This window comes from Ostrinia furnacalis, unplaced genomic scaffold (genome assembly GCF_004193835.3).
Source record: "Ostrinia furnacalis isolate ACB-3 unplaced genomic scaffold, ASM419383v2 OfSCF7368, whole genome shotgun sequence".
In the NCBI taxonomy this organism is placed as follows: domain Eukaryota; kingdom Metazoa; phylum Arthropoda; class Insecta; order Lepidoptera; family Crambidae; genus Ostrinia; species Ostrinia furnacalis.
The window spans coordinates 222,906-294,994 of record NW_021137607.1 but is presented as its reverse complement, the minus strand read 5'-3'; the positions used below and the strand labels follow the sequence as shown (position 1 = coordinate 294,994).

Sequence of the window (72,089 nt, the reverse complement as noted above, 5' to 3'; positions counted from 1 at the left end):
GGCGCGTCTTCGTGGATGAAACGAACTACAACAATACATTAATACCGGATAAAAATAGGATATTAAACTAGAGTAAATAACTCAGAATGGGGTTACTGCTTATGATTGTAGTAAGTACATACAGACTATGCTAATGGTCTAGAAATTGGCATGGTAGTAATGGGGCAGGCCGCTTTGGGACCGAGTGTCATGCTGAATAAGATATTATCATTTTTGCGGTTCGGGGAGCAGAGATATCTAGACGAGCTAAGGGCTTGTTAGGGCCTCAGAAAATATGCCAAGTGGTTTCATCTAAGAACATCCAATTGGAACTATTAAATTGAAATACAATATTTCATTTATTGAAAAGTAACTTAAAATAATTAAAACGTAGGGGTTCATTTTCAGTTCGCTTTTACTTTGTATTAATTAAAACAATAATTAAGTCCATTATTTAATATGATCATCACAATATAAATGTTTTAACAGGTCAATTTCCAATAATGCGAATTAATTGATATAACATTCAATTATTGTTTTAATGAATCGTGAAATGGAGCAAGAGCTATTTTACAGAAATTCAAAGCTAAAAATATAAAGACAAAATATTTAATTATAATATTTGCTGTAGTCTGTATTTTATTCGCTTTAATAAGTTTTCAATTTTCAATGAAAAGCAGCGCTTTATTTTATCGATATTTTCATGATTCTAAGTAATTGTTTGCTTGTGCAGAAGTTCATTTTAATGAACACAGACAAGTGTTCAAACATTGCACTATCAATAATTGTATCGCCATTCTTACATTTGCGAAACTTTAAGCTGACTTTACATTACAAAACGAACACTCATATGTACCCACGTTATGTATAATGTATCTGCCCAACTTTTATTACCCCATTCATAGCAGGTTTAAAGGCGACTAGAGAGGCTCTAATGCAATGCCCCATTAGCTCGCATTACAAATCTGTTTCACCGGAATAGTAATTTCATAAGAAGCTATTTTCTCGCAATGGCTCATACATTTCCAAATATAGCAGCGGCCATTTTGTGCTGTCGTCTATTAGGTTAGTTTTAATGGACACAGAATTTACTATTTCAATGGTGAATGTATTTTCATACAAGTTTTCTTCTATAAAAGTCATCTTTTGTACGAAAATTAGTTCTACGTTTTGAGATGGAAAGTACCTACATATATATTTAGAATTTATTTTGTATATTTAGAAGAATGAACATTTTAGGGGAGTAGATGCGAAGAATAAAATGAATTCCCATACCTACAATAATAGAATTGATGAGCCCATGATGATCATGTCAGATATCTATGGTGACTTCAAGTCTGAATTCAAAGAACTTAGTGGTTAGTGCTCGTAGTAGTTAGTGGTCGAATTTTATTATTGGGATAATTCCAATTTAAGCCTTTGGGTAACGGCCGGTTCCTTAATTGCCATTTTAATTAGGCTCACTCAATAACCATTAGATATTCATGGTTTTATTTGTTACAATATTATAATACATAGGTATGCGCCACTGAATGACAACTCAATCCTTTCTTAGGATCGTGAATATTTCTTTACAGTTTGCCTTTTGTTTACAAGATACAAGTAATAAAATATTTGTAACATTTTAACGAAGCCCATAGTTACTACACTAGAAAAATATTTCATTTAAACTTGTAGAAACGAAACAACGCTGTGACTTTTTGTTTTATTTTTACGACATCGGCAGACAATTCTCGTATTGTCTTTAATTTAACTTTAAGTTTCCTTTGTGTTTTGTTCCACCGTAACACTTATTTTGAATACTGATTATAATGGAGGAGAAAATAGACCGCCGAGGGAAGGACGTTGATTACGTTTATTTTTGTTGTAGTCACGTGGATCATGAAGCCTTACCTGTAATTTATAGCTCTTCCGAATCATTTTATTTACAGGAACTCATGAAAGTCTGAATGAAATATACTGATACGATCCAAATAAAACTTATTTAGGTATACCTACGTATTTTTTTTCCACAAAACTACCTAGGCAATAAGAAATGTTTTGCAAAATAAACTTTGTAAGCCCAATAAAACTGAGATGAAGTTCCCCGATAGCAAACACATGCCAAGCCATACATCACACAAACAATAACCCGGCCCACAAACCGGCTAAGAAACCGCGTAGAACTTCAACTTTATTATACGCGTAAAGTTGAACTTTTTGTTAATTTGAAACTCGGCAGCAATTTAAAGTTTAAATGGTCTGAGTTCCGATCCGCCTCACCCCAGATATCGGGCGACTTTTTGCTGTTAATTTTAACTAGTCCCGCCACTAGTTACTGCCGCAGTTCGGACGATGTTTTGGACAAGGGGAGACCGATGACTAACTTTTTCATTTTTACAAACACAGTACACAAAAATACGAATACAGAACATTGTGAATTTAGGTTATAGCTACCCTCCTTCTCTTAAAATATGATCTTTTTACTTTACGCTAGAGTTTTTCTACTATATCGAAGAATATAAGAATTATCTTACTTTATAGGTAGGTCAATAATATGTCAACTTTTTATTACATATAGCATCATATCAATGCCTATTGCGATTCGTCACAGCGTCGTAGTAGCGATGACCACTTAAACAGTCATTAATAAACCCCAGTCTTTCTTCGGCAACAAGAAAAATGGTCGTTTTCAATGACAAATAGACAAAGACGAGAATAGTGGGATAAAGATGGAAGCAAATAGTAAAAACAAAGCCATACGGTGTCTATAAAGAAGCGGTATTTGCGAGATTGATGCTCCGCTGCCCCGATCGATGCTGCGACCGTTAGCACATTGCTTGTGTTCTGTTCGACATTCGCTCTCAACGAGATACCAACTCTTTAGAGCATTTTTTCGGCTCGCGAAAAATTTCACTGAATCTTGTTTACAAAAGACCGCAATATACCTATATAGCACATGACTGAAGAACAACTCATGGCTTTAAAAATATCGTTGCAATTACCCAGAATTCTGGCTCCAGCCCTTTATCGAGCGTACCTACAGAGTTGTCGGCGGATCGTCGGTGAAAGGCCGGGAAATTCTCTTTAAAACTGAAAGGCTGGGGCGCGGGACTCATATCGTATGTATTGAAGGGCGGGCGGGTGAAACCGACTTTTATCTTATCCAGTTTGTTTCGAGCCGAGGGTATTGGGAGGCTGCAGGGTTGACCACACGGCACAAATTACTTTTAAAAACGCTTCTCTTTAAGTTAGAAAGTTAGGTAAGTATTGAAAATACATTTGGTTGCAAGCATGCTCCTCTACATCAGCAGTGACTTCCAAGAATCTCTATTTAATTCTTCGAATAATACAATACTTTCAACTCCAATAACAGATCGACCAAAGAATATTGATCTAATAAAAGTTCTAACGACTTCAGTCGATGAAGCAGTTTTGTTCTCAACTCATGTGGCGAGCAATAAAACTGTAAAATAACGTACCATTTCACAGAAAGTGTCCTGGAGCTATGCATGTACCCACAATTTTTATTGAAAAAATACTGAGACTTTATTTTACCAACGGCCCCCGAGGGAAAACCGAGCACACGTTTTGAATTACAACTTATTTTTTCATCATTAGAAATGAATTTAGTTATTGTAAAGTTCTTTGAGATTTTCTATTTACTTGTACAGTTCTTATAGAGTTGTGGTGAAGCAATTTCTAATGGAAGAAAAATATTAAGAGATTTTCAAATTGAAATCACAATGTAGATGGAAATCCTACAATAATACCGCGGGTGGTGACCCCAACAACTGTTCGCACTTATGGTCCAGACGCACTGGGAACAATAAGGCGCCCCATTCACGCGCCGTGATTCAGCGTCGAACGCGCATTGTGGCTCTTATCGGAACTTACTCTGGAATCAATGGCGGTGTAGGGCAGTTTGTTATGGTCCAGCCATATTATGTATATTTACACTTATACAAAATAGCTTTTTTGATCAAAAGAAAGTAATTTTTGTGGAGTTAACTTGGAAAAAAATATTTCTCAAATAACCAAACCAGTTAATACTCGTAGTACCTACCGTATTAGTAATAAAAAATATGAAATTTGAATACATCATGAGTAACGTTAATATTTTATTCTATAGTGCAGCAGTCTGAATCAATTGAAATCCCAACCTAGTTGCTGTATGCGCCTAGCTACTTTCATAACAATAGTATGAGTGAACTATTATCACACTGGAGCCTCAAAAGGCCTTTTCTGGCAAAAAACATTCTGCCTGGTTATCCCCGGGAATGAGGCGCGCCGTAAACCTAACGTATTCAATTAGCGTCGCGCGTGTGCGGCGTGCCTAATGATATTGCCCGACCTGCGATGAGTAGGGATGAGAACAAGTAAGCAGTGCTTTGTAATTCATTCGCAGTAGTTCCTTCAAGGGCACAGTCAAGGGAACTACTGCGAAAAAGTTGAAATCAAGTTAAACAATGTGGCACTAATAGATGCTAATTTCCAACAAAATGTTTAGTCTGATGTGCCATTGACTATTAATTACCATCTTTCATGCTTTGTGAGACCTGTAACAAGTTCAGTAAAACAATGCTTTCTGAATTTCGCGGAAATACAAAATTGACTAAGTATGTAAGGAAAAATCGCTCAATTATAAAGTCTTACTTTTGTTCAATACTTACTAATAAATGTCCAATAAGTAAATGGGCAATTTTAGTCTACTTCAGTTTCTCGGAAAAATCACAGGAACGTTTATGTTATCTTATTTAGGTACAGAGAATCGGTAATGGAATAACCTTTCCAAGAAATACAGGATCCATGCCCTGTTGTCAGGCTCTATATAGACGTGATAAGTTCATTGAATAGTTTGCTATTCCAGGAAATGATATAAGTACTAATGATGACCTTTATATCATTTATGTGCCTACTATTTTCGTAAGCGTCTTCGATTTATTAATTACTTTTGCAGCTTTGCCTATGAAAAGGTGAAAATTGGATCTTATAGCGCGCGATGTTTTACCGCGAACTAGGAGTACTGTGCCTCCCGTGACTGCCACTAGCCCGCTCCGCCGCTCGCCCCGCCTACGCACACTGCGCTCATAAACTCCGGCGCCCCTCGTCGGCCAGTCCGTCTCAGAAAGGCAAACGGTGCGCGCGTCACGAGCCGCGGGGCCGGCGCGTTTTGTTTCTCACTGTTTTCTTTTGTCTTTTCTGCTTTGTAATTTGTAAAATCTACTTGTGTGTCACGTTTATAAGATTGTCTTTAGTGAATAAACCATTTAAACCTACTTATACGCCTATAAATGGCGCATCCAACGAGTGGCTTCGAACTGTGAATTGAACTGTGTTGTGAACTTGTAAAAACTTTACGAACATTATTAACTGTTTACGTCTTTCCGCTGAGAAGTCAGTCTAGTGCAAGTGTGCGTTTATCAGGCTCGACTTACATTATCCAGTGCACGTAAGAGTTTTGTACAGACTGTGACATTAACTGTTATTGTTTTATAGTGTGTATATAGTAGGTTAGTTAGACTACAGACCAAGTGACTTTTGTAAATCTTTTGTACATAAACATAAACATTAAGTGAAACTGTGAGTCTGTGAAACAAACAATGCTTGCTTGCAAGTTTCCGCGCGTAAGTACTCGTACGTCGGTCGACGCTAGGTTCGTCCGGTACAGGCGTGACTGTGACGTCACGCGAGTCGTCGTCGCGCAACCCGCTCGCTCAGGCGCGCTTCGTCCGGTACAGGCGTGATTGTGCATGTTAACCGTCAACGTCTTCGGCCGCCGCGAGTGATTTTGAGCGCGTTTTGGACAAGTTAGCTCGCAGTGACTATTTGATGTTCTAAACGCATAAACAATTTTAAAGTAATGGTGCTAACGCGTTCGCGTGCAAACAGTATGAATCGAAGTGCTTCTACTACCGCCACGTCGGCGGATGTGGCTTCGCCACCGCTGCCTCGGCAGGATTATAGTCCGCCAGGCGCTGCTGCCGCGACGTTGGAGGGCATGCACGAGCCTTCTTATGGGGCAACCACTACTGTTGCCGCGCCTCCTGCTGCTGCTGCGGGGTCAGTGACCCTAACCAACGAGCAGTTCGAGTTCCTAATCAGTAGGTTGACGCGTGATCCTGTGAGTACAACACCTTATTCTGGCAATTTTGCGAAGTGTACTGCGCGGTTTGACGGAGAAAAGTCAAGCGACGTGCGCACGTTTATTGATGCCATTACCACATACAAAGAGTGTGTAGGTATGGAGGAGGGCATAGCTCTCAGAGGCCTGCCTATATTGTTAACCGGCCTAGCTGCGACATGGTGGCTTGGTGTGAAATCCACTGTACATTCGTGGGCACAAGCAGTAGAGCTGCTTCAGCAAACTTTTGGTCCACGCTTACCTCCATACAAATTATACAGGCAGATATTTAGCAGAGAACAAGGCAATAATGAATCGACGGATGTTTTTGTTTGTAACCTTCGGGCGCTGTTCGCTCAGTTGCCGCCACGTTCGTTGAGCGAAGAGGTACAACTTGATATGGTCTATGGATTGTTGCATCAACGCATTAGGGAGAAGGTTCCTCGTACCATGTTTTGCACATTTGGCGAATTATTAAGCGAAACCCGCCGAGTAGAGGACCTTGTAGATGAGATTCGTCCAACAGTCTCAATTAGTAGACCATCATCATCATCCACATCAGCAACACATCCTGACTTGCCTCCTTTGACGGAAAGCAAACGCCGTCCACACTGTGCGTATTGCAAGCAATACGGTCACTTGAAGGAGGATTGTCGACGGCTTGCCACACGGCAGCACTCTACCGACACTTCGGACAGGAGTCAACGACCCGGCCCTAAACCTGGGCCGTCCTCAGCGCTGACGTCGCCGCCTATTTCGTGTTTCGGGTGCGGCACTCCCGGTGTAGTGCGTTCAAAGTGTGCTAAGTGCTCAAGTTCAGTGCCTAAATCAGTGAAATCAGAGACAGTTTTTCAATCTATTGATGTTACAAAAGGTCTTGATTCACGCATGCGACCTGTAATTGACATTAAAGTGTTCGGTGAAATAGGACAAGTACTTGTAGATACAGGTGCTAAACATTCAATCGGTAGTAAAAGCCTAAGAAATCACTTAACAAATAATGGTCAATGTTTTGAAAGCATTCTAGTTGAACTAAAATTTGCCGATGGGCGTATTTGTACTAATTATGTTGATGTGGCCACGGTCAACGTTACAGTGTTAAACATAGTACTCCCAGTGAAATTTGTGATGTTGCCTGATGCAACTGAGAGTTTGCTAGGTATGAACTTTATTAAAGACATTGGCATGATACTTGACTTCAATGAGGGTACGTATTCTATTCGGAATGTACGTACAATTTTTCCGATGATATTTGAGAAAAATACAACATCTCAACAGGTATGCAGCTCGTCGTTAGGTCTTCGCGAGGATGAGGGCACTAATTTGGGTCCGGGTGACCGGAGCAGATTATCTGAACTCCTTAGTGTCAATGAAGATATCTTCAAACCAGGGGGAGGACCGACGAGTTTAGCTGTTCATCGCATAGATACAGGAAATGCGCTTCCTATTTCAGGCCCGCCTTATAGAGTATCACCTGCTAAGAAGGAGATAATACGGGCTGAAATTGACAAAATGCTGGAACTGGAAATTATAGAGGAAGCAGAGTCCGAATGGGCTTCTCCGGTGGTACTAGTGCCGAAAAAGAACGGCGAGACTCGATTTTGCGTCGATTACAGAAAATTAAATGCGGTGACTCGTACTGATAAATATCCGCTTCCCTTAATCGACGACATTTTAGCTACTGCCAAGAGCAATTGCGTCATGTCCACCATTGATTTAAAAGCTGGATATTGGCAGGTAGAAGTAGCTCCTGAAGACAGACACAAAACTGCTTTTGTTTCACCATTTGGAACGTTTCAGTTTCGACGCATGCCGTTTGGCTTGAAAAACTCACCGTCGACGTTTCAAAGATTAATGGATCGTTTCCGTTCGGGCTTAAACGACATTCGCAATAGTGGATCAAAAGGCATGACAGTCGTGGCATATCTTGACGATATTTTAGTTATCTCGGACGACCTTGACTCTCATTTGCGTGACCTGCAGCTGGTTTTCGACCGTCTTCGTCTGTTTAATCTGAAAGCCAACAGAGAAAAGTGTGTTTTTGCCAGAGAAAGGGTAACATACTTAGGACATGTAATCACCACTAAAGGTATCGAACCGGATCCCATGAAAATCCAAGCTATACAAGAAATGAAGCCTCCTACGAATTTAAAAGAATTACGGACTTTCTTGCAAACCTGTGCGTGGTTTCGGAAATTTATTCCAAGATTTTCAGAAATCGCACAACCTTTGTCCGATTTAACCAAGAAAAATAAACCATGGAAATGGGAAGAGAGAGAGACTGCAGCCCATGAAGCTCTTAAGAAGAGTCTTTCATCAAGTCCAATCTTACGACAACCAGACTTTGATGAACCTTTTATTCTGCGTACAGACGCCAGTGCCTATGCACTTGGTGCAGTATTAATGCAAGGTCCAACTCCAATGTCTGAGAAGCCTATTGAATATGCCAGTAGGTTATTATCGTCAGCCGAGCGAAATTACTCGACCACTGAAAGGGAAGCATTGGCTGTGGTATGGGCCCTTGAGAAGTTTCGAGGTTACCTCGAAGGTGCCCAAGTTCGCATTGCGACAGACCACCAACCTTTAAAGTGGCTGCTGTCTTTGAAAACCCCAAGCGGGCGACTGGCCCGATGGGCTTTGAAGATTCAAGCTTTTAACCTTGATGTTGAATATACTCCAGGAAAAGTGAATGTAGTAGCAGATACTCTTAGCCGCCCTGTGTGTTCTGAACTCGAAACTGACGACAACACCACTTGTGATATCTGTCCAGTGTCCATTGATCTACCTCACCGTAGTTCTGAAGAATTACGTAAGTTACAACTGGAAGATCCGGAAGTTCAGAAAATCCTTTTGGACTTTGAAAATAATGACGACTCTTCTAAATGGACGGATCGAGGTTATTATCTATCACAAGGAGTTCTTTTTCGTTTTGATCCAGATGGAGAATCTGAGGAACCACAATTGGTAGTACCAGAATGTATGCGTGCAGAAATTATGAAAGAACTGCACGATGCTCCTACAGCTGGACATTTAGGCTTAGAGCGCACATTGAAGAAAATCAAGGAAAGATTTTATTTTCCCAATATGCGGCAATATGTATTCAAATACCTCAAATCGTGTGACCTTTGTCAGAAATTTAAGCCGACTAATCTTAAACCTGCTGGTCTTCTGCAGACACCCGGCCTACAACAACGCTTTGAAGTCCTCGCCATGGATTTGTTTGGTCCTTTGCCTGAAGGCAGTAAGGGTGAAAAGTGGATATTTTTGGTGGAAGACACAGCGAGTCGATGGGTTGAACTTTTCCCCTTAGCCGAAGCTACTGCTGAAAACTGTGCCAAAATATTGATTGAAGAAATTTTCTTGAGATATGGATTTGCACGCAGAATCATCTCTGACAATGGCACCCAGTTCGTATCGGCGGTCATGCAGAAAGCCATGCATGTCTTGGGAGTTCAACAGAACTTAATACCAGTGTACCATCCTGAGGCCAATCCCGCTGAACGGAAGAACCGCGAGATGAAGCAAATGTTGGCAATTTTAATTGACCCCGAGCATCGTCGTTGGCCGGAAGCATTGCCAGCAGTCCAATTCGCGTTAAATACTGCTCCTAACCAAGGTACTGGTCATACCGCCGCATATCTAACTTTTGCACGTGAGTTTCGATCTCCAATCGAAATTAATAATGATCTGCGAGCCGTCGTAAATCAAGAAAATTATGTGCCTCAAATTACACCCTACTTAGAAGATTTTGTACGTCGCCTACAAGATGTAAAATGGCGAGTTGAACACCAGCAAGATCTTCGCAAGGATGCTGCGGATAAGAACCGACGAACTGGACCCATCTACAACGAAGGAGACCTCGTTCTTATAGAAAGTCATCGCCTTAGTCAGGCAGCAAAAGGATTTACGAGTAAATTTGCTCCTAGGCGCGAAGGTCCCTATCGTATTTCAAAAGTAGTTTCACCTACCACCTATGAAATTGTAGATAGAGATAGTAACCCTCGAGGGAAGTATCATGCCAGTCTACTCACACCTTATGTCGGTGATTTGAATACCGCAATCGTGCACGGCCGTAAGAGGGGAAGACCGCGGCGCAAAGTACCGGTTGCCAAGCCATCCTCGTTGTCTTCTGATGGCTTGGAGGGGGAGGATATAGCGCGCGATGTTTTACCGCGAACTAGGAGTACTGTGCCTCCCGTGACTGCCACTAGCCCGCTCCGCCGCTCGCCCCGCCTACGCACACTGCGCTCATAAACTCCGGCGCCCCTCGTCGGCCAGTCCGTCTCAGAAAGGCAAACGGTGCGCGCGTCACGAGCCGCGGGGCCGGCGCGTTTTGTTTCTCACTGTTTTCTTTTGTCTTTTCTGCTTTGTAATTTGTAAAATCTACTTGTGTGTCACGTTTATAAGATTGTCTTTAGTGAATAAACCATTTAAACCTACTTATACGCCTATAATCTAATATTATTATGTAGATATAATTTTCAGTCCTTAATTTGTGCCGAATTCAAAGACGAAAGTGAATTTTGTTCGTTATAAGTACGCGGGTACCTACTGACCTTCAGAGCAAGATCCAAACGTAATTCAGTTCTTGTCAGTTGAAGCGGCACAGCCTAAATATAACCATTAACTATTTTTTATAGGTACTGATCTTTACTACTTCGATTGACTATTTTATATTATGTACCTAAATGTTTTTAAGACGAACACACCGCTCTACTTATTTAATACTCTCTGAAAAAGTTTTACATTTTAATAAGAAAAATAACATGGGCGGGCCGCTTTCCTTTCGCCATATTAACTTGCGATTGTCTTGGAAAAGATTTTTTGCCTACCCCCAGGGAATTCACCTGGACTTTAGACTCGTCAGTAATTTCAGACCTTGATTAAATTATTTACGGGTCTCTTTACGGCTAAATTTGTGTCCCTTCAGTTTACGGCGGAACTTAGCATATCAATCTGGGGATAAATTACGGCATTGTCATTTAAATAAGTGTTCCGAGCGGAAGCAAATTACGTGGAGCAGGGAGAACATAGAAGCTTCACTCAATATTAGGCAGGTGTTATAAAATACGCCTCTATAGTTAATTTACTCCACTCTACATATTCTTGCTCTTACAAAAGCGTAATGTTATATTTATAAGAGAATAAATAAGGTTTAATGTCGCACTTAGGTCCTGCTTCTAAACCATTTGAAATTGTGTCAATAGACACGATAGGAGGATTTGGAGGGTCTCGATCAACGAAAAGATACTTACACCTGTTAGTGGATCACTTTACTAGATACGCGTATATAGTGACTTCGAAGACACAGAGCGCAAGAGACTTTATAAAGCTGATAAATAACGTTCCTTATTGTAATGAAATTGGCATGGTTCTTACAGACCAATATCCTGGAATCAACTCGAAGGAATTTAAGGATTTTTTAAGTGGAAAGTCAATTACGCTGCTTTTCACCGCAGTTAATTCGCCGTTTTCAAATGGACTTAACGAAAGGCTGAACCAAACACTAGTAAATAAAATAAGATGCAAGATTAATGAGAAACCAAATACAACAGCATGGACAACAATTGCTCATAACTGTGTGAGTAAATATAATGATACTGAACATACAGTTACTGGCTTTGCGCCGAGATACCTGCTGGATGGTACAGATGTCTCGTTCCTACCAAATGAACTGAAATCAGGAAAAAAGACAGATGATTGGGTAAAGGACAGAAAAATTGCATTTGAAAGATCAATTTTATCACATGAATATAATAAGAGAGTGATGGACAGAGATAGAAAACATTTTAATTTTAATAAAGGTGATATGGTATATGTTGAAAATGGACATAAATTAAACAGGAAAAAATTGGATGAGCTAAGGATGGACCGTTTAAAATTGAGGAAAAAATATCACAATCAATATACAAGATTAATACAGGTCATAAGAAGTTGGAGTCAAATCTTTTCCATATCACAAAGCTCATTCCTATTGCTACACAGGACGATGATTGTTTATCCCTAACGTGAATGTGTGGTTACTTAGTGAAAATTTTCATGGGAAAATTTTCCTACCTAGGGGGGGAGATATAAGAGAATAAATCCTCTTTAGTTGTTTTTTTAATTAGGAAGAGAGCAGAGCTACTTTTCTTTTTCATGTTGACATGTGACATGTGACATCTGACATGGTGTTATTAAAGTGAAAATTTTATTATTTTAGAAGATGAAAATGTATAATAATTTTAAAGGAATCGACAAGCTGATGAATTAACTTTAAATGTCGTTTCTCTGTTGTGATTCGTAAACAATTTCTGTGTGAATAGATGATAGAATATTGTTGAAAATATCACTACTTTACAAGAGCAACACATTGTTTCATTTTGCCGATCCTAGATAATGAATGAATAGACTAATAGTCTTATATATTTTTTATCCGAACTTAGGAAATGATGTGGTCCTCGTACGTACTCCTATATTTATTTTATCTCCTTAGTTTTTCGGGAAGGATGTCTAATCTCTACTTTAAATACAATGTAGAGGCTAAGGCTTGAAACTGAACTTGTACCTAAATATACGTAGATTGTTGTTAATAAATGTTCTTGCCTCAGTTTCAAAACGTGTTTTATCTACTGATTTCATACTACTTCGACGCTTCTGTTGATCACATTGGAAACTCATGAGGAACGGACGGCGGCACATCAAGATAATACGAGTACTTTAGCATCGTTGAAATAAGTGCGAATTTGCAGCAAAAATATATAGCCTTATGTGCTGCCGGCTGTACATGGATTCCGCGGAGTAAAGCACGTTTCGGATTAAATTGAAGTTGTTATCAGGGATCTTCGGCACTTAGCTAAGTACCTTTTGTTCTATTAACGAAATAATATATTACGAAACTTTTAATTAACAAAGTTCGACAAACACAACCACCAACCACGGATTGAAAGTTAAATAACAATAATTCCGTATCAATGTTTAAACTTAGTTTTATTTAACAATGATTTTAATTTAAAACTTCTACATAGTGGGATATGTATTTGTGAATAAAACTTTGCAAATAAATGATATACAGATTGTATAGATCTGCTAGAGCAAATGAAACAAACCTAATAAAGGAAACATGAACAGTCATGCAATAAGTACCTATTTGCGCAATTCGAAATCAATCAAAGTTAAAACTATGAAAATAATAACCAAATGATTTGAAAACTCAATTTCTAAAATAAAAACATAGACAACATTTGAAACAAGTTTCATTCTACACAAACATATTCCGTTTATTTAATCAATCGAAAACTATTTCATATTCCAATACACCCAAACCGTGTTTTCACTCACATTGCAAATTGTACGTGACTATGATACCCGAGATAAACCGCTGCTTCAACAAGTGAAGCGGAGCCGGCATTGAATGCTCGAGCTCCAAAAAGCTGCAGTAAGTGGATCGACTGGTTTGAGCCGCCTCGCGCTGGTTCTAACCCCCTCGGACTAGTCCCAGCAATGCTGCCAATAACCGACGCAGAAATAAACGTCGATACAATTAGCATTGATGAGACAACCAACAACACTTCTTTGGGAAAAGATAAATCTATTATAGGGTGTTAGGTAAATGGGTTTATAAGCCGACAATAATGTAAAATCACATGTTAACATGGGTTCACGTGTGATTTTATATTATTACATACAAATCTTACCTCAATTTTATTTTGTATGAAAATTAAAACAATGATATCAATTTTCTGACTTAACCATACCATTTATATGCACATGTTATCATGGGCTAGTGTCGGCTTATAAACCCATTTACCTAACACACTGTAGACTAACATTAAGGCTTTGTTTCATAATGATTGAAAATTAACTACTGTTAGACCCAAACACTAAAGCCATGCCTAGGATGTCATCATAACTGATCAGTATAATTCCTGACTCGAAACTGTCACAATCCACTTCACTCATTGCAATACCACTTCTATTTATCGAGCGTTCGACATCCCTGCTTCAAGCGATTCCCGGTTATCGCTGCCCGGGCATATTTCACCCGGGTCCCGCGGGCCCGCGCGTCTGCCCGCTGCGGTCCAGTCGTGATACAACTAAATGAGAGATATTGTAAATCACGCTGACTATCGATAAAGTCGAGTCACAGCGAGACCAAAGCTTAGCGGTCTCGATATTGGTCCGATTGCTTCGTTTATTACTGTGACAACTTGTTTCGATATTGGAAAATTATTATGATATCATGACATCGGTATTTGGAAAGGTTCTAGTCAAGGAATAATAAAGTACGTTACCTTTGTATCTAGGATAAAATTATTGTGTAGTCAGTCATTTTAATAGGCTATGTAGATATTTTTATATTCTCTTTTAGAGAAGACAAAGAAACCAATTACCCTTGAAAAGCCCTCCACTAAAATACATACACTTACTTATTTGGAAAGATTGAAACTTGCGGTTTTAATTAAAATCTATCAATGCAATCAAGAAGATGTATTGTGATATATTTCGTAAAACTGTTCAAGGGTCTAGTGCTCAAAACTATTTCGATATCAGTGATCGGTCTCTCTCGGCGCTAGTGCTAGTGGGAGAGACAGATAGAGGCGCATATATCGACATTCCTTTGCGTAATAGTGCCTCTGATAGCCAGCTCCATCTCGATAAATGTGCGATCTGACGTCACATTTGTCAGCGCCGACCCTCGCTCGTCTGGACTCTAGACCCTTCGTGACAAGGGACGATGGTAGTAGTTTTATTATCTAGATGTCCTAGCCAGTGGATCAGTCGGCACTGAGGAATGTAACGATTCCGGCTAAAATGTATAGGAGAAAACGTACGAAAAAAGAAATCGTGACTGTATTTGTACTATTTCAATGTTTTTCAATGTTACAATCCATCTCCTGTCCATTATAGGGACTGGTTCGGTTTAATTGTTTTCCTATTTAAACTTTAAGGCTCTAAACAAATAATAATTAACCCACAATGTAGAGAGTGTTCCATGAATTCTCCATATAACTGCTATACAAAAGGTTCTTTTTACATACGAGTGCTATCTGAAATTCGAAACAAGTGCCATAGCCGTTAAATTAGTAGCTTAATTAAAGGAATAACTTTACTCCTACGGCAAATACGCGCCGCAATTAAAATCATAAACATTGTTAATTAACAAAACCCCAACTTTTGTTCATTAACAATCGCGTTGTTATTGCAGGTTAAATACAAATGACATTTGCAGTGTCATATTTATTTGATTCTGTTTTGGGTAAGTTACTTTCACAAAATTAAGAATAATTAGGTCTTATTGTATTTCTAATTTAATTCGATGCCATACTTAACTAGGTAAATGCCATTGAGTGCACGGTCACAAACTTTTTAAAACTCGTTATATGCACGTTCTTTTTAACACCCTACCTATTTGCAGGGTTTTTTCCACTTGGTAGTTATGACGATGCCGCGATGGCCTTTCAGCCTAAGCACCAAGGTAGTTTTTCTAAGTTTCGCCTCCGATCGTTAACGCAGCCGGGTATCGAACCAATGATCTAAATGAGTCGTTTTGCACGTGCTCTAGCGAACACTCATTTTAACCTAATTTTTTTCTTCGTTTACATAATGCATGTTTAAAATGTCGGACGGGTTACGGGAATTAACATTGTGCAAATTACGGTCTTATGGGACTATAGGTAGGCTTCGCCCTTGATAGAGCCCACGGTAAAAAAAATGCTATTCCGGTACTTTTTTAGTGATTGTACCTTTTGTGTTTGCAAAAAAACGTACGAAACTGTTGCTAGGTAAAATATTTGACATCAAAATACAAAAGCATGGGTGGTAATTCTAGTCAAAGTTATGTTACAAAGCCGTTTGAATCAGCGAAGATTCACAACGATATTAGAGCTTATTATACCTGCCCAAATAAATGAAACATCACTAAGTCATTTCTGGAAATACGTATAGAAGTCGTAAAGCTGATTGGGGAACTAGACTTTAGTGTTGGGAAAGTATCGAGAACTTTTTACATCAAAGTTCATAAAAAGTTAATGTGTCGATATCGGTAGTGTTTCGGTGTCAATATAACACCTTTTTTAAAAAAAATCTCTTTATAATTCACGTGTTATTGCAAAATAGAGGTAAATTGAAAAATTCAAATGCGAATAAGCTGAAAATGACTTCTAATCTTTGTTCTGCAAACCAGGTTAACACTGATTTGAGTGTTTCAATGAACAAAGAATATTACCTACCTATCTTGCATATCGATACCTACACCTGCTCCTCACTGCTCCCCGTAACGTTAGCAACGCCTAACAGAGTTATTATCTTCGAATTCCCTGGCCCGCACATGACAAAAGGATATAAGGAGCGGTTCCAACTGCGCGCGTCACGTGATATCGCGTGACGCGTCACAGCGCCTGCTTCGGGAATGGCACTTGAAATTGTCAAAGTTTCGCTTTCCAAACTTCGGCGATAATTGTTTCTGAATTGGGACGTTATGTCGAATGGATTAGCTGTGATTGAGATTTTTTGAAGGCCTGGAAGAAGTTTATTATGTCACATGCTTGGATAAGCTAATGTTATATTCGTGTTTAGCAGTAAGGCCCAGAACAGACGGTGAAACGCAACTGCAACGAAACTGCAACTTTCTGATGATTCTTATGAATGAAACTGAAACTGAAAGTTTCAAACTGGTCGCGTCATGTGTGGTCTCTCAACGGACGCTATGGCAGAAACTTAGATGCAACTCAAAAGTAACTAAATTAACTAATTAGCAATTGCAGTTGCGTTTCACCGTCTGTTCTGGGCCTAAGTGGTATAATTATGTAACTTTGCAAGGAGTGAAAATGTGCCTTATTTAACTACATACTTATTGTACAAGTACATGCATTTTCAATAGACACTAATTACTGTTTTGTATGTACATATCCTTACTACTCATATTGAATTATTAAATAGGATTAAGTATAGGTATTAAGTAGTAAAATTGTAATACACATATCCGATAAGTAGATAAAGTGAAATCTATTAAACATTTACAAGTTGGCGTTGCCGCGTTGGCATCCGTGCAATAATGAGTCTGAATTAAACAGTGAAAATTAAATGATAACCCTCTTATATTCGTCAGTCATGAATGAAATTACAAAATTATATGTATAATTTGGATGAATTGGACTTTATAATTTATCGTGTTGGAAACGAGACTTTTCGCTGTCATTGTAAATAGTGTAATTTTTTCTTTGTATCTTACTGAAATGCAATGCGAAACAGCGAAGAATGAAGCAACACCGCTTACTCAAACCGCAACAATAAAAACTTGCAAAGTGCATATAAAATTCTTATTGGTGTACTTTAGAAGTAGTTTGTTGAGCGGCTAAATATAAACAGCGCGAGCTCGCGGCGTGAAAAATGCACGCGCTGAGATGGATCGGCGGCGAAATGCACAGCGCCGCACAGATTCCTGGGAAATACGGTTTAAAACTGTTTTAGAATCGCGTTTTGTACGGTTTGGAGAAATAAGCGTTATTTATATNGCCACGTCGGCGGATGTGGCTTCGCCACCGCTGCCTCGGCAGGACTATAGTCCGCCAGGCGCTGCTGCCGCGACGTTGGAGGGCATGCACGAGCCTTCTTATGGGGCTACCGCTACTGTTGCCGCGCCTCCTGCTGCTGCTGCGGGGTCAGTGACCCTAACCAACGAGCAGTTCGAGTTCCTAATCAGTAGGTTGACGCGTGATCCTGTGAGTACAACACCTTATTCTGGCAATTTTGCGAAGTGTACTGCGCGGTTTGACGGAGAAAAGTCAAGCGACGTGCGCACGTTTATTGATGCCATTACCACATACAAAGAGTGTGTAGGTATGGAGGAGGGCATAGCTCTCAGAGGCCTGCCTATATTGTTAACCGGCCTAGCTGCGACATGGTGGCTTGGTGTGAAATCCACTGTACATTCGTGGGCACAAGCAGTAGAGCTGCTTCAGCAAACTTTTGGTCCACGCTTACCTCCATACAAATTATACAGGCAGATATTTAGCAGAGAACAAGGCAATAATGAATCGACGGATGTTTTTGTTTGTAACCTTCGGGCGCTGTTCGCTCAGTTGCCGCCACGTTCGTTGAGCGAAGAGGTACAACTTGATATGGTCTATGGATTGTTGCATCAACGCATTAGGGAGAAGGTTCCTCGTACCATGTTTTGCACATTTGGCGAATTATTAAGCGAAACCCGCCGAGTAGAGGACCTTGTAGATGAGATTCGTCCATTGCCTCCTTTGACGGAAAGCAAACGCCGTCCACACTGTGCGTATTGCAAGCAATACGGTCACTTGAAGGAGGATTGTCGACGGCTTGCCACCCGGCAGCACTCTACCGACACTTCGGACAGGAGTCAACGACCCGGCCCTAAACCTGGGCCGTCCTCAGCGCTGACGTCGCCGCCTATTTCGTGTTTCGGGTGCGGCACTCCCGGTGTAGTGCGTTCAAAGTGTGCTAAGTGCTCAAGTTCAGTGCCTAAATCAGTGAAATCAGAGACAGTTTTTCAATCTATTGATGTTACAAAAGGTCTTGATTCACGCATGCGACCTGTAATTGACATTAAAGTGTTCGGTGAAATAGGACAAGTACTTGTAGATACAGGTGCTAAACATTCAATCGGTAGTAAAAGCCTAAGAAATCACTTAACAAATAATGGTCAATGTTTTGAAAGCATTCTAGTTGAACTAAAATTTGCCGATGGGCGTATTTGTACTAATTATGTTGATGTGGCCACGGTCAACGTTACAGTGTTAAACATAGTACTCCCAGTGAAATTTGTGATGTTGCCTGATGCAACTGAGAGTTTGCTAGGTATGAACTTTATTAAAGACATTGGCATGATACTTGACTTCAATGAGGGTACGTATTCTATTCGGAATGTACGTACAATTTTTCCGATGATATTTGAGAAAAATACAACATCTCAACAGGTATGCAGCTCGTCGTTAGGTCTTCGCGAGGATGAGGGCACTAATTTGGGTCCGGGTGACCGGAGCAGATTATCTGAACTCCTTAGTGTCAATGAAGATATCTTCAAACCAGGGGGAGGACCGACGAGTTTAGCTGTTCATCGCATAGATACAGGAAATGCGCTTCCTATTTCAGGCCCGCCTTATAGAGTATCACCTGCTAAGAAGGAGATAATACGGGCTGAAATTGACAAAATGCTGGAACTGGAAATTATAGAGGAAGCAGAGTCCGAATGGGCTTCTCCGGTGGTACTAGTGCCGAAAAAGAANACCTACTTATACGCCTATAAGATAATAAATTACTATCGTGAATTTCATACTTTCCCATTTGTTCAAAAGTAAGGCATTGGTATCAACAGATCAGCAGCAGCAATATTTGTATATTTAATAATAATTTTAAGTAATTAATTATCGCTTACATACTTACTCTGATTTTCTTTCAGGATACACAGCCAGAGTTGCCTCGCAATCAAATTCAAGTATTGGTGATGTTTTTGATTTGGATTCTGTTTTTGACTCCAAGAAAAGTAAAACTAAAAGCACTCTGCGCCGTAAACAAATGTTTTGTTGTCAATATGTTTACATAATAAAGAACCTTAAGTTTCTTTTTTGTTTTACTTGGCATTCTAAAATTTATATTCGACTTTTGTAATTGACTTTTAAATAACATATTATACCTACATGTAGTATATTACACTATTTAATAGAAATAAATAATTATCTACACTTAGTTACTTCGGAGTAAAAATTAAATTCATAGGTAGGTAGGTACTATCTATGCCTATGGCCAGTCATGTCGTCTCGTTCTATCGCAAAGAATCACCATTTGATGAAAGCGAGAGCAAAAACGGAAATGGATAGTTAATACTGTGGCCGTGTGTACTTATTTCACTTACTTATTTTTTACTTGTTTAACATCTCTTTAAAAAATTACATAATTTTATCCTGAAAATGGGGGTGTCACACGGCGCTAGTAACACTAAAGGGGGTAGAGGGGCGCGGGAGGGGAAGTATTTTGGACACAAGTTGCCGCGTAGAAATGTTATCGAACACTCCTTCTGGTTTGTTCTGTATTCTGAGGTGTGAACGTTAATATTATAACACGCACCTACCTTCTACTAAACGAGATCCTGCGAAAAACGGGATGTCTCCATGGGAACAAGCCCTTACTCGTAAATGTCACATACTAATAAATTGATGTGGACCTACGCAATGGTTAAATATTTGTCGATGTAAAACAAGCCTAATTGATTAGGCAACCTTCATCAGATAATCACTTTTTTGATGAAAAAAATGTTTGGTAATTCCATTAAATTCTAGAAATCTCATTTGAAGTTAGGTACTACTATAATTTTGTAAGTTACTTTCTCTAAGCGAAGCCTTGAAGCTTTTAAAAATTTCTTCCAACTTAAAATTCATTCAATATAAAGGTCGGGGGTTTAATTCGATTACAAATTCAAATGTCCTACCATTTTGTCAAAACTGAATATTAGGGAAGTGGGTATTTTCATTATAAAATACACTTTCCCTGAAACATCGTTTGGGCATTTCTGCCAAAGGGTCGATTTTTATTTGCTCTGACCTTGAAATTACATTATTACACAATCAAATCGTTTTTATACAAAAGGGTTTCTAAAAAATACATGTTAAAATGGAAATAGGTATCTAAATTATTTTAATTATTTCTCTAAAGCTCACAATAAATAATTACAAAAATCGTAGAGTTCTATTCTATTAAAATAAAAATATTAGACTATGAATACCTCATTTAAAAACCATTTTCTGAATTAAATAAATCAGAATGCATTACTTTCAAGTTTAATCAAGCTGCCAGGTGTAAATAAATGCCCTAAAACAGCTTGAAAATTCAAATTACATTTGACTAAGCTGCACCGCGGCCCGTAGCACCCATAAAAGGAAAAACTCTCATAACCCGGAGAATGGAGTGAAAAATGCATTCCACTCCACAAAGACACCGTGAATCTCGTTTATAAAGATCCCGGTGCTCGAATCGGATTTAGTTTAACTTAAAAATATCTAACGCAGTGGCTTTCGAGTTATAAATTTTATAACAAGAGAATAATGAACTATTTCAAACTACTTTCCTGTAAAAAAATAAGAAAATGCAACCGAAAACTAGACTAGTAAAGATGCATTAAGTGGCTCCCCTATTCATTAAAATTAAAATGGTACTAAACCACGGTTTTTACAGAAAAAAAATTTTGATACGACTTTTTCATAACCTAAACTTGAAGTGATCGATTGTTAGACGGCTGAGCATACTTGTATTGTCGCAACTTAAGATAGTACTAGCCTTTTGATGAAAAAAAAATGTTTTTTTAATATTTAGTACAAAGGATGACCACAATGAAACTTCAAAACAACATCCTGATTTTTAACGGTAGATAGAGTGCATTAAAATCTATTGACGTACAAGTACATAAATGAACGAACGATATCGACAATGGCTGCTATTTTCTATACTGGTATGAACAAACAATTCATAATGAATGTTCACAAGTTTCATTTCAATATTTATTTAAGTAATAGGTATCATCGTTTGATCAGCGCTTTATTTGATGTCACAGCAATCTGACTAAAATTGATACTAATAAAATAAAATGTTTATTTTAGTTCTGAAATAACTAGAGCTAAATAATAGAAAGCAGCCATTCTGTTTGTTTTCAATTACCTATACCAACACGGTGGTTTGCATATTCAAATAATGGGCCAAATATGTATGTTCTTGGTATGGTTACTGTCGCGCCTCGGTTCCTATAAGGAACGCTTTAGAACTTCACTCATCTCTAAACTACGAGAGTGGGCTACATGACATTTTCGCCTTGTTTAGACATAAAATAGATGATGGCAGCATAGATTTGCGAAAATTATAACTTTTTTGAAAAATCAATATCGCTTCTAGAGGGCAGACGGTTGGTCCTACGGGAATGAACTATATGACTTTTTTTTCTCAGTTTGAGGTACGATGTGATGTGTCGATACGATGACATCAAAAGAGTTGTGAGTTTCGGGAAAACATTTTTTTAGTGCCGCGCCCCGATTCCTATGGTTATTATAGTAGGTAGGTAATTGAATTCATATGGTCCTTTTTATATCAAAATAAAAAAAACAACAATTTTGTTTACCAGCTGTATATCCGATAGACTTTGTGATATAATGCTTGTAATAATATCACTAAGGATAAAAATAATATCATTAAAGAAACAACAATGTCAAATTAATTACGAACTGACTGGCTGACTGCTGATTTAAGATTCGACAAAGCACTGTGTCGCTAGTTCGATTCCCACAGACCAATTGTGGTGAATCCACACCTAAAACAAACAAAAAACAACAAACAAGATTGGAAACCTCTGTTCTAAACTATCTTGTCTGAAATATCAAGGCGCTTACGCCGGCAAGTGACAAGATGAGTCAGCTCGGCAGCCGTCGCCAGCGGCGGTGCCAGAGGAATGAAATGAAAATCCTTTCAGTCAGACTCATATAGGAATTTAATTCTCTAATCATACTGCCACGGAGCAAACACGCATCTGACATGTGCTCTTTCACTTTTGTCCCGTGAACTTATAATGAGTTTGCAGTTTGCACTATTGCGAAGAAAATGTCGAGCACAGAAAATTAATTTTGTTTTTTCAGTTAATAAAACATTCTCACTTAACGCAACGGAAACGGAACGGAAGAGTAGGTATACCCATCTGTTACTGGAGTCTAGCATCATTATAACTGCAGAAACAAACCAATTAGGCCCGGTTTCCACCAAACGGGCTGTCAAATTTTTCTATAGAATTTGACACCAGCAGCGCAGCGGAGCGACGCGGAACGAAGCTATGCGGAGCGGAGACGAGAAGTGAAAATAATAAAACCTGATTGGTTATTCTAAGCACTTCTCTGCTCCTTTTAAAAAAGTTCGTTATTGATTCCCTGAGCTGATTTGAAATTTGTCGACGTGCTATCAAAACTGTGGCTAATTTTAAATTAAACAACGTTGCTCGACTCTACAAGACTGGTTTACTACTTGGGTAAACTGTAACAGTTTTGTTGGACTTTATGAGTCAAAACGTCGGAAACGGCTCATGTAAGAGTTACCGAAGGCCATAACTAAAATAACGGCTGAACGCGCTCTATGTAGTAGAATAACTTTTTTAATACCGGACAAATTGTTGCTGGTTCTGACAATTTTTCACTAGATATTAGCCTCTCGAAACAGAAAATATACAAACAATATTAATAACTCCATTTCCACAAAGTTGTCGTAAACATCATTACACGATATCAATTATTTAGTTACCCAAATTCGTAGTAGTACCGAGGACATAACTGGCATTCGCAATCATCATTTAAATGTATAATTCAAATACCAATTTAACTCTAACCACTAAATTCGGGATTTGGTAAACCAATGATAATAATTAATCATCCTAGAAAGAAAGCATGTCCGATGAAATTACTTTAAGTATACCTACTAATATAAAAGATAGTTTATAGTTTTGCGTTTGTTGATATCTTGTGTCAACAAGAATGTGACAACAAGAAAGTTATTTACAAACATTACTATGAGTTCTCACAGTGCGCGTAACGCACAGGGTCACACACGAACCAACAACAGAGCTCTATTCAATGCTGTGCGTTCGATTTGCTGCTTCACTTAAGCAAGCATCATTTGTGAGTACGGGTGTGAGTTTCTTGGTAGGGTTATAATACTGGGTGACGTGTAAAAATGCTTTTTAACGCCAACTGCGCTCTCTTGTAAGCCTGCTTTAGCTATATTTTGTGAGTATAGACCTTGCTACTATTATTTATTCTGTGCTGTGGTATAGATACAATCCCAGTGAACATGGAGAAACTGAAAAAAACGGAGAAAATAAAAAGTAAGTAGGTGTATTTGTTTTTAGATAATTTACTAAACAAATAATTTTATTTTAATAATGATAAGATGTTTTAGGAAATCGAAATGAAAGGCAAATTGACAAATAATACTGAGCATAATTAGAAGGCGGACAATAACATTTACTAAGAAATTTATGGATTCCTGGAAAAAGAGATATAAAAGGAAATAGAATTAGTAATTTTCCTTTATTAGAGGAAAATCTGTGAGTACAACTTCCGTAGGCGAGATGTGGAATAGCCTTAAATGGCTGACAAAATGTCACCAGTAAACCTGGTATAGTACGTGACAAAATGTGCAAAAACAACACTTGATTAGCTGAGCATACCTTCATCTTGAAAACACCACATGCCCTCCTTTGTCGTCAGTCAGCGTGATGAAGTATCAAAAAAGTTTATTTACTCTTAATCTAGTTACAGAAAAAACGTAACACGTGACAGAAATTGCTTCGGTAAACAAGACACGACAATAGAAATAGTCCATATCTGTATCATACCTTTGTATCTTTGCCCAAATTTTTCTCTAAGTTATTGTTCACTGAATGTCTACTATTTTGATCAGACTAATTCTATTTGTAACGATCAGTAGTTATCGATATCTTGATTAACTAAGGCTGAGTTGCACCATCTTACTTTAACTTTGACAAACGTCAAAAATCTATGAAACTCCATACAAAAAGCACCGGTTAAGTTATTGTTAATGTTACGGTCAAAATACGGTAGTGCAACTCAGCCTAAGCCTATGTATTTTTGTTATCTACACATTAACAATGTGAATAGGTAGATACCTACTATTGTGAATAGGTATTTAATCTAATACAATATGTCCTAGAAACCTGCCACACTGAACTTATGGAGGTTCAATAATACTCGTAGTACACGTGTAATAGATATGTAAAGTTAGTATCGGTACTAAATTTATACCAATATACTCCACAGAACATGCCCATCGCTCGTTGCCTAATGCGACTTTTGTGTAGCAAGAATCTACTTATCAAACTTGGTTAGTACAAACGTCGGAGTCGGAGTGTCTGAACTATGTATGGTTTATGCGGATTCGGATTACTCCAAATTAATTGTATTTCGTTGTTAGTGATTCGAAGTGATAGAGGACGATAGATCGGCTCGGTCGTAGTTAGGACTCGCACTAGTTTTCGATATCGTAGATTTAAAGGAATAATATAATTAATAGTAAAAAGTATCTGAAAATAGTGTGGCAGCATGATGGAAGATATTAGACACTTCAGCGGGTGAAAAACTTACCTATTCTTCCATCAAGCTACAGAAACTAGAACCTTACTAATGTGTAATTTGCGGGCCTACTTAAATAAAACAAAATGTTCTCTGACAAGCACAAAGCGACTACCGTTCGGTAAGCCGCCTAATAATTAAGCTAATAAGGAAGCTATTCTAAGGAAGCCTAGTTTCTTTAGAGAAAAGCGGAAAATAGAAACAAAAATATATGTCTTACAAAAAGATAGTATCTGTAATATGATACAATTAGGTACCTACCATAAAACTATACAAACTATATATGTATAAACAAATTGTTAAATTAATAAAGTAAGTTGATGAATTACATGAAAACTCTATAAAAATAGTGGTGAAATTCATAACGCGAAGTGATCGGTATCAATTTGATTATTAAAAAGTGAATTACATTTGCGTGACTGATGTAGGGCCCAATATTATGTGGTAACATCGATGGATGAATTGCTTCCATTTTCTGGCAACACTAACTTTCAGTCGGTACGCCCGAAGCTGCAAGATTGATTGTCGCGGCCAGAATTTGATGTTGAAAATTCGAAACACATAGTAGAGACCCATATCCTTTCAAAAAGTTTGTTGAACTTTTGTTTGTTGAGCATAGTCATGCGCAAAAAAATTTTTCTTTTATCTTTTCCACTTGAGCGAATTTCCTATAACTATTTTCCTAAGTTACCCATATTAACATATCTACAGAGATAAGCTTTTGAGAACGTTCATTAATACTAAGAAGCGGAGTTAGTTGCCGGTTTATGTACTTATGTGATTAATTTTCAGGAATCGGAAGTTTTCAGAGATATAATTAGATAAACAAACATACAAATATTATGTCTACTTACTTAGGTAGGTATATTACTTGTTGTGTACGTACGAAAATCGGCAAAACTTGTAGCGAGATCAAACGCGAAGTTCAAGACCGAACGCGATGGAGGGCTGTTGTGGACGCCCTCTGCCCCATCTAAGGGACAAAGGACAAATAAGTCACTTATATTACTATTAAACATATTTACCTACATAGGTATCGGGCAATTAAAATATTGCAACAAACTTTTGTAATAAGTAGTTATGTTACATATTCGTTTTTATAGTAGTACCTACAACTACATGACAAATTAGTTTTCATTAGTGAGACAAAATCCAATAAAGCTATGTAGGTACTAATTTAAGATATTTCATAATTTATAAACACAGTGCAAACCCTATAATCTCGATAGTCCGACCGTCTTCAAAGGATGATTATCCAAAACAATCGTATCTACGGTCAGCACGCAACCTCAACCCGTCTGTCTGAGATTGATTAACCCTATCCAAAGACTTATTCCGAAAAACGATTCGATTCTTTCTACTTCATCCATCTCTTTCAGTCACATTGGTATGCTATCTTGAGCAAGAAGGATAGATTAAGTCGAGTGGAAATAAACAGGCAAAAATCCCTTTCTGTCGATCATTCAACATTTTTACTTCGCCGCACCCCTTACAAGAAATAATTGAGTTCCTCTATTACAGTCATGGCAGATTTTGTAAGAAAATCAGTTTTACTTTCGTTTGTAATAGTTATAGTAGGTGTTTTACAATATTTTATTATAGCTTGACAAATACCTACATAATTAAGCGTTAAGTTGGTTACGTTCCGTTTAATTTAATTACATTAAATAACAGATACATTCATATAGATCCAGTTCCGAATTACATAATAGTGAACAAAATATTGAGGAACAGAACTCCTAGCTACTTTCAAAACATCATTACTGAATGAGACACTAACCTAGTACTGAATTAAAGCTTTGACTTTGTATACAAGGTAGCATTAAGGGAAAGTGCTCATAATACTGTAAATAGAAAATTTTACTCAAAGGAAACATTCATTTGTTTTTATGTGGCAAACGAATTTTCGGATATCTATGAATGCAATTTCTTCTCAAAAATAAAGAAATATTTCCTTTCAGTAAAGTTTTCTATCTACAGTATTAAGAGTAGTATAATTCCATCCTATTGTATAGCAACTATAGTGTCTTTTCCTTCCAAAACTGTAACGACACCATTACTATGCAAGGCTGTAGTGCAATACTGATTATAAATTCCCTCCCTAGTCGGGAATGACGCCTGGTGTTGTGGAATTATGGATTACACATTTCAGGGACACTGGGTGAACATTAATATACTATTTTACACAGCTGTGTAGTTGCATTGTGACATTATTCAAATTGTTTTAATTGTTTATTATTTACAGCTCCATTTGATGCAGTTAGCTATCTTTCACGTTAAGTGTGTCACTGGAGAACCGCTATGACTTATTCAACAATTCAATTTCAAATTCATAAAAAAGTTGTAATATTTCCAAACAAAGTTAAGGAAAGAATAATTTGCAAGATATCCTCAATTCAAGAAATTTCATTGCTGTTTTAATTAGACCAACGTCTCTCAGGTCACATAAATAACACTTAAGTAGTCATTCTAACTGACCATCTCGTGCTGAATACGAAAATGTACTGTAAAATCTAGATCTAGATATACGAGTACATACCTATACTATAAACCCTATATACAGGGTGTTAGGTAAATGGGTATATGAGCCGACACTAGCCCATGTTAACATGGGCATATAAATGGTATGGTGAAGTCAGAAATTTGATATCTTCATTTTAATTATTTTATTTTTCATACAAATCGGATTTTATAAAATTTATTTTGTATGAAAATTAAAAAAAAATAAAATGATGATATCAAATTTCTGACTTCACCATACCATTTTATGCCCATGTTAACATGGGCTAGTGTCGGCTCATATACCCATTTACCTAACACCCTGTATAAACATTTATGTCTATCTGTCCATACAGAATGGCACGTGGAAAGCCTAGGTATTAGGTATCTCGGAGCTTCGTAAAGCCACATGACCCATGCTAAACGCCTACGGCAGTTCGCATGATCTGACGCTTGCTTACCTACATACAATCTATATCTACTATTACTTAGTAAGTAGCTGTTACATGTATTTGCCTAACTTTAGCATCTAGTTAGATGCTTTTGACTGTAAAAACAACCTAATCGAATTTAGATTTAGATATTATGTATTATTAACTCTTATAGTTCTTGCAACTCACGAAGGCGAGTGAGCTTTACTTGTGTATGTACGTGTACATGCACATAACGATAGTGTAATGTTGGTCAAAACTTTTGAAAAACGAACAGTAGCGAGCCACCACACCACACAAGCTCACTCGCCTTCGTGAATTGCAACAACTAGGTATAACCACTATAACAACATTTAAAAACAACACTATTCCAACATAGTTATTATTGCGTTACCATAATGTAAGTGTTAAACAATTTCAGCTCCACTAAAAAACAACAGCAACTGGGTAAAATTCTGTTAATTTTTAAATATAAAATTCAAGAGAGTATTGAAAACAATTCACAAATATTCGTCGATAATAATTTGCTAGTGAAACCAATATCAAAGTGGAGGCCAAATTGCGGTTAACAGGCTTATTAATTCCCGCATTCACAGGTCAGCGAACAGATAATAAATAAAAGAAACAAAATTGATATCAAATATTATAAAAGCGAAATACCATTCACTGATTACTCACGAAATCTCAGAAACTAACACTTCCTACATACCAACTTAGGCAGGTGTCTCCTTATAGGGTGTAGATATCCACTATTAACGGATTTTACGAAACTCCACCTATAAGGGGATAAATTGGGGTCCAAGCGTACGAAGTCGCGGGCGGCTGCTACGAGTAGTTGATAAATAAACTTACAATTACTACGTAAGACTCTAGGGAAATATGTTTCAAAGGAACGTAAAATGTTCCTTTATTATTCCGTACTTCCTCCTAGATAACAGCAACAAACAACTGTAAACTAAGGTTCAATTTATGTACCTATATCAATGATAAAGTGCTTGTACTGGAAGCCATGTTTATAAAATAGTATGTAAGACAGAAAATACTTATATCTTCATGCAAACAAAATGCAAAATGTATTATTGTGCAAAGAAAACCCGCGCCAGCACTGGCCTAGTAGCCGAGTTCTCAACCACAGCGCTAAATCGGTCATCGGAAACTACTCGCCTATTTTAGGTAAAGGAAGGTTCGATTTTTTAAAATGTGATAGTTTCTAGCATCATTAATTGGGATTGTAAATAACGAAAAAAATGCTTTATTTTAAAGTTTTCAATTGAGACAAACTTTTAGAAAACCTTTTTGTTATATTACTTACGAAACCTTGATGTAATCTAGTCCTAACTTCAAACCATCTCGACATCTAAGTCAATAAATAGGCTCACGTGTACTTTGAAATGGTTAAACTTTAAGATAGAGTAACATTACGCAATCTATGCTATTAGGACTTTAGGGAAGATTTACAGGAGCAATATACTACATAAGGAAAAACTCGAAGAAAAACACCATTTAAGAGAGCTTCTGAATTATGTTTAATCGTTAGCAGAGCCATTTTTCTTCATACTTAAGTATGTTTAATATTAATTTGTTTTCATTAAAAATTTCATTTTATATTAAAGAGGGTTGGCTCTTTAATAATATCCATAGAATCCGTAGAATTTCAACATTGCCGTATAACTCGGAAATATTTTGCCTGCTCTTGAAAGCTGGTTAATTAAGGTGACGCAGCAAATTGGAACGTCAACTGGAAATACCTAAGAGATACTAAGGCCCATATTATGAAATGAAATTCAAAAACTCAACTCAAAAATATCTAGATCTGATTATTGGAATTCAACCAATCACTAGATGTGAATGCTTGAGTTTAAATCAAGTTTTGAGCACCGTTTTATAATACGGGCCTTTATGATTGCGGCTTCACACTAAGGCTTCACAAAGCTTTTTCATCTGTATTACTTTCTGAAGATCACATCCCTAAGCAGGCTCTGGATTGGAATCCCCAAGGAAAACGCAAACGTGGTCGACCCAGGCAAACTTGGCGGCGCACTGTAGCGGACGAGGCGAAGAAGATCGGCAAAACCTGGAGCGAGATCAAGCGAGAAGCTCAAGACCGAACGAGATGGAGGACTGTTGTGGACGCCCTCTGCCCCATCTAGGGGACATAGGACCATAAGTCAAGTAAGTCATTTTCTGAAGAAAAAACCTATTTAGCTTGACTTGAACTTGCTTTCAGTTTAGTCAAATCACGGAGCTGCAACGAATAAGGTTGTTTTTATTTTATTACTGTAGACTATACAAAATGCATTCATTTCATCCATGGACGTTAGCCATTCCGTTTATTGGCGTTTCTGTGACCGCTATATGAATAAATCAACACACAAACACAATTGAGTTGGAAGCACTAAAACCCATTTGCCTTTCCGAGGCACTTCAATAAATCAAGTGGTAAAACTCAAATTTGGGTGGGTGGGTTTGGTACTCATAGCTGCATTTCCACGTAAAGTATATCTTAGTCCTAAATTAGGTTATGTTACTACTTTGTTGGATTAGTTGTTACTTTGTTGGGTTAGGCAAATCACACAGGCACCTCCTAGCCGTTCCGTAGTAATGGCAAAAACTACGAAGCTATGGCAAAAAATTAGCATTATGTAATAATGAACTGAATGTTTTGAGGAAAAATGGCTATTGGAATCTTTTATATAATCTTAATCTAAGATTAAGATTGGACTGGAAAAGTTCCACTGCCCGACTTTAGGTCAAGTCCCTCCGGGCGCAGTAATTCGAGTGAAAAATCATGTTATCTTTACTTTGCTGTCATAAAAACGTGGCCGTAGAATGTATAAGTAGGTACAACATTTTTTATGTTACACTACAGGTTGTAAAAATTTTGGTAATACCACAGTATACACTACCATTTACAGAAAACGAACAATCGGATTTTCTTTGCCACCAGCAGCAACTCTGTATAATCTGTGGCGCGGTGCCACTTTGGCGGGAGTTTTTTTTTTCTTTTTTTTGCATAAATGGGCAATGTCAAATAAATTAATATTAATTTAAAATTTTGTAGGTATATCGATAAATATTAAATATAAATGATATACATATACGTGAATGGATAGAGATGATACATTTAGAACATTATTTCATTAAGTTTTTAAATAATAAATAAAACTGCCAATGCCTTCGCTTCATTTTTTTTCCAATATTGTACGGGCATTTAAATTGCTACATTTAAAAAAGAACAGTAATTTTTATCGGCTATATTCACCATAATCAAAAATCTGCGTGCCCAAGTTAAGCTGTATAAATTCTGATTTCTTTGCTTCGTTCAAAGACAACAGAGAAAAAACGTTGAAGTTTTTACATAATTTTTGGCGGGCGCGTGGTTACACAATATTTTTCACGCAAGCCGCAAATTACTTTAGTATTGAAGCTGTAGCTGAAACCAGCGTACTACTTAATTGCTTACCTACATAAAAATATCGGTGCCTTGAAAATGTTTTCTCCGGAGGAACAACAAATTGAAATTTGCTTACTGAAATCGAACTTGGAAAAAATTGGAGATGATTTGTTGGTTCAAGTAAGTAAAATTAACTTTTACCACGAAGTACTTAACAATCCGTTTGTTTTTTGAATAATTTGCAATATGGTATTATCACACGTTACAAATACTTATTTAATGTTTTTTACTCGACTTAATCAAATATGGGTTTTCAACATGTCCGACGTTACGAGTATGACGATAAGTTTTGAAAGGTACAATATTAATAAAAAAAATCAATTTGAATTACTTATGATTTTTCTTTTAACTATTTTAGAATTCGGCGATGCCCGCCTTAGACGCTGAGAACGAGCAAAAGTATCGGGAGACCATGTCGGCGCTGAGAGTTGCACGCTCCCTCAATGCTGAAAGGGAGCGTCTCAACTTGGAGAATGGTGAGTTCTATACACAATTGCCCTTACTTATGTAGGAAAAATAAATAAAGGACAACCAGACGCCTTGATGTCTGCGGCTTTATTTCTAGACTTTTGACAACATGTCAAAAATCAACGACTCATGTTGGCGCCTCGCGGGTTGGTATAACAATAATTTACCAATTACGGCGGGTTCATACTTGAACTGAGCGAGATTCTATGCTCAGGTAGCCTTCTACTAGAATTCACCATTGAAGCTCCACACTTGATTAATGGTGTGGTAAGGAATCATTAAAATAATATTGTTCGAAAAACATTGTTAGCTATGTAATTCATCTTAAAGGCTTATCTTGAACCCTTTCTCCTATTTTCATCCTTAATTCTCTAAACACAAGAGAATTTCTATTCTTACCGAAAGGTTCGTTTTTTAAGAAATCTGCATTTGACAGGGTGCTTCGAAGAGATTATATTTCTTTCAATTGATACTCGAAGTAAGAATAAAATTTAGCTCAGCGAAAAATCGTATTACGTCGAGCATCTAATAAACAAAAAAGAAATTGTTTTTAGTGACATTAATTTATACAATCTAAAAATATAACATCTTGAATTTGCTTTTACTGTTCACAATAACAATTTAAATTTTTTTGCCGACAATTTTCCGTTCATAAATTGATTATGACTATTTTATAGACTACTGACTGACTTTAATGAACCTCTACAATATTTTATGTAATAGTTAGCTTTTACCCACGCCTTTGCCTAGGTAAGTAGGTAGGTAAGTGCGTGTTTTTTACATAAGCATTTTTTAGCGCGACCTGCCAGTCACAACACTCTTTCTTGCTAAAACCATTAATATGAATTTATACTCACTTTGGCAGAAAGCAAAGTACTGTACTTACAAAAAATGTAGCAAGCTCATGTAAAGAATATAAATGACATTAGGTAGATCAACCGTAGAGTAGGATACCTGCTCAATGAACCGACGACCTTTTGTAGATAATTCTTTGCGGCGTTGTGGTTCTTATGGAAGACAGGTAATGGTGATGTTGATAATTATAAATAGGTAGGTACTAGGAACATTACTGAAATATTTTCATATATTTTTCTAATTTCACCCCTAGTTCCTACGTATTCAAATCAGCATTTAGCTCACATTTGTACTAATTGCATTCCATGCATACATTATGTTCCGTTTCAGTGAAGTTAACAGCCAAGCGCATGCAACTGAAGCGACAATGTGACGACATTACTAAAACGCTGGAACGTGCGAGAGCGAATCGCGACGACCTAGCTGGTTCATTAAAACGCGAGGAACAAGAAATGGAACTCCTAATGTATGAATACTATTAAATTAATTACCACACCCATCACTTCTGCCCCTCGTACAACAGTGAAAGAGAATAGTAAAGCAAGTTCACATGATCACCAAAATTGCTATCGCATTTCGTTCACGTAGATTGCAAGCGTTATAAGAATTCTGGCAGTTGCGTTGTGGCTTTGTTCTTACACGCATGCTTTTGTGAACGTAAGAGTTAAAAGCCTATAAAGCTATTTTACTATTTCCTTTTACTATGATAACGATTCATCCCTATTACGCTGGCGGGTCGTTATGTATTCATTTTGCACAGTCATTGTGACTTCGATGGCTCTAGGGTAATTCCAGGATACATGCCCCAGTGGGATAGGTGCCGCGATTTTAAGTACACTATGTTACAAGCAACTTAGCCTAAAGTTATAGTACGTATAATAGAAAGGGACCTCCCCGTACCACTTTGAGCCTCACAAACCATCAAAGAGTGCGTTCGTTTAGCCAGTGAGAGCAAAAATCTTCCGCGGCCAGACCTTAGCGAGCGTCGAAATAATATTGGTAAGTATCTTTTAATGGATAATTTTTTTGTCAGATGTAAAATGAAGCAGATTTTTATATAATTTGATAGACTATCTTATAAATTATACGGAATAGCTATGTTTAATTCGATTTTTAGTGTTATTATATTTTTATTAAAAAAGGCACCTATCCTATGCTAAAAGGATAGTTGCCTATTTTTTTTTTGGTTTAGATGCCCTTAGGGCCATGTCCCATGCACCTAGGGGCATCTATCCTAACCTGCTCTTTTTGTCACAGGCAGTAAGAAGTAATCAAGTAAGAAGAAAAATAGAATGTAGTACGGCTAACCTTTGGAAAGTAATAAATTGGGTGCCCTTCTGATCGAATAACCTTTTTACCCGACTGCGCTAGAAGGAGGGTTATGATTTTCGGGTGGATGTATGTATTATTTTTAATAAAAAATATTAAATTTCATTTTTAATTCATTTAATAACAAACAATCTTAAATAATAATACTTGGCTTGTATGATTTCAAAATGTTTTTGATCCTTACAATTCAAAAACTGTATTAACGAGTCATCTATCCCTGCATCAGGCATCTATCCTTTAAAGCAATCATACAGTGAGTCTTCTATCCCCCACATTAGGCGTCTATCCCACTTTTAAGAGGTCAATTAAAATGGTATTTACTCAGAATCGGTATAACTTAAACTAAAATAATTATAGTAATATCATAGACGAAAGACTAAAGTTTACAGATACTAAGGTCAAATTGTTGATAAAAACTTGCTGACTGAGTTACAGAGCTGTTTCAAAAAGTGGGGCATCTATCCTGGACTTACCCTATATCGATTGCCATTTGTTTGTCTGACCTTTCATGTCTAGATTTAACAAAAACAAATGTGGCTTATGGTAATATGGATAAATCACTTCGCTACAAAAACAATTTTTGAAGCTTTCCGAATACAAATTAGATAAGTTCCTGACTCCTATAATGATTATAATTGTATACTTTACATACTAATTTACGTATATTTTTGTTTTTTATGTTATGTACCTACCTTACTTACTTATTCAGCTTTTATGTGTAGGTAGGTACATACCTACTTAAAACTATGAAAGCTTTTTCATTATGCCAGCAAAAATTTAGAGTTTACAAACTAGAGATTGCTAACACTAATGTGCACTCATTAGGGCATTAAAGTTGGATTGAGGTCAGCTGAAAAATAAACTAATGTATCTTTATGACTAACTTCTAATCTACTCTTCACACTCACTAATCACTCCTCTCAAAATTTAGTCATGCGACAAATTAATATTTGGAATTTTATATGGAGAGTAGTAATATTCCAAGGATCTACTGAAAACTTTGTTTTCCAAAACACCATTTGAAGTTATTTTGAGGAGCACACGGACTATTTAGGCTGAGTTACTCCACTTTATTTTAACCGTAGCAATAACATTAACGGGCGCTTTTTTATGGAGTATGACAGATTTTTGACGTTTGTCAAAGTTAAAGCAAGATGGTGCAACTCAGCCTTAGTGTGATTTGCCACGCATACACGATCCTATCACAAGAGGGGCTCTCGTGGTTCAATAATTCTGACTTACTCCATATTATTGAGACTTGAAATTACAATTTCAAAGACATACTTTCAGTTTCACACGGCTAGTGACTTTCTACGAGTGATTCATATTTGTAGGCACGTGACATTACAACGCTAGAGTCTCATCTCGGTCTTACTTAGAGAAATCATGTTACTTAAAATAACAAATAACTGTCAAATAATTTCATCTAAATTCCATCACTGTTGCTTTGTAGAATAAATTAGGATGACATGGGCTCTTTAATAGGCATTACCCTATCAGTTCCCTTCCAAAGCTAATAACGATATTAATATTAATCTTCGACTTGCTTTGAATGAGAAATAACGATGGCGTAGGATGAATCGATGAAACAAGGTAAAAATAAAGGGGAATACGAGAAAAAAAATTTGAGGAAAATAATTATACTTTTATTATATTGATGGTAGGTACCTATATGACGCACACTGAGAGATTTTATGAGCCTTTTATAATAATAGGAGTCATTTTGTAACAAACACCTTCTTATGTACGTAGAGTACTATCACATATCTCATGATTTCATACCGAGCATCTAATTTTAAATTACCTCTTTTATTTTTCAGACGGAAATATGAAGATTCTTTACGTGAAAAAGCGGAGCGTTTTAGAAAAACAAGCTCGTTTTATGTAAGTACTACCAGAAACTGGCTGAAAATTATTTTAAATCTTACAGTCTGAGTTTTTTTTAATCCTTATTGTTTTTGGAGGATCTATGCTAATGAATCTCAGCGCGTCTATAAATCTTTGTTTAATTAGCATTCTAATAGAATTTTCCGTGGCTACATTTGTCCAAACGTTAATTCAAACAACACTCATTTGCTTTGAGTTCTGTTTATTGTTTGAGCAGAACTACATAGTTGCGAAACAGGTCTGTTATTTTATATAAAGTTTGGTAAAATGTTAACTTATAAATAACAATTTAAATTCAAGTTACATACGAGTACCTATTGAAATGTTTCTAATTTTTATGTATGAGAAAAACTTAGAAATATTGTAAATACCTAATAAACGAGTTCACTAGAAACATTTTTTCATAAGCGTAGGGCTTGAAGCCTTGTTGTTTTTGTGATGAACTGTTTTTGTGCCGTCTCGCCTTCTCATTAAAGTAATAAATACAATCTAACTTTTATTAGAATGAGGACGAAATGAAAGCAGAATTGGAAAAAGCAAATAATTCAATAAAAGATCTTGAAGACGAAATGACGAATCACCAAAACATCGTGGACGAATTAAAACGTACACTGGACGAGCTCCAAGCCGAAGTGCCGGAAAACCTGCTAGCAATATTGTAAATATTTCACGATTATTCATCCTGCCACATTTATCTTTGTCATCCCAACCATTACGGGGCGTTGTCTTGGGAATTACTAATATTTCTCCCCACCTTTTAATTTTTTTTCATCTTCATCAAATTATTTCACTTGTTACTTTAAGGGTGGGTTGCACCATCTTACTTTAACTTTGACAAACGTCAAAAAACTGTCAAACTCCATACAAAACACACCGGTTATCATCATAGTTACTGTTATAGTTAGGTGGTGCAACTCAGCCTAAATATTTCACCTTGTCAAGTTCTATTAGCAGTTGTCAACTTGTCATACTACCGTAACTAGATAGTTTTATTTCAATCGTTTAAGAATATCTTTGCATAACATTACCTTGGTCATAATAGAGCCTTTGTTCGTTTTATTACACCTCTTCCCCCAGAAACTGTTACGTAGAAGGGAAACCATTTTTATCATGAAATCTAGAGGGCCATTTCATTGTTATTTTATCTAAAGTTACAACAATGTTGTTAGGTAGGTATTAAGAGTAATTACTTGGATAAATATAGGTCTAGACTCTAGACAAAACAGAAAAGAAACTAAGTAGATTGTTTTGAATGTAAAAGATATCATTAAATTAAAGGCAACAACTCATCACTCATTGGATAACAGAATGATTATCCAATTTCGACCCAAGGCGCCATTCTTTTATAAAACCTTTTCTTATTACATCATAATTGAGTACTGTCTTTTCAATAATATTTGTAATAACACAGAAATGAGGATTTAATATAAAAATATTTTTTGAAATAACGACCAAAACTTACCTAAGGTAGGCAATAAATATTCCGGCTCAAATCTATTCTGGTGAATTCGCAAGTTTTCTACACTAGTGGCTTTATTTGAATGAATGAATAGAAAGACATTATAGAGCAGATATTCAAAAGTAAATCTTGAAAATATTAAAAGTCAATGGAATTGAAACTTTTCATAATATTCCAAGACTCACTTTAAAGCAGAGTTTGTTATGTACCAAGTTTCGTTAAAATCCGTCGAGTAGTTTTTGTTTCTATAAGGAAAATTCAGACAGACAGACAGACAAAAATTTTACTGATTGCTTTTTTGGCATCAGTATCGATCACTAATCACCCCCTGATAGTTATTTTGAAAATATATTTCATGTACAGAATTGACCTCTTTACAGATTTATTATAAGTATACAGGGTGTTAGGTAAATGGGTATATGAGCCGACACTAGCCCATGTTAACATGGTCATATAAATGGTATGGTGAAGTCAGAAAATTGATATCTTCCTTTTAATTATTTTAATTTTCATACAAATCGGATTTTATAAAATTTATTTTGTATGAAAATTAAAAAAATAAAATGATGATTATCAAATTTCTGACTTCACCATACCATTTATATCACCATGTTAACATAGGCTAGTGTCGGCTCATATACCCATTTACCTAACACCCTGTAGATTATGCAGTCGATTTTATGAATTAAAACTAATTAAGACTTTAATTGGAAAGCATTATTTAATTTTCACTTTATGACGAATAATATTGAAATCTTATTTCAGAGGGAAATCCGAAATGGATGAGGAAGTGAAAACCATAACGGCAAAGTACGATGCTGTCTTAGAGAAACGGAATCATCTTCTCAATACTTCAAGAAAATAATTCTAAAATATATTTCAACTTAATTTCTTTCAAAGTCCATATTTCTAAATAAAAAGCAATAATTATATTTTTATTGAGTTTATTTATGTACTTAGATATTCATGAATCCTAAATGCTCTATGAAATAATGTTCATAAATATTCAAGCCTGTCACCGCAGTGAGACCAAAAGTAAATATCGTAAGTGATTCAAAATATTATGATCTTAACTAATGCAGAAGCATTAAAGATCGGATAATTCCTTAAACTGAAAGATTAGTCGTAATAAATTAAAAAAGTCAAGGTTAAAAAGTTCCAACAATAGCTTAAGACAATGTTCTAGCTAGAGCTTCACAGTTTTCAGAGCTATCCTACTAATATTATAATTGCGAAAGTTTGGATGTCTGGATATTTGTTACTCTTTAACGCAAAAACTACTGAACGGATTTTGATGAAACTTTACAGTATAATTGTTTATAACCCAGAATAACATATTATAGGCTATAATTTATGACGGTCTGTGACAAACTAAATTTCACGCGGGCGAAGCCGCGGGCAAAAGCTTACATAATTAAATTTAAAACAGAGTAAATAAATACTTACTAACAGTAACTTAAAGTTATAACTGTTATAATTTTAAATAGATCCAATATTTCAGTTTATCCATGAGGTGTTTAATTTTTGTAACAATTTAATGTTTTAAAGAAAGTCTGTTCGCGCATCTCAGCCTCATTGAAGCGTATTCTTTTTAAGCTGTGGTCAGAAAATCCGCGCGCTTTTCTTCAATGAGAATCGAGTATCTGAACATTCGAAATAATAACAACCAATAATCTTCTGATTCATTTTCGGAGGTTTGAGGTACGTATTGTCCCTTAATTTTTAACGTCTATTTCCTAGTCTTACAAAAAAAGATAAGAAATAACAAAATGATGACTGATTTTCAGAAAAAGTACCACACGAGCATCGCTTTTGTGACACTTGTAACAGGAGCAAAAACGGTAATGAGGGTTAACAGGAAAGTCGCGCGGTGGAAAAAAGTTCAGTGATTTCTTACAAAAACGACAAGGAGCAAAGTAAGTATCCAACTAGCTCACTAACATAGCAGTTGACTAAGGGTTGCTCATAACTCTTGACACTTCCTTTGTTGGACGCTGGCCAGTTAGACCAGCGCATCACATTTCGCCGCTGATGCCTTCACATTTTATGATGTGTCACATGACTTAAATGCGTGAAGGTTACTGCAAAATACCGCAATACATTACAAAAGGCGCTATTCTTGCATTGTTGGTATATTTTTAGCAGCAACGGTGTTTGATTTCATTCGGTGTTCACTTATTTAAAGGGATCGAGGGTTCTCAGAATTGGAAGACACTGGCGAATTTATTTTTTACATGATCTGTGTTGATATCTTGTTACGTAAGTATTTCATCTTGATGAAAATTCAGTATTATTTTGGTAAAAAAATATTGAAAAGGCAATCTCTTTATCTGTCACCAAGTTTGAAGCTTTTTCCAGCCGCTTCGCGTCGCGTGTCTTTCGACAGAAAAATATAATCTATAATAATAATGTAAATAGTATCTACTTATCTACTAGTAAAAGAGGTAGTTCAGTATAGTCTTAGCGATTATTCCCTACTTACCAACTTACAAAGCTTTCCTCTTTATAATAGGTACCTATCCACTTATCATAAATACTAATATGAATTTCCCCTGTCACCTATTCATTTACTTTGTTCGTATTTAATGAATACTTTGATTTTGTTCATATTAACATTAATAAGTAGGTAGGTGCTCGTATTAGGTAATTGTGTCCCGGCGGGTAACTGTCTTAATTAAAATGCATTTTAGGCTAACATTGTATAATTTATTAAGGTTTGGCATCGTGAGGAGGTTTAATTTTGGAACTCTTGTGATTCTGGTAAGCACCTTGGAAGGCACCAACTACGGCAGCTCCCTGAAGAAATGTACTCTGAAAAGATACATCAAATAAAAAAGTAAGTTTATTTTTTCAATTTGGGCATCATGAAGTAAACGATCAAAAAGTAACAATAAGTACTTATGTTATTCAAAAACCTCATTAAAAAGACCGATTAATGTATTAAGATCCATGAATATTCAATTAAACTTCAGAGCTTTCCTCATTACAATTTCATTAAAATTAATAAAAAATTTGGTGCGCAGCCAATTTCACTAAGACCTAGCTTAGCCTAAAACATTACAGTACTAAGATTAAATAGTAAGTGCTTAAATTGTAATACACACCAATCCGTCTTTAATTTTCTTAGTCCATGGCTTTGGAGTGGTGCTAGAGATGGCTGGGTTGGCGGCAGTTGTGGCGCAGCATATTTGCTCGCAGCAAAGCGCCACAATCAGAATTAAAGCAACGACCTTCATTTTCCCGTCTAATGCAAGCCTCTACAAGCGAGTGACGTGAGCGCTACCAAAGTCGCGCTTATAAGTGAGCGCACAGGGAAAATGTCTTCGTGAGTTACTTGTACGAGTAAAACAAATGAAGCGTATTTACCCAAAAGGATGTGTCACATTTTTATTGTTTAATTCATACACACTGTCTTCCAAATTCCAAAATGTAGCCCCCTAAAGTGGGTGTGTCTGCTCAGTAGGTTACCAGTTAATAAAGCAGCCGCCGTACCTATTGAACTATATCTTAATACTTACTTACCCACGGAATAGGTTATCACGCCTTTGAGTCACACATCTCTTTGCCCGTTATCAATAAGTAAAACATGAATAATGTATGAATCGTTTGTTTGTGTTTGTCTCTTATTTGTTTATATTAAGTTTTACACTCATCTGTCAGCTGAATAATTATACTTTGCATTGTTAAATTCCATTATAATGATACCTACTCTACTACGCTTTAATAATTTAATGGGAAGTCCGATAAAGCAAATAACATCAACAATTTTCCTGTAAAATTAATTACTGCTAATTTCATCAATATTATTGACAAAAAAACCAGTAGGAGGCTACTATTACGTGTTCTCATAATTATTGTCACATTATTTTTACGTAATTATAGTAAGTATGTATTTAAACATTTGAAATTATCTTTAATATCGATATCCCAAAGGTCTGGTTAACGTTTTTTCTTTTTTTATATAAGAAAACCGATTTTCTACCAGATTTCATGCCCCTCTAACCTTTTCAAATCATTTACATTAATTGCTTTTTAATTATTACAAAAGCTTTCAAACCAATTTGCATGCTTTAACTTCAAAAAAGGTTTGTCGATTTAACACAATTTTAATCATTAAAGAAATGCGTAAATGAGTTGGAAAATATTTTATTTCAAATGTCAATGTCTTTTTATTTTGATCAGGCTGTTGAATAACCAATAATCATTTATTTATATTCTAGGCAAAAGCACATTCTTTTACCTAAAATGATTACCTAGGGTAATGGTAATGAGAGGTAATAGATGGAGGTGAATTGACTGTGTCTTTTGTAATTAAATTATGGTTTAAAATTAAACAAATTTTTGTGAGACAAATTCACTCACACTAATCTACAATAATAATTATAGTGAACTAATTAATTGTTCAGTATCAAAAAAATATACTAACCGATCTGATGTCACGACCCACTTTTGTATGAAGATAGCAAATTACTCAATTCCCTGTGGGTTAACCAACTTAATGATGATAGCTTATTTTGTGCTCCAAGTAGTAATAATACCAGATTATACATACTTATACGTAGATATTAATGATCAGAAGATAACATAATATATGTTATTTATAGTAACTTTTCTAAGTTCAATAAACTTGTGCTAAACGCAAAAAATGGAAAGAAAAGATAAAATGATCACTAACAGATAAGAAAACATAAAAATAACTATCCTTAGAGAAATACCAGTTGATCATTCCTAATTAAGTAGTTGATGATAGGTTATCCGGATCTCTTATAGGAAAAATAATCTCACATATATTAATGAATCGATCCCAACAGAATCACCTATAATGAATTATTTGGCATCTTTTCCTGTAAACCTCGCTCGCCTTCGTCAGTTGCAAGAAATAAATATTCAGTATGATATAAAGCTTACGGCTTCAAAAAAGAGTTTCATATAACTTCATCCAATCTCATTCTAAATGTCCATAATGTATTGGCATTTTCAACCAATATTTTGATTTACAAATTAATATCTTAATTACAAAATCGATGCAAATACAGCAAATAAATTATGTGGGGAAAACGAAATTGCCTAATGAAGAAAATAATTGCTTTTCGCTCACACATTGTGGGCCTAGCTTTGTAATTTACAGCCCATTTCACACAGCTCACGTTGCCAAATTAATACGCTTTATTCTAAACTAGCTTTCCGCCCGCGGCTTCGCCCGCGTGGAATTTTGTCTGTCACAGAAAAACTTTATCGCGCGCGTCCCTGTTTCAAAAACCGGGATAAAAACTATCCTATGTTCTTTCCCGGGACTCAAACTATCTCTATGCCAAATTTCATCAAAATCGGTTGCGAGGTTTAAGCGGGAAAGCGTAACAGACAGACAGACAGACAGACAGACAGACAGACAGACAGACAGACAGACAGACAGAGTTACTTTCGCATTTATAATATTAGTTGGGATTATGATAATCAAAGTAATAGAACAAAACGTAAGCACATAACGTAGACACTTGCTAGTCTTGCTACATTACGTATGCCGTGCGAGTTGATTGATTGGGACGTCAATATTAAATATTGAAAAAAAAAAACTTTACTTCATATTCAAAGTAAAAAGTCTAAAAACAAAACAAAAGGGCATAATTACAGAATTATACTTAACTAGCGACCCGCCCCGGCTTCGCACTGGTGCTAAGTATAAGAACCTTCCTCTTGAATCACTCTATCTTTAAAAAAAAACATATCAAAATCTATTGCATAGTTTTAAAGATCTAAGCATACCTACATAGGGGCAGACAGCGGAAAGCCACTTTGTTATATGGGTCATTCCATAAAAATCTGTATATTTTCGACGTCATTTTGTCCGTAACTTTTTTAAGATGCTTTTGAATACTTTATTAGTGTAAATTATAGTTTATTAATTAATTATGTTATGTCCGAAAGGGCCAGTCACTTTATGCTTTATTTTAGGAGAAATTATAATTTTCAATTTTTTCATACTACATTACTCCTATATGACTTCTAATAAAGTATAAAACTTATAACCTTAACATTTATAGATAAGTTAATACACATAATGTAGTTGTTTTGTTATTATCACTATATAAAAAACATCATTCCCTAACTAGTAATTTAGTCCCAAGTGCCGTTTAAAGCTAGGGCCTGACGCTCTAGGGACTGACGATTTGGAGTAAAACTTAACACAAATGCAGATTAACTTTATATTATAAGATGCTTAATACGATGTGCCGAAAATAGCCAAAAAACCACACGTAAATACTATTAAATTATATACAATTTCCTATTGTAATCAATAAAGCTACTCAACTAGGGACTGACGAAGTGACTGGATTAACACATGTTTCCGCAACAACTGGCACGTTTGCACTAATTCAAAAAACGGCTACCGCAAAGCCAGTATGGTCTGAGGATAACTTCGTATCGTACTTTAAACTCAACTAAATGTCATTCACTCTAAATACATATTAAAGCGCAAAATTATAAAATCAGTGCGTGGCGAGGGAATGACGCTAAAAGCTGTAGACTCTTTTTCAACTAAAGAAAATCAAATTATTGTTTATTGAAACCGCAAAATATTAATAGAATTTGGTGTAATATACATTTAAATAGATTATTCGTTAATTAACACAAAGGATAAAGTTGATGTTTTTATAAATGTGGGTCCCAAAACATAAACTTTTGGAGTACGGACATGCCTAGGGAATGACGTTTTGGGTCATTCAAAAGGAATTTAAGATGTTTTAAAAATAGTTTCAAAAAATATAAATGGGTGATGAATAAAGCACATTGCGAGCTGTTATTTAACAATTTTGGAATAAAATATTAGCAAATATTTCATATGAAATGTGGCGCGGACTAAGAGTTGACATATTTTTGTGGAATGACCCATATACAGGGTGTTAGGTAAATGGGTATATGAGCCGACACTAGCCCATGCTAACATGGGCATATAAATGGTATGGTGAAGTCAGAAATTTGATATCATCATTTTATTTTTTTTAATTTTCATACAAAATATTTTTTTTTAATTCCGATTTGTATGAAAATTAAAATAATTAAAATGAAGATATCAATTTTCTGACTTCACCATACCATTTATATGCCCGTGTTAACATGGGCTAGTGTCGGCTCATATACCCATTTACCTAACACCCTGTATATATCTACATAATACTTATGTAGTGATGTAGTGTTTTTTTTTAATTAACTAGATCCTTGTTTGTGCATTACAATTCCAGTGTTTCTGGCCCTATCTGGGACTTGATACATTGCAGTGATGCTATAAAAGGAGAGTATAAAGAGAGAGTAAGAGAAAAAATGAAGCCGAAAATACAGTCACGGATTTGCGTTACAGATTTGCGACAGTAAGTAAAGCACCAATTTGGTTTCCTTTGAGTAATCTGATTGGACATCTGAGAGATGAGGAAAATCTTGATCAGACGCAGGTATGTTTTCTTTTCCTTTTACTGATGTATTTTCCTTTGAAACAAAAGAAATAGACATCAATTAATCAATGGTATTTTAACAATTAATGCTGCCCATCAGCATTAATTGTTAAAATAATTGCTATATTGAATATTATGTAATAATTATTACATGTAGGTACATACCTACCTCTGTACATACTGTTGATTGTTAGTAGAGTCGATTACTGTTGTGCCTTATGCGATCTTGTATAAAATACTATAAAATTTGTTTTTGTTTTACCTTTATGTTTATGGGTTATGTTTTTGCTTACTGAGCTATGTAAGTAATTCGACTTTTTAAATGACAGCGTGAGTGTAAAGAAGAATGATAGCTCATAAAACCTTAATACGTCGTCTAACTTGGAATAAATATGTAGAACTGATCTGCACGCAGCCTCTTTTACACCCAGCCCAGACAGGCTTATGAAGCCCCGCGTAGACTACTAATGAAATTCGCCAAAGCCCGCTTATGAAGCTAATAAGTTATTGGAAAATAAAATCCTTTGCATTTCAAGAAATTCCAATCTAACTTATTTAAAACCTATAATCGATTGGTAGGGAATTTAACAAAATATAAGGCCCACCATTGTTTTGTACTCATATAACTCGCTTAATTAACTCGGATTTAAGTTTGTTTCAATAACACAACAATACAACGCAAAGAATGACAGCCATGAGTTATAAAATATTTAATTAATTTATGTTGCACACGAGGAGGTATATTAATTGAAACTTCGTAAATGTAATTATAAGTTTATTAATAATATTAAACTCATTTAAGTGTATTAATACACACCCCTTATCGATATCGTATAATTATTACATAGGGATCACTAACCGTAAACTTAATAATACGTAGGTTTACAGTAATTAAAATGCCCAAATCCTTATCGCTAAAAGGCTATCAATTAATTTGGTTCAATATAATGTGTAATTACTAAATATATTCGACTCTCAGGTTATAATTTATTAGTATAAAGGCTGAGTTGCACCACCTAACTTTAACAGTAACTATAACGATAACCGGTGTTGTATGTAGCGAGTTTGACAGATTTTTGACGTTTGTTAAAGTCAAATTAAGATTATGCAACCCAGCCTAAGTAGGTAATGCGTTTCTTTATTTGCATTGACTATTAATCTAGCTCTAACAAAATCAACATGACTGCTAAAATAAGAATACTATGATGTAAGTGCTAAAAATCGTAAACGAGCCATTTAGTTAGTGTTTTTTCCCAGTGATGAAGCGATATCCGTCGTAAATTGCATCTGCTGCGCCAATCGCTTTCAGACCTTTCCCCTGAAACCAATTAGAAAACTCATTAATAAAAGTAAAAAGGTATCTAATGACCTAGCCAATAACATAGACATAGCATAGTACGGAGGGATCTATTAGTAGTGGATTCCTTCTTTTAATACGGCCACTAATTACAATTTCAAGGATGGTGTACTGAAAATATTCCCAGAAGCAATATTGGTTCCAATTATGGGTACTGCTAATATGAGCAATCTGTATTCAAGGATTATTATTCAATTACCCAAGAGTACGTCCTATCTTAAACTGTTCAATAGCGAGGTATTAATTTACATGATATATGAGTCTCGCAACACCGTGTCGATAGACGTTTATATTATCTGAGTACAGACGACGGCACATCAGGCTAATCACTGGCATCTTATGTACAGTTAATAGATGCTATTTTGCAGCAAAAACAGATTAATGTACTGTCGACTGTACCTACATTAATGGGGAAACCATAATGCGCAGGTAAAGCTGCCTAGACAATGTAGTGGCTGGTTTAATGGCGTTTTAATAAAACCACAATAAAGTATCTATAATCCATTAGGTTGCATCTAGGAAGGAAAAGATCACAAATTCCATCTCATGAATTCAACAATTTATCAGAAAAATCTCGAAACACCAACGTTAAAGTATTTCCTCGCAGTCTCCTCGAAGTATACAATGTTTATTTCAGAATTAGACCCATAATGACATACTGCGAAATACCTACTTAGAAAGTAAGAATTCCATGCTTTGGAGAGATTAACAAATAAGAGATGATTTATCTGTCTGTGTGCCAATATTACTCGTAGAAAGATAAATTAGCTTATACGTTTTTGCCACTGGCCACTTACTATTCCCTCATTCTTATTAAATATCCAATATCCAGTTACATACTCATGTCATATTGTATTAAAATCTGTCGTTATAGGTCCATGATAAACGTGGGTGTGTTTGTAATATAAACAGATTACTTACAATATATCGACCGGCTGTCTTGATAGCCGTTAACTTGCCAGGGACTGGGGCAGGAGCGGGTGCGGAGTTCACCGAAAATAAACATATCACGGCCATTAATACGGCAATTATACTGAAGAATTTCATTTTAATTTTAAAGACACACCACAAATATAACTTTTCTCTAACAATTATCGTTTTACAAATGAGTACCAAAGTATGAGAGACTGGAATTTATACAAAAAAGATAAGGTTCGGGACTAGGGAGTTTCCCTTCTACATGACACGCCAAACAATAAAAAGATGCAGGACCATAACCTATTTTATCTTAATCGTAGTTAGGTATTTCGACGAATTTAAATGTTTACTTAACGTGGATCTCCCAAGAATGTTAGTCGCCAAAATTAGGTCCACGAGATCTTTAAACGGTTTGAGCTTGATGCGTGTGATATTGCTATATTTAAATATAATAAGTTGCTCTACATTAATTTAAAATGTTTATTTATAATTACATAAATTATGATTTTTGAGAATTTGACACAGCTATGTTAAATAAGCGTGCATTGTATGTTGTTTACGACTTTATTCAACGAACTTTGTTCAACGAGTTCGTTGTGAAATTCCTTTGGGGAGGTCTTTATCCAGCGGTGGACCTCCGTTGCCTGAAACGTAGGTAGAGCATAAAAATCCTGAAATTGACAAAGTTCGGGTAAAATAGACACTAGAAATAGTTACGATAACTAACCACGTTATATTTGTTACTTTAATAATTTAGGTCACACACACACACAACTATGTTTTATCTTGAACTTAAGGGTTATTATTTCACATCCAACTTTTGGCTTCACTTACAGTGCCACACGTTTCCCGTATAGCAACACCTTTTTACTGAGAAAATAGATGTGTTTCCTTATTTTTCCTTACATTAATTAAGAACCCAATAAAGAAAGATCACACTATCGTTACCTTTTTGTTGTTACATAACTCATGACGATGCGATAACCCTGTTGGTCTATCTTAAAGACGACGAATTATTTTGTTGTGAGAGATATTTGTGTTAAATATTAATAAAATATTTAGCGAGTCCATAAATATCTCATTTTATTTATAGGCATTCAAACATTCTTTCGGGATGATACAATGCAAACAAGACATATAAGTATTTAGGGAACGGTAATTCCCATGACCACTGTGTTTTGCTTTTAAATAAGGCAGAGTACATACGAAAGTTGACAAGTTTTTATAGCAACGCAAACGTAAGTTACTCGTATGTTCAGTGGTTTAATCTAATTCAATCTGGGGGCACTGGCAGTGCCCCCACCAAGTCGAGCAAAAAAGCGGCACGGCCGTACCATCCTTTTCTCGAAGCAATTCAGGCCATTTTCGACCTTCAATTTAATATTTCAAATACCTAAATTAATCAAAAACCTCGAAGATGAACTGACACATTAAAATTTTCTACTTTTTCATGACATGAACTGCTAGAAATAAAAATAATGTAAATGACATTATTATTTCGAATTCATATGAATTTCGCGGTTAAAAACTATTAGGTCTGGTACGATAAGGCTATCTGAATTTCTCTTGTGATTTAAATCTCCTGTTTTATTGATCCCTTTTAATATTGTTTCGACTGCATTTTTACACCAAACTTAATTAAACTAACTGAAGCCGAACTATTTGTATTTCCGCCCGGAAATTTAAGGAATAAATGGTATACACCTAGACCTACCTACAACATAGTCGAGTTCGACAAGGAATGCAGACAGATATTTTGCTCAAATGGGCGCAACAATTTTAATCCGACATTTCATTACATTTCATATTTTGACAGTGTTTTTTTATTAAATTCATCCATAGTCCATATTCTTAATATTTATTATACACACTGTTCCCTATACCTGGCTGGATGACATCACAAGTAAGTACTAATCCGTTTTGGTTAATTTTGGTATGGAGAGATAGACCCAGAAAAATGACAGCAGGTAGGTACATTTTATTGCTATTAAACTTAATCTTAAAGTGAGAAAATAAAAGATAAAGATAGATTTTTGTCGAGAAGAGTGACAAACCGTTCTATGACAGACCTCCACGCGGGTAAAATCGTGGGCAGAAGCCTTTATGTAAGGTACTTGATACAAATAAGGCCTACGTTCTAATAAGGCCTATACATCAGAAAACACAGATAAATAAATCCAACCGGGACAATACTGCAAGGACACGTACTCATATGCCCTATAACCCAGTAGAGTGCTAGAGCATCCCGATCCACGATCCCAGCACCAATTGGCACGCGTTCTTCTAAGGTGGTGGGTGATTTCGTGCTCCCTTATAAAAATCCGGCGATTTCATCTTAAGTTTTCGGTAAAATGACGCTGTTTTAGATTAAGCTTTTCTTAGTAATCGTTTCTAAATACATCTTACTAGCTAATAATTACCTTAATTTGTACTACTGGCTATAGATGCATTATTTGTAAATTTTTAAAGACAACAAGAGCGAGATATCTAATAAGGCCTAGGCCTTATTTCCGCATGGTAGGCCATATTAGATACTTATGTTAACACCTGATTACGGACAAATTCATTAAACTAAATGAGTCAAAGAGTAACAAAATATTTATTTAATAATAATGTTACTAACAGCATAGAAAAGAAAAAGAAAACAGTGTCAAAAAAAATTACAAAACCTGTAAAAAAAGAAACAAAATGCAAAAACAATAAAAAATAAGAAAAAAGAAGCCGTATGTATAATTCTTAAGGAAAGGAGAATAAAAGCTGGTATTATCATGCCTGTTTCGAAGACAAAGTAGCAGATACGCGACCATAAATGACTGCTTTAGGTGGTATCACAAGTATTGTGTAGGAGTTCGCAAAGATGATTCAGAAGCCTTTTTATGCCCTGGTTCTAACAAAAATTGATATCTCATTTTGTTTACAAAAATTCAAGACTAAATAATGTTCATAAACTGATTTATTTAAAAGGTTTTATGTGTAGGCCTTATTCGAACACGGTGTTTTAATAAGCCCTATACAAAAAAACAATATTGTTTGATTTTGATTTTTTTTTGGATAATATATGTAAGGAATCGTTACTTTGTTACTATGAATATATAATTTTATCTATAATTTATGTATAATTCTTAATAAGTGGAATTTAAGTTTATCTAGAGATGTACAGTATATTTCTGTTTACTTGGTATGTAAAATTTTGATAACGCAAACAAATCGACGTGTTTAATGTTATAAGACCGCATTTTGTTTAATACAACCTCAATTTTAAGGTCTAGAGGCATTTGAATCATGTAGGCCTTATTCCGTGTAGGTGATTTAATAAAGCCAAAATCAGTGGTTTCGTAATTTGCTTATTTTGAATAGATTTAGTTAAAAAAGTTGTTATTTTTTGTAATATTGCTAAAATTAAAGGATGGAAGAAGATAATTAACCTTGTTTTTGTTAATTGGCGTTAATATTTATTGAATTATAAGCATTTAAAGTTAGGTAGGCCTTATTTGTATCAAGTACCTTATTATGCTATGTACCTACTTAGATAAAAGTTTATTTCTCAAGGACTCTGCCTGCATTATCGATTTACCACATTGAATTGAACTTGTAAAGTATAAATAAGTAATACGTACTGCCGCACAATTTATAAACGCAGTAAGTAACACTTGAACAGTTTCGAGAAAAACGCGATCAAAGTTGAAATTTTATTTTGGGGTGTCTACAATTAGTTACGCAAATATTTGTAAAAAAAAATATATGGGCTTATAGAGCTAAACTCAAAGTTTATTTTGATATGAGGTATTTGTATTTTAATTAATATTTTGTACTAGCTGACCCGGCGAACTTCGTACCGCCTTAGCGTAGAGATTTTCTTAATATTTTTTTCCGTAAGAACCATCCTTGGACTTCCACAAACATTTAAAAAAAAGAATTATCGAAATCGGTTCAGCCGTTCACACGTGATGCCGTGACAACGCGAAACGGGTTTCATTTTTATATATATAGATTTNGGTTATTGACCTTATTTTTGTGTGTCGTATTTTGTCTAATTTCTTTATTTTAAGCATGCTGCGCTCCAGTCCTCTTTGACAAGTGGTAATTAGGTTTTTTATTTTTGCAGTGAATTTCCACGTCTGGCAACCGTACGTCAAGCTTGGTAGAAGGCCGGTATTCATAACTTTCGTTTTAATGGTAATAGGGAAGTTACTTTTAAAAATTTCCTTTAGACTCCAATATTTGTTCCAAGTTTGTTGTATTCTTCTTTTTACTTCCATTTCGTTATTTTTCCGATCAAAACTAATTTGCTTCCCTAGATATATGTACGAATCTGTATATTCGAGTGGCACTCCATTTATTGTTAATATCCTTCTCTGTCTATTTGTCATTGCCATAGTCTTTGAGAGATTCATATTCAATCCCACCTTGGTACTTGTCAAATGTAGAGTTTCCATCATTTGCTGTAACTGAGTGCTCGATTCTGATAGCAACACTAGGTCGTCTGCGAATCTTAAGTGACTTAGGTATTCGCCATTTATATACAGGCCTGACTTACTCCAGTCTATCTTGGTGATGATAGCCTCCAAGATGGCTATGAATAATTTTGGAGATAAGGGGTCGCCCTGTCTCACGCCTCTTTCTATAGCAAAGCTTGGTCCGAGAGTTTCAAGCTTAATTCTGCCTTTATTATTTTTATATATGCTTTGGATGACTTTTATATATATGTCTTCCACACCCTGTTGTCTTAAGCTGTTCCATATACTTGAGTGTGTTACTGTATCAAAAGCCTTTTGATAGTCGATATATGCTATGTATAGCGGTCTTTGATGTTCTTGGTACTTTTCTATGATTAATTCTAGTGTGTGGATATGGTCAATTGTTGAGAATCCCTTCCTAAAACCTGCTTGCTCTATTGGTTGTTTTAATTCCAGTGTACTGCTGATTCTTTTATTTATAATGGTAGAGAAGAGTTTGTAGAGGCTCGGTAGCAAGCTTATTGGTCTGTAGTTGCCAATATCTTTCGGGTCACCCTTTTTGTAGATAAGTATGATGTCTGATTCAGACCATTGTGTGGGTGTTTCAGAGGTTTGTAGTATTAAGTTAAATAGTTCTACTAATGGTCTGGCTAATATTTTGTGTGCTAGTCTCAATACTTCATTTGTGATGTTGTCCGATCCAGGGCTTTTCCCTAATTTCAAGCTTCTTATTGCTTCTATGACTTCCGATTCATCCACTGGTTTTACATACCTTTCGTTTTTATTTTCATTCATGTTTGAGATGTTGCTATTTTGAGACCTGTCACTGTCACTGTACAGTTTTCTATAGAAGTCTGATGCCGCATTTATAATGTCAGTGCGCTTGCACAAAGTTCTATCTTGTGTTTTAAGTCCTTCTATCCAAGTCTTGCTCGTTCTAAGTTCCTTAAATGCCTTCTTTGTGCTTCCTGTGTGTTGTAAATGACTTTCTATAGTGTCTTCTCTATATTTAGCGTAATCCTTTTTTATGTATTTGTTTGTTATTTTGTAAAGAGCAGAAAGTTCATTTTTCATAGATCGGGATTTGTTTTTTGTTTCTTGTAATTCTTTTCTTCTTTTCAGTAACAGAGCCGTGCGATCTGATAGTATTTTGTGATATCTATGTGTCTCTCTCTTATTTTCTCTAGCTTTTTGCAAACTCTGACTGATAGTATTTACTATTTTGTCGTGATAGGCCTGTACTGATGTATTGTTCAAGTTGTCGGTTAGGTAGGGTAACATTGACATTAGATTTTTATTGTATCTTGTCATTTCGTCTTTGGTCTTTAGTTGGCAAAAGTTTTTGTTTGTGAATTTTACTCTACTTTGTTTTTGTTTGCCTATTTCTACTGATGCTCTAATTAGTCGGTGATCTGATGGGTAGTTTATATTCATGACTTCAAAATTCTTGAAAATTTTACGTTGGTTGGATAGTATAAAGTCGATCTCATTTTTGTGCTGTCCATTTGGGGATCGCCACGTCCATCTTCGGCTACAGTTTTTCTTGAAGCATGTGTTGATGATAGTTAGATTGTGTTCAAGTGCGTAGTCTACAAGTCTCTGCCCTCTATCGTTTCTTGTGCCGACTCCATGTTGTTGAACTGTTAAGTATTCACCTTCTTTGGGAGCACCAACCTTCGCGTTGAAGTCGCCCATTAGTATTATGTTTTTATATGTGATTTCCATAGCTTTGTCGATGGTTTTGTAAAATTCCTCTATTTCTTCTTCTTTTGCGGATTCAGTAGGTGCGTACACTTGTATAATGGATAACATAAATTCTTGGAGTTTTAAGTTAAGTAATGCCACACGATCTGTTAGACCGATGAAGCTTTCTATGTTGTTTCTTAGAGACTTGTTAATAATGAAGCCTACTCCATATTCACCTGGTGTGCATCCTATGTGGCAGAGTATTAAGTTATCGTATTCCTCAATTTTATTACCAAGTCGTCTCACTTCTGAGATACCAATTACGTCATAATTTATTTCCCTTATTGCTTCGTTTAATTCCAGCAAACGTTCGTGTGACGATAGGGTCCTGACGTTATATGTTGCGATTTTTAATTGGGATGAACTTTTATTATGTCTTATTAATCTCTCAATCTGTGTGATTTTCTTCGGAGGGTTTTGGTCAAAATCTTCCACGGTGACCAGCCGGGTTGGAAGATGTTGTTTTCCGTTGTTTCTTTTATGTTGTTTGCTTATAGTATTCGTGCGGGAGGGATGGATTGATTGCTATATGCTGCTTGTCTTCTCATCATTTTTTTGCTCTGTTGTTGTGTTGTTGATATTTTTGTTTACCAAAAAGTTGAGCATGCTCGGCTTTATGCCCCCTTCGGATAAGCTGTTTGACCTTTGTACTGGTTTATTTGATTTCTGCGTTCGATTCTTTTTATGGGCTTGTGTGTTGGTATTATTTTTCGACTGGCATTCTGCTGTTAGTGTGTTTTCTGGTGATGTTGGGAGTGATCTTTTGTTATTAGATTTTAGTATAACCAACTTGTCATATTTTATTCTCACATCGTTACCTTTCTCTTTTTCTATTTTCGCCTGTTCTAGTAGCTCTCTTCGTTTTTTTAAAACTTGTAAGGGGTAGTCTTCTTTCAAATAGTATTGTGTGTCTTTTAGTAGCCCTTTGTTCTTCATAATATTAATTTTTATTCCAAGAGTTGAAAAGATCACAATTATAGGACGAGGTCTGTCTCCTTTTTTCCCAACTCGTCTTACCTCTTGAATATCTCTGAGTTCTATGTCAGTGTTAAAGTATTTTTTTATAAAGCTGACAATATTGTTTTGAAGGTTATCATATGATGATTCTTTTTCTTCAATACCAAAAAATACAACATTTCGTTGTCTTGCCTGTTTTTCTAAAAAGTATATTCTTTTCTCTTGATTTTCTACCTTCTCCTTCAGTTTATCATGTTGGTCTTGCAGCTTCAAAAATTTTTCTTCCAATATTTTGTTAATATTCTGTGTAACCCGTTCTGTTACCTTATCTGCACTTTTACGAATCTCAGATTTTTGTTCATCAAGTTCTTTTTGTATATTTTTAAGTGCAATCATAATTTCTTCCATGATTCTCGATTTATTTCTTTGTTTTGGTACTAGTAGAACCCTCTGGCGGTGGCTCGGTGTGCTGTTCTCGGTGCGCGTGGCGCCTTCTGCTGATTCACCCCGTCAATTATCGATCTGTCGTTTCGAGTATTTTTGCAAANAGGTATCGACGATACCTCTGGGCTCAAAGGTCGTAAAGGACAAAATACCGAAAATGAGTTTTTTATACAGTTGTACTCAGAATTTAATTCTCTATCGATCTGTATATTTAGTTTGTCGAAATTCTCAAAAAAAGTGCCTTTACGACCCATTATATTTGATAAGCTTAACAGAATTCATCGTGAAAATTGGGTTGTAAATACCATTAGATTTTTTAGTACAGCTGGCATGGTAGTAAAGAACAAGTAAACACAAGCCTTCCCGCCTTAGGCAGTTCGATTTTTTCAAGTTATTTATAATTTTCAAAGTAAACACAAATTTTTGGGCGTATAATGTACAATATGTAGTATAATCTATTGTCCTATACAACCTAAAATTTTCATACCAAAGTTAAATAATTTGTCCTTTACGCCCTTAGATTATCTAAACAAATATTTCAAAAATCTACAAAGACAGGATATTAAAACAACTGAGTAGGTAAAGACGTTTCTTATTGTATTTAAGTATGTGCGTTTAGAACAAACGAAAGAACTAAAAATCATCAAAAATATTATGTAATAAAACTATTTTAGAGTGTAACGTTTATGTGATTTGTACATTAAAAAATTATGACATCTATCCACATCGGGTAAAGTAATGATGCTTTTTATTATTTCTCATATTTGACGAAACTAGGCATTTTTCAGGTAAAAGATAATTAAAAGATGATTAAAATTTGACAAAATGAAAACGTGCTATAAAATAACGTATTACCTAATAATTAAGTTAGGATAGTCATCATACAAATTTGAAAAATTAAAAAGCTAGATGAGAAAAAGAAGTAACCTTACTGTAGTACCATAAGGTGTCATTATTACCCGACTGCAGAAGGAGGGTTATGTTTTTTCGAGTGTATGTATGTTTTGTATGCATAAATCACACAAATGCTACGCTTTACAATTGTTTGTAATGATTTTCTAGTAATTTTGACTAACGTTCTTTTGAGTTTTGACTGTAACAATTATAACAAATAAGTATAGTTTCTAAAGTTATTTGGATCAGCTAATAAAGTATATTCTATGTAGTAGGAAAAATATTTACGCTTAACATGGGAAAATATGTTAGTGTCAGTTGAGACTTAATGTACTAAAATGCACTTTTTTCGAAGTTATATTTTTATATTAAAAATAATTGGCTTTTAAAACTGTATTATGTAAGAGTAAAGTAAGTGGATGTACTTTACTGGAATGAAAAACTTTCTACTTGTAATCTTAATTACCTAACCATTCTACTTTTGTACCAAGTACAATGGCATAATTTCAAGCTATTATGAATAACAATGTTCTATTTAGAATTTAGAATAATTATAGTTTAGTTTTCGTTTGTTCTTAATAATTCTATCCTATCTGCAGTATCATAAGGTCAACTGGTTGACAGACTGCCCTATGGAATTAAGTCCACCATTTGTAGTTTTTCGAAACAAAAATAATGATTAAATAAATAAATAAAATAAAATTGGTTTCGGCTTTTCGTGTAAAGTAGACATTATTATGAAGTTTTATTTAAAAACTTCATAACGTCAATGGAAAGGAAAAAACGCTAAAGCGCCATTTTGGCCAAAATGAGTTATATACATTGTTGGATAGGATTTTTTTATCTGCGTCGATCTGTCTAGGTTTCAACTCAATCCGAGAACTTTTTTGGCGCTTTAGCATGTTGAAAATTTTAAGTATTCCTAAAATCACCGCCCTTGTCCCTGCTAAAACGACGTGTTTTCAGTGTTTTTGCAACAAGTGTCGCGTAAGGTTTTTTTTCCTGGCAAAATATTTTTGCTTTCGCAACATTAAGTATTTTTTTGTTGTTTAAGAACTCGAATTACCTGTTACTTTAGCAATTTGAGCTTTTTGAGTTTTATTGTTCATTCAAAAATCAAAAAATCAAAATCAAAATCAAAAATATTTATTCAGTTTAGACCACAAGTGGCACTTATGAACGTCAATAGAAAATAATAAAAAAAAGAAAACTCTCCTTATCTTTTGGGCCCTACCAGCGCTTCGAGACAAACATATGGCAAGTGCTGAGAAGAAACGCCGGAACAAACTCAGTCACCACTTATTGCCAGGAATTATCTAACGGTAATAATAGTCAAATTTAAGTACATCAAATATGTGCAGACTGAACTGACCACGCATCCTTGTCATCAATATAGTCTCGAACCTTGTAGTACCCTTTGGACATAAGGGTATTTTTTATATGTATCTTAAATTTGTTTATTGGCAATTCGACAAGGTTGTGTGGTATAATAGCTTAGAAATCTTATACAAAAAGACACCAAAATTGCAGAATTGTTGTCCGTTTAAAAAAAAACAACACATTTACGTTTTTGGCGGGAAGACGCAGAGGTCTTGCACCCGTCTGCCGTCACTGCTCGCGGGGGCGGTACTAAACCTAACGAATGATGGGAGTGTTTAAATCCTGTTTGATCTTTAAAGAAACTGACGAGCTATTTCATTATTGACACCAAAATCATAAATTTTTCGCGGACAAAACTTAAGGACGTGACTTAATCACAGTTATTTGGGAAACTTGCTTAATTTGGTAATCTTAGATAATAGATATATTGTATAATCCAAAAATATACTTTTTCCCTAAGTTCTGTTTTGATCTTCAGCTAAAAAAATACATATTGTAAGAAATTAAGGATGTGGACACTGCACCAAAATTAGAAACGCTTAGTTCAATTATTTTTTGTCGAATTTGTAAAAGAAAATACTCATTAATAATGTTGTCCTCTAAATGGAACCTCTGTATATTTTCGTGTAAAAAAAAATCAAAGTTCTATGTCATAAAAAACATATGATTTTCAGCTACGCCGCTCAAAAAATGTGTTTGGGAAATTGACCCTCAACTGCTTGGCTTGAGATTGATAAATAATCGATTAATTTAATTCAAAACCCCATTATTACTCCTATTACAAACGCCACGAGCATTTAAAACCTAAGAAACGCGCTAAATAACAGAAAGATAAGACAAAAACGTGAGTGCAGAACCGAAGGGGCCGTAACTCTGTGAGAGGCGAGTTCTCAAGTTGAAGTTGCTTGAGCCCAGCTGTTATGTCGAGTTCGCTCGAGACGTGAGCGCGCGCCCGTCGCAGCCGCGCGCGCAAACACTCAGATGTCTCACCCGACGTTCTTTGCTAGTTTGAGTTTAGGTTTGTAGTTAGGTCTTTATGAGGTTATTTTAACTGGTTGTAAGTGTACAATGAATTTGTTCATAAGAATTGGGAATATAATGATTAAGTTTCGGGTTTAAATTTTACGGGACCGATTTTCTGAAAATTTATCATTAGAAAAAAAAAGGTATCCAAGCCAAGTCAGTTTTTTTTCTAAGATTAGTTATTCTCAATGCGGCAAGCTATCATCAGTCAAATCGACTTACAAAAACCTGAAATTACACTAAATACTATGGTAAGGTATGGAAGCCAAAGATATTTTATCGATGGTATTTGTATAGCTGGTGGTTTGAAATTTGTACCCCATCGAAATAAAAGTATTGCCACTCCATGGGGTGGCGTGCATGAGACTTTCCCACGACCCTTTTTTACTCGTTTCAAAATAAGCGGAATATCAATTTGACCCATTTTCATGTATCTTATGGAGGTGTCCACCCATAAGCTCTGTTGTGTGCACACCCATGTAAATTTTATTACGATAAATGAGTGTCTGCTTCAGAACACTTTACAAAGCAATATTATGATCACCCTTTTGTAATTTATTTTCTTTGCAATTTTATGGAGGGTTTTTAACAGATTTTTTAACGTCTGGAAGTTAAATAAACATAAACAAATACTTAGAAGAATTATTTAATCGACGAGAAAGTCGAACGTACGAATCTCTAAACTTATCAATATTCTATGGGCATGTAGGGGGTAATCCCTGGAACCGGCACCATCCTGCACTGATTTACGCATTTTAAAATGTCATTCATTGGAAGGAGTTATGTTAATGTTTTCTGTGGTGTCACATTCATCGCGGAATTTAAGAACTTAAGGGCAGTTGTTTAATCTCAACAAGACTCAAATCTCTACATACTTCATGAGATACTAAATATATACGAGTAATATATTTAAACATCTTTATGGTTCCGGCGAACTTTCAGCTCTATTCAAAGTTACTTTACTACATCTATAATGTTGTTATACCGGTACGCTCTTATACCCATAATTTCCATCAACTTGCATTTCAACTCGCACAAACAATACGATTGAGGGCTTCAAAATTATTAGTGGGCCATCGAGACAGTAATGTCCGCGAACTTCCAACTATACCGGTTAGTTCGCAAGTAGCTCGGTACAGCTTCTTAACACTTTGACAATCACTACCGGACTGAAACACCGACAGCTTTCAACCGAACTACTGAATACCTATTATACTTAGGGACTGTTATTGCCGGTGTTTCTCAGAATAATCTTTTATGGAGGAAAATCAACTGTAACTATGGAATCAAAGAGGATTTATTCTCTTGTTACAAGTTTTCAAGGAATCACATGCGAATATTGTCTGTAGTAAAAAATATTACTAGATTAAGGTTCTAACTTTATGGTAGGAACAGAGAGTTACACTCTACTGATCTCTACCTCTTCACTAGTCTAGTGTAGGTGTTGGGCGGATCAAAAATATTTTATGTAAATGAACTCCAATTTCTAGGACATTTCAGGCTTGGGTCAATCTGGTTGTCGTCAAAAAAATATGATTCTTTACTTTGGAGGATATTTTAAGGATTTGCCACACTGGATACGGTCTGCGGTAAGTAAAGTAGGTAAACGCAGCCTGCATCATGTAACCTACATTTACTGGCCCATTTATTGTCCTGAAGCAGTGGTAGGGTTAATACTGGGACGGGCAAAAGTGCTTTTTAAAAGCTTACTTGTATAAATAAATGAGTTTTTATATTTTACCGTGGCAGCTTAAAAGACCTCAATTGCTACAACCCACACGACAGAAGCCCCAAAAATATGCTCATTCTTGTGTATACAAAATGATGTTTATAGGTGAAGAATTAAAACCATTTAAACTCCTGTCAAGTACAAAACTTGTTATTTTTATTTAACTAATTAAAAGGCAAACATTAAATGGGTTCTAGGAAACGTAAATCTATGGGCATTCCATCAAAGCGGCCAATTTCCACGTAACCCAGCATTGTGAATGAACCGCCTTCCACGGTACGAACCTTTATAAAGTTTAATTACAAATAATTTACTTCGTTTGACTAAGCTTGATGAAGAAAACCAGCCTCTAAAAAATAAACAAGAATTTTAATATGCTTTTTGGTATAATTTAGAATCTTAAAGTGTTCCGGAAAAAATTTAGCAACGAAACGAAACCTTTAAAATGTTTTGAAAGGCCTTATCATAAGAATTAGAAAAATCAGGACCACGCAAATATACCTAATAAAAGCAATACGATATTAAAGAGATATACCTATATTATTCACATTATTCTAAGATGCAATATGCTTTCATGTAAAACATGAACCTATCTCTAAAAATGTGCGTAAGTTCTTATGCTTCAAACAAAACATTCTCCACTACCTCATATAATTCGTAATCAAGGTTAATTTGAGAGTTTTAATCTGGTTCTGGCACGTAAACAACTTGTAGCGAAGTAAACACAGCACTCAATAATGTTTAAATATTCTCCAGTAAAACAATTAAAGTTCTGTAAAGAAGCACGGAAGCTACGAAGTTTAAACAGGCAACTCTAATAGTGTTGACCGATTTTCCACAAGCGCTCGACCGACAAGTTCGTTCCATCCTTCAATATTCTTTGAAATTTCTCTAAAGTTACTCTGTAGTAAAGTTTAAGAGTAAATACTTAATAAAAAAAAAGGATTTTGGTGCCTTGTTAGTCCTTTCTAAACGCGCAGGCTAACTTACGCTATGGTCTATTAAATCGTCTTGTTAGATTTCATTAAAAATACTAGGAAAAAATTGATACTGACTCTAGGAGATTACGTATGTTGCATGGCAAAAAATCCTCAGGCCAATCTCGATGAATCTTCTTTACCAAATTATTTTCCTATATATCGACGAGTACCTAATACAGAAGAAAAATCTTCACTTCATGTAGCATCCCGCGAGTTCAATGGAGCGCCTGTCAAAAATTTACCGCAAACTTCGAAACTTGTAATCTTGTTTGAAACTGGATAAGTGAGAACGTATCGCACAAAATTAGCGATGCATGAATGCAAATTTATCATTCGTTGGACTTTTATCAGACGACTCCGCGGGCACAGTTCTGCCAAACTGGGGCCGGTGCACTGGGGGCATAAGATAAAGCCTGCCTTGCCCCGCAAACTCCGCACACCTACCCTTAGGTGAGTGTTGTTTTACTTTGTTCTTCGGGCTAGTTAATGCTGCTGAATTTGAAGACTGTTGCGAAGATCGACCTTTATGTAAACTCTTTTCCAAAAATACTTTGAAATTGCCTAGTTTTGGAATAGAACAAGATGGTAAGTACCTATCACGATCTTATTAAAAGAAAAAAACTAACTAGAGAGAGTAATGAATATACCTACATTCATATAGGAATTAATAACAAAACAACCATAATCTGTGCATTAATTGGTGGAGTAAATATTTATATATGACCAATAATTGTGTTTTGTAGCGATAAATTGAGTATTACAAATAAATTGTGTATTGTACGAGTATGTGTCCTAGCCACAACTAGGTAAGTACTAGAGCGAACGTTTAATCCTTTTGCAATGCATGTATTAATACATGCCCGTAATAGCGCACTATTGAGGGTAGTTTCTAATTGTTATTAGTTTGAGATTATAATTAAAGCGCTTTGCGATCGCTCCGTGCAGCAAAGTCATCAGATTATTTGGAGTAAGCTTGGTTATTTTGTAAGTAAGAACCAAGTTCCTTTACAACCTTAGTTTGGTACACAATATTTTAGAAATTATGTTGTGAATTAGTTTAGGATGTTCTCACACTGCATGCATTATGTATATGAAAGGACACAGTCTTTGAGGCTTATAAATAAGTTTCTTATGAAACTTATTTGTTTCTACCATACAGTAAAGTAGAGTATCAGGGTCAGAATCATGCTCAGATACTACTAATTTATTCAAAGAGATTAAATAATTATTTACCTGTGGTATATGGAAGCTGGAAACATTGAATTTTCGGATAGATCCAGTTTATTCTGTAACCTATTATTGATACCGTTTGAAGCTCGTGAAGCATTTTCAGGATCAGTTTTCCGATATTATCTTGTATAGTTTAGAAATAATCGTTTCTACATTGTATTTTTTAAGGGACAGAAGGCAAACGAGCAAATGGATCACCTGATGTTCAATGATTACCGCCGCCCATAGACCCCCAAAGCTTTCTTGGTACAAGGTCTTTTCTACTCTCCTCGATTTGTATACTCTACCGTTGGAAAAGACAACAATATAACTGCAAACTAAATGTCTCTCTTAGGAAATTAGCGGTGTTGTTGTAGCAATCTGTTCCGTAGACACCAACAAGTTGTGCCGTAGGTATCAGCCCCACCATATTGTCGGGAGCAGCGCAATTCGTGAAGTGGCCGAGATAGCAACTCGCTTTTGAGGACCCTCGCAAACTTTGGTCTCAAAACTTTGACTACCTTCAAGTGGCGCTTTCTTTGCTCTAACGCAAGTAAAGTGTAAATTGTAAGTGGTTTTTGTTATTTCAACTATATTTTTTCAGTTATTTTCTAGTGTTATCAAAATTTAGGTACCATACTGTGATATATCAATCATCAATTTAATTGGGATCAACAATGTTATACGTTTTCATACAATTTTCACCAGTCCATCAACAAAAAGAAAAAAAAGCTACTAAGGCTGAGTTGCACCACCTAACTTTGACCGTAACTATAACGATAACCGGCGTATTTTGTATGGAGTTTGACAGATTTTTGACGTTTGTTAAAGTCAAATTAAGATGGTGCAACCCAGCCTTAAAGTACAAGTGACAAGGAATGCCTTAAAATTACGTCTCTGTCTTTGTAAAATTTTGCTATCCAATATAAGTACCTACCTAATACGTACTATCTCATCAATTCTCAGATAGAAAGCTGTAATTTAATCCAATTTACGAGTAATTAGCATCTCTTGAGCTCCTTTAAATAAGTAGATCCATGATAAATCGTGATTTAAAACTATTTTAGCTGAGAGGTAGATAAAGGCAGTGGAGCAAAAAGTCCTCGCAGAGGCGTCCTCACGTCAGCTTTAAGAAAGATTAGTGAACCATTAATTATAAAGTTTTTGGCAACATCAATCCAGCTAACTTTTTCATCTCGGTTCTCAGCGATCTTAGAGAAGGCCGACTCATTTCTCTAATTGAAAATTAGTAACTCAATTATCTCGCAACACGTCGCTGTAATTAATAAAAATAAACGCCGAGAGTAAGAAACCCTTTATTCGGAGTTTCCAATTAATCAGTAAATCAATCAGGAGGATCTCTTACAACATAACATAAGGTATTCTCAATTAATTATTTCCACGCAGAAAATATTTCCAAACTGTTATAATAAAACGCGGTTTGTGGAAAAATATGAATATGAAATTTTGAATTCCGATATTCAATGAAAAATATATTCTATGAAAACCTAAATTATCCCATAGCTGGTTCATTTTTGTTATTTCAATATTGAAGTTGGTTAAGAGCAACATATTTTTGCATAAAATAGGAATATTTTCAACAGTCACGGAATGAAAAGGTTCGTCAGTTTTCAAATTGATTCCTTCAACGAATCGCGAGCACATATTACCTACCTTTTGAAACTATGTTACAGAATAATCTCGAGTTAGAGAAATTAATCTTTAACTGTTCGTCAGTAAAGTTCAAAATCATTCAGATCAAAGTTGTTTGACGATTTATCTTGTCAAGAAGATTATTATAATTGATAAACTAAAACCTTCTTGTTGGTTCAACCTGCCATTATTATTTCTCTTAAATAAAAAAACCTATTGTCAATAAATTGGTCAATGTCATCATTGCATTGCACTGATGGGATAGAAAAATAAACGAGCAAAACCTTATTCGTTAGCAAACGTCATATTTATTTAAATGTTAGCAGCACTGTTTCTTGCACTGTTATGTAGGCAGGTTTGACTCTTACAGTACCTAGTGCAAGCGAAAACCGACAATAAGGTGACGAACCTTTTCATTCCGCGACTGTACCTATCAGTTTTGTGTGGTGCGCACTAAATAATGATTTTCTATTTATAGTGGACTGAAAATCGCTGTGCTAATTTCAAATAAGTACCTTCTATCGAATTTCTTAAGTTAATCTTTGAAAGTTTTTTTGTGTAAGCAGCAACTGAACATTGGGTAAGCATCAAACTTTTAAAGTGGTAACAAAGAATACAATACTAATCTACTATGTTAAAGCACTAGATTAACCAAATAAAACAGTTTCTCAGTATACTAAAAACCTTAGCAGCACTTAAACAAAAAGATTTCGTAATTAATTATGCAACTCGTTACGAAGTTTGATTACTTCGCGCGAAGTGATTGTGCGCGACACAAAGGCGGGCGGCGCCCAGACACCGCCACTGTAGCGGACGCTATAGGCCACCAAATTACAAATCCTGTTGACTTTATGAATTAACAGTGAATTGCTATTGGTGAGCAGATTTAAATTAAGTCGCTTTTAACTGAGCCAAGATGTTGACGGAGTGAAAATATCGTCTAACGGCTGAAACAAGCATACTTTTTACTTCTTTGACGCTATAGTTATGTCAAACGAAAATTGACAATTTGCAATAATCTATACTTATAATAAATCTGTAGAGAGGTCAATTCTGTACATGAAATAANATGAAATATATTTTCAAAATAACTATCAGGGGGTGATTAGTGATCGATACTGATGCCAAAAATGCAATCAGTAAAATTTTTGTCTGTCTGTCTGTCTGTCTGTCTGTATGTTCCTTATAGAAACAAAAACTACTCGACGGATTTTAACGAAACTTGGTACAATTATTCTTTATACTCCTGGGCAGGTTATAGTATACTTAGGAATTCCCAAGGGAACGGGAATTAGTGGGAAAATCCTTTTGTATGAAACATCTAAACCGATTAAGTTAGACGCTTGAAATTTGGCATGCAGGTACCTTAGGAAACTTAAAGCTTAGTTACAACAGGATATTGCAAAATTCCCACGGCAACGGGAGTTAGCGGGAAAAAACATTTGTATAAAAAATCTAAACCGCGTAAGATAGATGAAGGAGGTAAAACGGGATCCACGCGTACGAAGTCGCGGGCGGCCGCTAGTGGACCATATTATTATTATAGGTTTGAATCAAGCTGGCCTTTAAACCTAATTTTTTTTTTCAAAAATGTATACTGAATGAAATAGTTCCCAAAATTCCACAGTTTCTCAAGCGTTTTGAGCTCACATTTTTCGAAGTTAAAAATTTGGGTTAACACTATCCTAACTACCATACAAAACTCTGAAACATCGAGCTTTCCGATCTCGATTTCTACCAGCCTATTATGCCAGAAGTCGTATTCATTATAACTATTTCTGATGAGGTGTCAGACGTCGTCGCCATTTGCCGATAAGCGCCCCGTCAGCCGAGTGAGCGTCAGACTCAAGACAAGGTTGTTACCGGTGCCTTATCTCCGTACCTATTGGCGCACTTACAACTGGATGTCACTTCCCACGGTTGAATGTAAAACGTTATTGAGCTCTCACGATCTGATATTGGACTTCGAACGCTGAAATTTCCACAGCGGTCGCCGGAAAGATGGCGCTAGTTAATATTCATATCTAGATCCTGATATGAGCTTAGGTCCTCCGGTCTGCTTTTAATGCCGATTACGGTATACCAAATCTTCAAGGATTAATTTCGGTTCAAATACTTAGTATATTAACACGAAAAGCCAATTAGACCGTAAAGCCAATTAGGTAGGGTAAACCACCCAATCATTGGCACTCTACCAATTTATTGGCATGCTCCAGTTTTTTAAGAAAATTAAGGTTTTTTGTAGCCGAACCTTATATTTTTTAGTAGAAATTGTACAGTAATATCATTTATTACTCAACTGGCTACACACGTTTTTTATTTTTTCAAACATCGCGGCGCATCAACCATTTGTTTGACAAACCGGGACCTGTGCGAAAAAAACAATCGAAAAAATAAAAATCAGTAGAAAAAAGTATTTCCGAAGAGAAAAGAAGATTTGATAAAAGTGTTTATGGAAAGTTTAAAACCATATTTAAATATAAGCGTTTGAACTGATATTGGTATGTTCCTATACAAATAAATGTTACTTTTCTTATAACAAAGGATTTTATTTTGTTTATTTCTATCAAGAATCTCTTTAAAACCTCTACATAAGACCTAGCAGATATTTTTCAGTCTTGCGAGAACAGTGCCAATAATAGGTAATCATCACTGCCAATAAAAGGTTTGGCTATGCCAGTAACTGGTATTTTGAGGCATTTTTTTAAAAGGTACACTATATTGAATAAATGATTTAATTTATTAATGATAAGTACTTTATGTTATTCTGCAAAGATTAAAAGACCAATATAAATGTTTTTTTCTTTGGTAAAACATATTTTTACATGCAAATTTTACCGGTTTTGTGAAGTAGCTGCTTAAAGTGCCAATAATTGGGTGGTTTACCCCAATTAGGTACCTAGTACCTAAGTACGGTCTTTTTTGGTACTATTTTTGGGGAAACTATTTTTAAAACCAGACCTTTTTTACGAAAGGTATTAAACAAAGGACATAAAAATACTCCGTCTAAGTAAGATTAGGATTAGGTGCCTATCACTGTCAAGTTGGAAACTCTCTAAACGAAGCGGCGCACGGCATTACGCGTCCCAGACAAGTTGGAATCACTAAACTTAATTTAATCCAAACAAAACGTGAGACTCCGCAGGCTTAGTGCAAATGTTGTTCCGTAACCACATTTTCAAATTACATTGTGGGAATGTCCCGTTGTGCCGGTTTATCTAAACGATCCGCGACCCAGCTCCTATCTCGCACCTTATAATACAAATACCATTTCGTCTGCCCAATGTGAGCCAGAAATATGCGGATTTTATTTACGCAACTATAATGTCAACTTTTATGAAATAGTGGTACAAGAAAGCTTTTAGTCCCGATTTCCGAATCCGACCAAAAATTGCCTATAAAAATGTAAAATATTTCATCAAATATAACTGACCCGCTTTTCCTTTTGAGTATCCATATCCATAAGATGTGACTTTAGAGCTAACAAGGAACTTCTAATAATTTTATACCACTTTTCTGCTCATCAAACCGTTAACGCAATATTTCTTATCATAATGGCACGTGCAGGAAAATTAAGGGGATAATAAACGTGTAATCAAGCACAACATACCAGTAAGTGCCTTCTCAACCGTGGGTTATAATAACCGGGCATAACTAAGAATTATCGTTTTTTCTTCGGCAAATAACCTAAGTGGGCCCGAAGATAACAAAACACGCCCCAATCTAGCGGAGTTAAAGTTACGATAACAAGACAAATAGGTTCAGGAAGGGGGAAGGATAAATTTATGACCGGATGCTCCAAACGCTGTTACTTACTTAGAATAATAAGTTTGAAATTAACAACAATAACAGTATCGCCTTATCCTAAAGTCCCGTCGTATTTTAAACAATCTTCTCTCTCTCTCTCTTTCTCTACTGAAAAATTACCTCATCCTCTATGGTTCAGTCACTAATTTGAATACCTACTGTAAATACCGTAGTTATTACCGAATTGCTGGTGGTCTTGACATAAAACTGGTCCTGGTGGTGGTTTACGACCTATTCGAAGCTCCATTTCATCCTTATTCTTCCAGATGTTTATTTCCAACCATTTATAATTATTTTTGCTTTCTTTTGAGTCATGTATAAAAATAAAAATAATATGCCCTGCAAAAATCGTTTGCACTGAAAATTCTTGAATCGATCGAATCGGAAACTTCTATGATATTATCATCTATGATTATGACTCTACATTTTTATTCTGCCCGTTTCTTCGTTGCATGTGTGCGGAAAACAAGCATTTGCTCTTAACTATTTATTTATTCCAAAGCACTCAATCAATTCTCCGACTCAACTGATATTCGAAAATAAAATGTTCGACCATTCCAACACTCAAGCATCGAAATGTTTATGCATTACGATTGGTCAGACACCTGTCTAACGGTTGTATGCTTCGTATACTTTGGTAAATGTTTGTTTTAAAACCTCTTTTATCACAAAAATTTCAGCTTCATGAACACAATGACCAAAATTACGTACAAAATGATTTACGACCACTAAGACGGTAAAAGAGATTAAACTACATTAAAAACTTAGTGAACTGGAAGGTTATTTATCAAAACACGGTGATTAACACTTTTAAAGAAATTACCTTAAAGCCCTCATCCCTTCAACGAAAGCTATCACGCAAAACAACTCTTTGAAATACTTTTAGCCCAGGAACATCGTTCCCAAACTTAGATTGTCTAACGAATAAATATTTACGCTGTAGGTATTAATTTACATGATTCCAGAGGCTTATTCCTGAAGTTTAAAACTTAAACGAGCTAATAAAATTTGCTTGAATTTGTATTAAAACTTTTGTGAAAGTTATTTCGAAAACTCTTATGACAGTGCGTGGGTATATATTCTCGGGGATAATACAACGGGGTTAGTTTTATAAGTTCTTTTATACTGGCGTATGATAATGTAGGTAGATACGAGTAGGTGTCTCCTTTTAGACATTCACCAACATTAAATTAACTAGGTACTACTCCAGTTCTATAATTATAATCTAATACATTAAGAAATTTGAAAATGCTTTCAGTAGATTATAATCATTGTTTATTCTACATTCATTATTATAAGATCGTAAATATATGGAGTAAAAGTTTAATCCACAGGGGCCTGTCAAAAGTGGCTTAATCTTAAAGCTGAAAAGTCCCAAAATTCTCTTTTAAATTTGCATTATGTGACATCGTTTTATTAGCTTTTGAACCTCGAGAGCCTCTGGGAGCCGGAGGAAGTCATAAATATCTCTCGCGTCCTCGATTTCAACCAAACTTTGCTTGCACTATAATGCTCCGTCGCCCGCCATACTTCTGCCATTTTATAGTTATCCTTTTATCTAAAATAGAAAAAACAAGTCAGGCGCTTGTTTACGAGAATCCTTTTGGTTAACATTAAAGGTGAGTTTGCCTAAGATTCGTGAAACAGGAAAAAATAACATTAACTAGCTGACCCGNAATAAGCAGACTTTTTTTTAATTTCGAACGGGATAAAAAGTATCCTATGTCCTTCTCCTGGCTCTAAACTACCTCCCTGACAATTTTCAGCTAAATTGGTTCAGCCGTTCTTGAGTTATAAGCGAAGTAACTAACACGACTTTCTTTTATATATATAGATATATTTTTTCAATGAGAATCTTAAATTGAAATTATTTCCTACGAAGGGAAGGAAGTGAGAACGACAATGAAGTCACTTAGGGTAGGGCGGGAGGAAAGAATAATGACCCTGCCTACCCTCGTACAGTCGTCGGTGCTCCCCCGGGTACTCTACGCCGTTGAATCAGGACCTAAATTCCAACAAAAATGCAAATATAAACATCGAGCTAATGCCACTCGTCCCTACCCTTGAAAATTATTTCAACTTATTTGTCTCTGAGTTCCACTCGGAACACATTACCAGAATACATGCAATGAAAACTTTTTAGGGGTCCTTTTATTAAAATACTGACTTTAATTTAATGATTACATCATTAATATAAAATAGATTACACATCTCACAGAGAAAATATAATAATGTTCTAAGTCAGTTCAATACATTTTGAAATATAATTTGGCTGGTTTCAACTCGAATCACGTACAGTTTCATTATGGAATCAATGGAAATGTCATCCCATTTATAAGTATACATTGAATGGGGTAATTTTCCGTTACCCACACCATTTCACACACATGCGGGGTATCACAGATGTTTCCTTATAAGGCTTGTTTGAAGAGCCATTCAGTAGTGACTTGAAGTTTAAGTACTTTGTGTGAGCACATCTTCGTGCCAAGAATCATAATAATATTTTATCTATGGGGAACATGAAATACATAGCGTCCACACCCCTATGTACCATGAATATAACGTAAAAGTTGGACAAAACTTTGTTAAGAGATTTTTCAAGATTTGACAACCCTAAGAAACCACAAACATGTTTCGTAGTACCTAGACTTTATGGCATACTAGATAATGCCGCTAAAGTGCGATTATTTAGCTTAGAATGACATAGTGCCACTTACAGTTCTTAACACATCCGGACGAAACTAGCGGTGTACCGTGTAAGTTTCACGAGCCCGCAACAAAACCTAGCGATGAAAGCTAGGGCTGCGAGCTGGTGATTTGAGGTCTATTTAGCTGGCCTATTGGCTGCTTTACAACTATAAAAGAGCGTAAAATAAGGCAAGGCATTGCACGTTACCGTTATGTCGCGCACTTAGGTGGAACATATTTTACCGCACCGCAGCTATTAGTCACCAGCCGGGCTCGAACCCCGACTGGAGGACCAAAGTAACGACCGAACCTAATGCGCGCACATTCCTCTCGTATTTTTCAAGTCGAGCCACTGAGGGAAATAAGATGTTTCTGGCTTTGGACTGCTGAAACGGCGCTTTCATTTAGTTTCAACTTGCATTACGTAAGAGTTAGCTAGTGATAGATAGCCGGAGCTAGCTTATGGCCGCCTGATTAACATAAATAGCAAATTGGTTTATATCTCCTAAATGTGCAGAACATTTGACCGTGAACCATCACTCTTACGAAGAATTTTCCCTTGTATTTAAGTAGGCACAAGTTTAATTACAAACGAACAACTTCAGACAGTAAATTAGCCCTTTGACATATTTTACGCCGGATTGCTCCTTCGTGGATTGATTCAACTTCAAATGAGTTCAATTATTCGGTTTAATTTATCATGCTGCATCATCTCATCTTCTAGCAGAAAGAAAAGATGAAAATCATTTTGTGAAAATAAATTTTAGTCTAGATTTAAGTCCATCCGCGAGGAACTATGATTTTCTTGTTTACCAACTTACTATACAGTTGACCATTGCATCAGACTCTATTATATTTTGTTATGCTTAAGATGACCCCAGCTTTTGACTTGATGTGACATCATCATAGCTGGGCACCGTTAATCAAATAGTTAACTTCGTTAATCGTTAAACCGTTAATAAAAAAATTAACTTCGTTAAACGTTAAAACGTTACATTTCGCAAGATTTAACGCAAGTTAACGTTAATCGTTAATCCGTTAACATAATAATAAAAGGAAAAAAAATATTTTATGCAAGGTTCAAATAATTTCGAAAGCTTGTATCGCGCATGGAATTTATTCCTCTTTTATGTTTGCGCTACAAGCTTTCGAAAGTACTCGTATTTGAACCTTGCATAAGTACAATTTATTTTTTTCGTTTTAGTAAAAGTTTAAAACACTTTTTAATAGTATCTCAATCTCAGAGCCTTAGCACCAAAGTGCTCGAAAAGACAAATCCAGCAAACCCAAACTTGATAAGTTTCCACCGTTTCGTTTAGGAATTCCTATGGCCACTTCCTGTCTCCATCATCAGGACCCTGGACATCATCTAATACTAAAGTGCTCGAAAAGACAAATCCAACGAACACAAATTCGATGCGATGCCGCCGTTTCATTTAGGAGTTCCTATGGCCACCTCATGACTCCATCATCAGACCAGCTAAAAGTGCTTTTTTTAAGCCTATTTACAGAAATAAATGAGTTTCCCATCACTTTTACATTCAGCCAGCGTAAAAGTGCTTTTTTAAGCCTATTTACAGAAATAAATGAGTTTTATGAGCTCAATGGTAGGTACCATAACATCGCATTGTCATCGTACTTACATAAGTATACCAACGTTTCATATATTTTTGGTCCAAAATCAAAAGTGCCGGCCAACAAAAAAAAGTGCTGTATTCTGACAGAATACCTTAGCATTTGTTAGGCCTCAGCCTCGAACTTAGCGGGCAGCGGGGCGGCGGCGGCGGCGGCGCGGGAGCGGCAGGATCTTATGC

The 72,089-nt window shown here is 35.7% G+C and overlaps 3 protein-coding genes across 3 annotated transcripts; 1 reads left to right on the top strand and 2 right to left on the bottom strand.

The window, feature by feature from the left end:
* Nucleotides 1-31,476: 31,476 nt before the first annotated feature.
* On the top strand, nucleotides 31,477-38,829 carry LOC114364320 (coiled-coil domain-containing protein 18). Its single transcript, XM_028320435.1, has 6 exons — nucleotides 31,477-31,707; nucleotides 31,946-32,063; nucleotides 33,241-33,376; nucleotides 36,060-36,123; nucleotides 36,630-36,784; nucleotides 38,351-38,829. The coding sequence occupies exons 1-6, from the start codon at nucleotides 31,624-31,626 to the stop codon at nucleotides 38,448-38,450; spliced, it is 657 nt and encodes a 218-aa protein (XP_028176236.1). The 5' UTR covers nucleotides 31,477-31,623; the 3' UTR covers nucleotides 38,451-38,829.
* Nucleotides 38,830-46,185: 7,356 nt separating this feature from the next.
* LOC114364310 (moricin-1-like) lies at nucleotides 46,186-47,506 on the bottom strand. The gene is made up of 2 exons (XM_028320416.1): nucleotides 47,312-47,506; nucleotides 46,186-46,351 (listed from the first exon to the last, which is right to left on the bottom strand). Exons 1-2 carry the CDS (start codon nucleotides 47,435-47,437, stop codon nucleotides 46,274-46,276), a joined length of 204 nt encoding a protein of 67 aa, XP_028176217.1. The 5' UTR covers nucleotides 47,438-47,506; the 3' UTR covers nucleotides 46,186-46,273.
* A 6,514-nt stretch (nucleotides 47,507-54,020) lies between these two features.
* Nucleotides 54,021-55,005, bottom strand: LOC114364323 (uncharacterized). The gene has a single exon (XM_028320439.1). The coding sequence runs from the start codon at nucleotides 54,874-54,876 to the stop codon at nucleotides 54,037-54,039; it is 840 nt and encodes a 279-aa protein (XP_028176240.1). The 5' UTR covers nucleotides 54,877-55,005; the 3' UTR covers nucleotides 54,021-54,036.
* Nucleotides 55,006-72,089: the final 17,084 nt, after the last annotated feature.

What these genes read in the sequence shown, in the direction of transcription:
- LOC114364320 (XM_028320435.1), top strand. Translation starts at nt 31,624, where the DNA reads ATGTTTTCTCCGGAGGAACAACAAATTGAAATTTGCTTACTGAAATCG. An exon ending in GAGATGATTTGTTGGTTCAA is followed by an intron (nt 31,708 to 31,945) that starts GTAAGTAAAATT and finishes TAACTATTTTAG; the next exon opens with AATTCGGCGATGCCCGCCTT. An exon ending in CAAGAAATGGAACTCCTAAT is followed by an intron (nt 33,377 to 36,059) that starts GTATGAATACTA and finishes TTTATTTTTCAG; the next exon opens with ACGGAAATATGAAGATTCTT.
- LOC114364310 (XM_028320416.1), bottom strand. Translation starts at nt 47,437, where the DNA reads ATGAAATTCTTCAGTATAATTGCCGTATTAATGGCCGTGATATGTTTA. An exon ending in AGACAGCCGGTCGATATATT is followed by an intron (nt 46,352 to 47,311) that starts GTAAGTAATCTG and finishes AATTGGTTTCAG; the next exon opens with GGGAAAGGTCTGAAAGCGAT.
- LOC114364323 (XM_028320439.1), bottom strand. Translation starts at nt 54,876, where the DNA reads ATGGAAGAAATTATGATTGCACTTAAAAATATACAAAAAGAACTTGAT.